Source organism: Mytilus californianus, unplaced genomic scaffold, assembly GCF_021869535.1.
Source record: "Mytilus californianus isolate M0D057914Y unplaced genomic scaffold, xbMytCali1.0.p SCAF_3, whole genome shotgun sequence".
Taxonomy (NCBI): Eukaryota; Metazoa; Mollusca; class Bivalvia; order Mytilida; family Mytilidae; genus Mytilus; species Mytilus californianus.
In genome coordinates, this window is record NW_026262679.1 from 92,121,463 (window position 1) to 92,193,551 (window position 72,089).

The window sequence follows — 72,089 nt, forward strand, 5'->3', positions numbered from 1 at the left end:
AAAAAAATTACGTTTTCCTCATTTTTGGATGTAGTCGATACGGGTTTTGAATAGTATATGGTTAGCAATGTCCATGATTATTGCAACTAATCTATACAAAACAGAACGAGAATCAGTAACGGAAGTATTTTGGGACTCTTGAAATAGTAAAAAAAGTTTTGACAATGGAATGGAGTATAATTTAGTTCTGATATGATGAATTCCTAAAGGTTTTTGAACAATTGTTAACAGACTATCAGTTGTCACGGTGTGCAAAATATTCGTCAATTTCTGTGGAAATCTTGAGATAGTTGTAATTAAATGGAAAATTCATCCTACAGAAAATCTTTTGATATGAAACCAACACCATCCCAAACAAACATACATACACAAACGTATATCAGAATAACTCCCTTCCACTATTTATGTTCGAATTTATTCGACACAGGCACAAAATTGTCGACTGAACGCACAGTAGGATGCTACACAGTAAACTGTACATAATTATATAACGCATTTCTTGGTCTACTTACCTCTCTTGAACCATATAATAAATCAAATACAAAAAAGTAATTCAAACACAGCAATCAAAAACATTCTTTAAACAGTAGTTTGATACATTAAGTGTTTATATGGCTAGCTTGCCCTATTCGAGGAAGTAAACATATTTTGCCAGCTTCAAAGCGTAAAATTCATTAAAAAAGTAAAGGATTTGCGAACTATTGTTTGTCTGTTCATCTTTACTGGTATGGCAGTCTCTGTCTTTCAAATATTGAATTGTAAACCCATAGCACTTTCTTGTTATAGTTGTAAATTCAAAGTTTTAACAGAAACCAGCTTCGAAGTTCAAAGTTTTTAACGCATTGACAATAAAAATATAGTTATCCTCATGATGAGCACCGATTTACTTGGTTGTGCACAGGATTTTAAAAAATCCATTAAAACGAATATTAGTATTAAATAAATCTGCAATTAGAATTTTATTTCCATTTTATCGTGATGCTGAAAGGTTGTTTTAAAATCAAGTTATTAAAAACAAATTTAATAGACATTTTAATACAGTTGTTTTTAAAATGTTTTTTTTTTTAAATTATGATTTTTCAAGGACTTATCAATTTCGCTTTCCATAATTTTTCTCTACCATTGTTCGGCTGGATGTCCGCTGCTGCCTGCCACTCCCCGCTAACGAGCCGCGGCGCCTGACTTTTCTTCCCAGTGACATACCGCGCCGTTTGGTCTCAGATGTATCACGTGTCATTCGCTCGGTAATCTGTACCAAAATTTTTCTTTTTTAATTTCGTTCCTTTCAAAACTAACATTCAATAGTCAAAAAAATTGGACTCTACGTTTGAAGAACTTTGTTTTTGAATAAATTGCAACCATTTGAATTTAATAAAAAAAAATAAAAAACCCATGGTCGTCTAGTTCGTAATTATAATGTACTTTTTGTTTTGATGTATAATTCGTAATTATAATTTACTTTTTGTTTTGATGTATAATGTATATATGAATTTATCTAGTCTATTCAGAAATTATACGAAACATAGACAATCAACGAAAAAACGATGGCTTTAAAATAGAATAAATGTCAAAGAAATCTATAAATTGTAATAATGCAGGTAAAAGATGCAGCTCTGTATGTATTTTGATAAAATATCCAATGCGATATCTTATCTTAAGAGTCTTGCACAATATTAATAGATAACAATGATTCATTTACTTTGAAAGAATAAACCAAGTTCATAATACATTTTTTATATGAACAACAGGATTGTAATGTCTTGTGTTAGTAATAATCATGCATATCAAAGCAGTAGTTGATATTACAGAATTAGTAATTACAGTAAATTGTAAGCATGCATCCATGTTGGAGGCAGTTTGATATAGCATTTCCTTTGAATAATGAATAAAATACAAATAATCATTTTTTTATAGGTATTTTTCGAACGTTATTACAATTTGATCTAAGTTCAATGCTTAATTATATCCTTGTGAACAAAGATCTAATCAAAAATGTTCTTCTGGTTTATAATTGCATGTATTTGACCTTTCTTTGTTATAACAACGAAATCATGTTTAATATGTAACTCTTGAAGAAAAGATATTAATTGCTTGGGAAATATAAACATATCATTCCGATTTAAGTGCGCACACGGCATATCATTTTGAAATAACCTTCATCTAGCTAGTTGTTAGAAACCAAACGGTTGGAAAATTTGTGTAATAAAAAAAAGAGAAAGAAGAAAAATTGTCTAGAACGAAAATACGTAGGTAAACACTAGTGCTTTGAAAAAAAAGCACATTTCCCTCGGATGATCAACACAGTTATATAAAAAAAAATCAGATGTAGTATGATTGCCAATGAGACAACTCTCAACAGAGACCAAATGACCCAGAAATTAACAACTATAGGTACGGCCTTCAATAATGATCAACACCCATACCGCATAGCCAGCTATAAAAGGTCCCGAAATGACAAATGCAAAACAATTCAAACGAGAAAACTAACGGCCTAATTTATGTACAAAATAATGAACGAAAAACAAATATGATACACAGAAACAAACGACAACCACTGAATTACAGGCTCCTGACTTGGGACAGGCACATACATAATGTAGCGGGGTTAAACATGATAGCGGGCGCCCCCTAACCTGGGACAGTGGTGTAACAGTACAACATAAGAACAAACCATAAAAATCAGTTAAAAAAGGCTTAACTCACCAGATGGATACAAATAAAAATACATCTAACAAGAACACAGAGTGGATGTGGCTGGGTCCTGATACATCCCCACAACAAAAAGACACTAAGTACAGATCTGAGAGTTCTCGCAGTTATTGACATCTGGTGCAAAGCCAATAACAACTAATTAAAAAAATCATGCATCTAAGACTAGAATATCAGTCAGTACACATCCAACATCCAATGGATATAGTGTAATGACGTCATTAACAGTCAGAGAAAAACATGACCTTCTGCAAAGCTAAGACACAGGTATCGACAGATTGTAGATCCATGAATGTGCATATGTATATAAAAATAATATTTAGTTTGATTTTAATTTACTGATAACAACATCAATATTAATACCAATAAAACAATATTCAAAGATATAATTACAGTGTTGTAATCTTTTAGAAAAAAGTTTATTTAAAGGATCGATAAGTTTACCAGGATCGTATCTAAATTTCCTGTCTCGGTAAACAACATCAACGTAAAAATTAAGATGTGTTATCCCGTTTGTAATAAGTTTTCTATAGGAACAACCAAACTGCAAAACCAAATCTTTATACCTATGGAAGAATTTAGTAAAGGTTTTAAGTAATTTGAGGTAACGAAATCCCTGACTTAATGAAAAGTAAAAAGTAAAATAGCAAAAAAACCGAACTCCAAGGAAAATTCAAACTATGTTCCAGTAATACATAGATTAAGTTTATTGAAATCCAAAACATCACATGTATATTTCATATATTGTATCATAAGCCTTTGTTTTCATTTGTTTGTAAATATTTCACATAAATATCTTCTCTATACCTATAGATATGGTTTATTTGGAACAAGAAAGATACATAAAGACTTGGCACGGTCTATACAAACCAAAAGAGCCTAAATAAAACAACCCGCACAAAACATTCTAAGACAGATCTTGTCAAGTTTTCTCTGTGAAGTTAAAACTTTGATTTAGAACATTTACATAATTTATGAACTGAGAGTTTAGTTAGAGTCAATATGTCATTTTAAGAAATAAAGACATTACCGAAACACTAAAGTAAAGGTTACTTTTTGTTTGATTTTAGAATAAATGTTGAAAGAGAACCTGCCAAGTCACTCATTGACAATCAAATTAAACAACTGATATGGTACAAATATAATGATAATGATTTGGACAATAACAATAAAGGACTAAACACTGCATAAAAAATACGTAAATTATGCAAAAGTCAATTTTCATATCCAGAAATTTCAATAAATGTATGTTCCTTTATATCTATTTACTTAAAGTGTACTCAGTTATATAAAAAAATACTTTAATCTTAAACCACTAAACGATACCACAGTTAATAGACAAAGCTACATTATCGGATGCAAAAATAGTTTTTTTTTTCATAAATATAAAATGTTCCTATGAAATATCTTGAATTTAATTTACTTTATAGATGTAATAGTATCTCAAATGGTTTTTGAATCTAAAACATGCACCGATGATTATACGCTTAGATATAGCACTACAACTACCACGCTTTAAAAGTTTTTATGAATATTTGTATTTTTGAATCTGTAGAAAAAAAACACACTGAAAATAAATATTCTTAATATGTCTTATAATAACATTAACAGTACCAATTTTACAGCAGCAGATGCGCATTTTTATAATTAATGTCTCTTCAGTGATGCTCGAGGCCAAAATATTTGAAAATCCAAAACTTATACAAACGTTGAAGAGCTGATCAAACAAAAAAAGGACCTAAAATATAGCAAAATCTGGACAAATTATCAGAGCTTTGAATGAAGGGATTTATATTCCTTAATTTAAAATGACTAACAAAATATTATAACAGCAAATTTCAATCAAACAATATCAGTATTTTCATGCCAGTACAGAAGTACTGGCTTCTGGGCTGGTGATACCCTCGAGGACTGACATTCTACTTATATATGTATCGAACCAGTGGTAGTACCTACATTAAAGGTACCAATTTTAGTTTACATTTGTACTAGAAACGCATGTCTCTTCAGTATTGTTCGAGGCCAAAATATTTGAAAATCGAAAATATAATACCAACGTTGAAACACAAAAAAAGTATCGAACTCAAAGGTAAATTAAAAAAGGGGAAGTCCATAAAAACTGACAAAATCAAATGTTATTAATCAACGGAATGAGTGAAAAACAACTGTCATATTCCTTACTTGGTACAGCTTTGGAGATGAACTAATCAAACCAAGACCTTAAGATTAAATAGCCAAATCTGATATAAAACATATTCTGTTTCTTTGACCACAAATTAGTTCATAAATTATACCAATGTTTAGGAATTATGATGTTTCCCTTAGAAGTGATTCGACTATAATTAAGATAAACTGGACCAACAAGTATGATTCTGACAAGGACAAAGACAGGTCTCGCCTTACGCAAACTACGCAGCCAACAGCGTCTACATTTTGAAACAGGTCAGATGATAAGTTGATAACTTACACTAGATCAATTATTATTAGAATTATTAAAGTGGTTGGGTGTAGCATACACAAATGAAGTTGCATTCATATGAAGCATATTTATTCTTTGTTTTTGGAAGTTCAAATGAGGACGTTAAAGATATATATAGATAGATAATAATTAACTTATTAATTGTAGACGATAAACGGACGACACACCAATGTTGAAAATGTTACAAACAGTTACAATTCATTGTAACGGTAGGAGATCCCGTAAAACGAAGTTTTTCACTTTTTTACTCTTTTGAAAGTTTTTTTCAAAGAAAGTTTTAAACTTAACCTTGAACTACAACGGCAGTATTTCATAAAAAAAAAAAAAAAAAAAACAGAGTGCGATAGGGTGCTGGCATTCATCTAAAGTTAATTTAAGACAATCAAAGGCACACAAATGATAAATCAAAAGAAAAAAGTTTTTGAGATGATAAAAGTATGAGAAGCAGTGACGTACTTCTTTTATATAAGAATATTAAATGCACTATGAAGCTATTGTCCTTTGGTATCTAAACGCAAAATAGAACAGTGTTTTCAAAATTATTTATAACGTAAAATCTTTATCATTTTGTCAGTTATATGACGAGGTACGCTAGACTTTATAAAACAGCCACAGTAATACAAACAGGAAAGAAGATACCACGAAGGAATTAAAAAAAATCGAAAAAAACAGTCAACAAAACAGTGCACAAAAAACAATAATTGAGCAAAACGAGCTAGTGGTATACGTCAAGCCGCTCATGAAAACAAAAATCCTTAACATACATGATATTGCAGTCGATGGAAAGGAGTACGGGATTTTAGCAGCGTCTAGTTTAAACGCGCGTTTGGCGTACGAAATTTTAATTCAGGTATTTATGATGAAAAAATGAAAACAACATATTTGTAAATTGCATGCGTCAGAAGCGCTTTTCTGGATTTACCTTCATCAGGAACGCTCAAAGCCGAATATTTGAAAGCCAAGGATGTATAAGAACCGAAACAGTGGAAGAGCTATATGATAAAAAAGGACCTGAACATTATTTTATTTAGCAAAACATTCACAGTCATAATATTTATAAAACGCGATATGCCATTACGGTGCCATCAAAGCACGATGATGTCCGTAAAACTTTCGAAGATACGACAACTTTGGTAGCAATACACAGTTATAGGCAGCTAGAAGTTTGATTTCGCATTTTGGCCCTTGTAAATTTTTCAAAAACATTATGCAATACAATGAATTTATTTTTAGTTAGCTGAATAATTATATTGCCTTCATATATAATTGGTTTGTATGAACATTAAGATAGGCTTTTGTATGATTCATGGGTTATTTTCAGTGTGACAGTCTGTATTGTCCATACCGGTCATAGGTCAAGAAATTATTTTAATGTTTACAAATACTTTTTTCTCACGAACTTTTCGATGCAATTTAACGAAAACAAAAAGACGATGACTTTTGATCTCTTGATAGGTACTTGTAAATTGTTTTAGAAAAGGTATCACTTCAAGAAATTAAAAATTTTCTTTTGGTCAATATTTTGGGAAATGTGAGACATCTTGAAATCCGTATTTGCAATATTTTTTAGCAAATAGATGAGGATTGTTGCCATGGATACACCAACAAAGAAAGTACACTTCAACATTTTAACTACTGGAAAGCAAATATATGAAATATACTATTTACATACATGTACACATATTATATTGCACAAACAGTAAGCCTAATTTGCAACGGAGGGAAAAGATAATGGTTAAATTTATAATTGTCAATTTTATTTTTACCCTAACTGTGTATTGCTTCCTTTATCATTATTTAAATAATCTTTGAATCAATACATGTCATTGTCATCTGCTACTCTCTATTAAGTAAATTATGATAGGAACTCCTGAATATCGTATCAACTCCATATGCAATTACAACTGAAATGTTTCTGCATAGAAATAGAAGATTTTTAATGGGAAAATTGAATTTGTATTTTTTTTTTCGTTGAGTTTAGTTCTCAACTGACCATCATTATAAATTTCTTTATATGGTCAAGATATGAATCATATTTAACTGTATCTGTAGGTTAAATGGGATAGATGCGTTCAAAATAGTAATCATACTTTGAATTATTCAGCGGAACGTAATGTTGAAATTAAAAAGTTTTAGCTTCAATCATTCTCGTTGAGAAGCCCCTGCTTGAAATCTGCCTCATACGAATGAACGATCAATTTACCAAGAGAAGCACATATTTAGTTTCAATTTTGGATGCGGACTTATCTGTTGAAAAAAACACCCACTAAATGTCACAAATAAGGACTGACTAATTCTTACAATCTGCTGATAAGTTTAATGATGAATAATAAGGAAAAGGGCGAGGAAGTTAAATGTTTTTTTTTTGTATACAATTACAGGAGCTTGAATTGCATGTACTCTTATCATCTTTAGACTTTTTTAATATTAGTATCCAAATCTGATTTCCACCGCCCTAAGGTTACGTAACTCTGAAGCCTGGTTTTAATTGATAATGAAGTAGAAGATAATAATTTGTAAAGAGATTTATAGAACATTTGACAGATACATCAATATAAGGTTGTTATGTAATTTGGATAAACAAGCAGATTGAAGGAAGTTCCAGTTCATCATCTTTGTATAAATTTCCAAAGAACAAAACAGTTACTGTAGCAATTAATGTAAACTCCTCAGATATATAAAATATATCAAAATATAATATAGCCATTGGTGTACTTTCCGGTAAGTATTTTGACTATTCATAAAAAAGGTATTTAATGATCATAGTAACATTGTTAAAGTAATTTGTTATAATCGTATCAGTCACTAATATCAAGTCAGATTAAAAATAACCGTTTAAAATCTTGCAGTTTGACACATTGTCACTAACACGATCAAAAACATCATGTTAATGAAAAAGGGCGGGGTTACCTAATTTTACAGACTTAAATTTATACTTGTTACTATAGAAAAGTATTTCACTTTGCTTGAACTATTTGATCAAATTGCAGTTCGTATCATTAAACATCGATAGTGCCTGTCAAGTCAAGTTGCATGAAGATGTGCAGGATCAATTTCAAAGACTACTGATATATTGTTCGGTACTCCTTCTGTCAAAAATAATGTTTTAATTGGACTTTCTGGTAGTTTTCGATTGGTTTGTTCAAAGGGATTAAACGATAACCCCCGCACTTCATAACGTAACGGACAACTTTATGCTGTCAATTAATTTAGGTCTATTTAATCTTTTCAATTATTCCACTTATGCTGAAAGGAATGTTTTTTTTGTATATTAATCTATTGAATTAAAATTCCATATTCGCATATTTATATTTAGACGACAGGAGGTGATTTGTTTCTAGTGTTATGCCTCAGATATCTCTATACCTTTGTAATTTGGTTTGTGAGAATAAAGATATATAGATTGACAAAATTCTGTCCTCTTAAATACGATTTCACCAGTACTTTGATTACTTTAAAGTGTTGGTTTGGTTTAGAATATGTTTTATGTTATAAATTTATGAGAAAACGACAAAAGATTTCGCTGTAGTGTTCGTATATATGCAAAATAATTAAAACATTAGTCAAAATATTGATGAATCATTTTGTAATTGTCTCCTTGACTTTTTATTTTCTGATGCGATTTCGGTTATTTTGTGAATAAGTTCTATATCGATTATATTGTTTTCAAATTTATAAATGCATATTTGTCCTAAAAACTTTCAGACATGCAAAACAATAGCAAACGATCTTCCGACCAACTGTTCCTGTCTTTCATCCATTCAACCAATGATTTATAGATCATTTGTTAAACGATTTGATAAATGATACATATCAAACATTTTTTTTTATTTTAAGTGTGTTTGATGCGCCAACATTTGCTTCTATGTCTCACGTTTATGTATGGTTACAATATTTGAAAATGGCAATAAAATTTGCATGGGATATTTGCGTTGCAAATGAATGGAAATAACACTTAAAACATTTCTTGTGTCCGAAGCGCTTTTCTGGGTTTCATTTATCAGGAACGCTTAAAGCCAAACATTTACAAGCCAGGGGTGAATAGATATGTAGAAATGTTCGGATCTATATGACCAAAGGCCCATAAAAACAACCTAGCTTATAGATAAACCTTTGTAAATAAGATAAATGGAAACAGAGGTACATGACGTAGAAATATTTTCATCATGAAAATCAATATACAGTGTTCCTGATCAGCAAGAAATGTGAAATCGTAACACAGGGTTTCCAAATCAACAACCCTATAAATTAAAGAAAATCATTTTTGAAAAAATATAGAAATTTAAAAGTTGACCAATTAGAATCGAGAGTCCGATTTGTTTCTGGCAGCGACAACTTTTTTAGTCCGATAGCCATTAAATAAATTTTTTTTATAATGGACCTCCATTCGTAATTCAGTCTGAGAGGGGTTTAAAGTTTCATTAAACGGATAGTAGCTACGATTTTCATTAAAATTAATTTTTTAATCTATATGCCGGATTTTGTACAAAAAGTTAATTAACTATAAATAAAACCATCACTGTTTACTTTCCATTTAGCATTTACATGTTTAGAAGCTTTTTAACGTTTTACACCTGAATTTAATTTTTGTCTACCAGACAAATATTCGATGTTAAGCCAACCCTTATTCATATGACATATGTTGACCTTAACTCGGCAGTCATCAATGCGCAATCGCACGTTGCTCCTCGAAGGGAAAATGTCGAACAGAGTTTCATAGAAATTGATCCAATATCAACCCATTGAGGTGCGAATCATATCTCTGGCCTTACATTGATACTGTGCTATGGACGCAATGTTTCGGGTTATTTCGGAAATGTGTTCATTCCAGGGAAACCTTCATCAGAGACCACCTCTTTTGTTTTTGTTTTTTCATTTATTTCTTTTTTATTACTGTTTTACTTTAATTTATTACAGTTTTAATTTTTAATTTTTTAAATAGTTTTTGAATTGTGTTTTTAATAATTACATTTTTTAATTTGTCCCTTGCATTTTGATTTTTTGTTTTTCTAACCTTTTCAACCAATGTTGAATTAATTATGCGTTTCATAGTAAGAAAGTGTCCTCATAAGAATATCAGTTTACATGTGTTGTTTACATGATGTTCATTAATTAGTTCTGCACAGTCAAATGTTTAGTAGGAACTGTGAGGTTTATATAAATTATTTGATAGCTCGTTTCACTAATTCACCAATGTTTCTGGGTTTTTTTAATCCTATTGATTGGTTTTATGGAATTTGGCACCTATTGTAGAATCTGTTTTAATAAGATGCCAGTATTTCCTGAATACTTTTTGAAGTTTTTCTGCTTGAGGATGATAATTTGTAATGAATGATATATTATATCTATTTTCTTTTTCTTCAATTTATCTTGTCTGCCTTGGAATTTGATTTTTGATAGAATTTGTTCTACCAATTTCAGTTTATATCCTCTAATTAATAGTTTTTCAATAAAGAGATGTCTTTCTCATTTGAAATTCACTGTCAGTGTTAGTGTTTCTAAGTATACGAATGCCTTCGCCTCTAATAAAGGATTTAAAGTTTGAAATGGGGTGGTTTGAGTTTTTATGAAGATATTGGAATTTTTCGGTATTCTTTGTAAAGCATTTCAGGTCTACAACACCAGTATTTTAGAAGCGTTCGCCTTTGAAGATTTCAAGGTCTAGAAATTTTATTGAATGATTATTGCATTCATAAGTGAACTTTAGCAGGTCATGTTGTTTATTTGCATTTTCAAACAGAAAATCAATTTCAGACACTTTTGCTTTTACAATCAGTAGTCCGTCATCTCTCATTCTTTTATGAAAAATAATTTTTTCAGAGATTGGAGAGTTTTTAAGGATTGAGTTTATGTGATTGTAAATAGCAATGTCACATAATTCAGGGGAAGCTGTTGCTCCCATTGACGCTCCAATAATTTGTCGATATGAATTTCCATGAAAGGTAAATTCATTATTGGAAAGGATGAGTTTTGTTATTTCAATCAGAAATTTGTCGGTAGGTTTTGTTATAGAATATTCAATTTTTTCATGTTTATCAAGCGCTTTTTGTAAGGCTTCTGTGATTTCCTCAAATCTGAGATTGGTATATAGTGATGTTATATCATATGTAACAAGTAGTACATTATTATCAAACGTACAGTTTTCAATATTTCTGATTAAGTCACCTGTGTCAGAAATGTATGTTTTTTGTGTTTCCACTAACTTAAAGGGAAGTAAGAAATAATCTAAATATCTCCCTAATCTTTCAAGTGGTCCATTACACTGTGATATTATTGGTCTACCAAGGACATTTATAGTTGTTATTTGATTGTTCTCGTTTTCAATGTTTTGTAAAACTTCACTGTCCAGTTTGTGAATTTTAGGGAGGAAGTATGCAAAAGGTGTTTTTATATGATTTTGTTAATTTTTAATGTATTTGAAAGATATTTCATCAATACAGTTTTCGTCTTTCATTTTGTAAATTACTTCATATACTTTTTTCTGAGTGTTTTTAAGATTTATCTCTTGGATTTGTTCATAATGTATGTTATCATTCAATTGTTTTTCACCTTCTTTCAGGTAGACGGAAAGATTTTGAATGACTGTTACATTGTTTTTATCTGCTTTGTGAATGATGATATTTTCATCGTGTTTTAGATTCTTTAGGCAGTTCCTTTCTTGTAGTGAAAGGTTAAATTGTGTTTTGGGTATATATTTAGATAATTCCATTTTCGTATAGAAAATATATTTTTAATAGGGTTATCGGCAAACGCCGGCACCGAAAAATTTGATTTCTCCTTGAAGGGATGAATTTTACTCTGTATATTTGGATTTTCAGGGAAAAAGTATGAGTGTCTCAAATTCCTTTCAGTTTTTTAAAAATCTTTCATTATTTGTTTTATGGATATTTTTGTTGTTGGAACAAAGTTTAGTCCTTTAGCAAGAACTAGTGTTTCCGGTTGTGATAATGTTTTAGATGATAGATTCAGCACAAATTGTTTTGCAATTTTCAGCTTTATTTTTTTGTTTATGTAATTTTATTTTATTTTTGACGGCTTTGAACTTTTCAATGTTTTTAGACTTTTTCTTGTTTTGATTAATTCTTCTATGTTTTTCCGTGATTTTCTTTTCAAAGATCCAATATCCACCCATTTAGGTGCGAATTATATCTCTGGCCTTCATTGATACTGTGCTATTTAAAAATTAAAAATTAAAACTGTAATAAATTAAAGTAAAACAGTAATAAAAAAGAAATAAATGAAAAAAAACAAAAACAAAAACAAAAGGGATGGTCTCTGATGAAGGTTTCCCTGGAATAAACACATTTCCGAAATAACCCGAAACATTGCGAACATAGCTCACAGTATCAATGTAAGGCAAGAGATATGATTCGCACCTAAATGGGTGGATATTGGATCAATTTCTATGAAATTATTTCAGAGAAAGGATGAAAAAAAAATGGAAATGTATTTAATCCGATCAGAAGAAGAGTAATTATTGTAGATAGTCTCTAAATCATAATTCATATGACAAGACTTTCGGTCATGTATTTGATAAAATAAGAAATTTCCAAACAGGACCTTTAAAACCTTTAAATGAATGCGTAGCAAGAGACGATTGCCACGTCGGCAATCCCGGTCTGGCTCCATTTTCGATTTCCTCATGGTTTTTTTTACCTTGATTTGTATCCTTTTTTGTGAATTTATGATATTTTGACAACGGTAAACTACTGTTGCCTCGAGATTCTTATCTGTTTACCATTTAATATTATGTATTATTTTGAACTCCGAAGTAACTTAGGTCGGTGCACCTCTTATTTGTCAATCGAAATGACCTTATATATATAAATCTGAAGTAAGTAACTGTGGATATATTTTGAAACACACATTTGATACAAGAACATAGCCATTTATTAGCACTAAAATTCGTGAAAAAACCCATATAAACATGTTTTTTACTTCATACTTATCTTGTACTATTTTTTGTATTACTAATGCATCAAAGCAGAAGCCAATATTTAAGACAACATAAATATTTGAAATAAACAAAAACTTCGACATCGTATCTGCTTTATGAACCAGGTATCTATGATGTGTTTTTTGCATTGACGAACTTGAACGCATTCCAGTCAAACTTATATAATAACAAAATATGATGATCGATCATCATAGACTACAACCGATCGGTATTTTAGCAAAAAGCTAGACATACATGTATTTGAATTTATGCACGTACGTGGTATGTCATGATAATTAGCACATCTTACGTTCTTTTATATACAAAAGAAGACATGTTCATTTTTTTCGTTCCTATTCGTCGAACTTAATTGCTGTTTTATAAAAAAAAATCTCATCAAAGATACCAGGTTTAAAATCGTGTACGCAAGACGCGAGTTTCGTCTTTAAAAGACTCATCAGAGACGCTCAAATCAAAAAAATTAAAAGGCCAAATAAAGTACATAGTTGGAGAGCATTGAAGACCCAGAATTCCGAAAGGTTTTGCTAAATACACCTAAGGTTATATATTCCTGGGGTAGAAAATCCTAAGTACTAGTATTTAATTTTCTGAATCAATATCAATAAAAGTAGATGTGGGGGAGTTTCAATGAAACAGAAACCAAAATGAAAACTTCACCAAAGTTTCTAATGATCATTTAGGATTATAAGAATGGACAATTCAATGAATGTTCAGTATTTCTAAATAATGAGACTTTATATCTACCAAATGCATATCAAAACAAGAGTATATCCATCTTTGAAACTTTGATGAATAATGTACACTGAGGAATATATGCTTAAAACCTCTTCCGAACATTTGAAAGTCCTGACTATCTACTGGTTACCTAAATTACACAAACAACCGCTTAAATTTCGTTTCATCTCCTCATCTAGTAAGTGATCTACGACTAATCTGTCCGTGCTTCTAACTACCTCTCTTACTACTATCAAATAACTTATTATTAACTTATGGTATTTATTATTTTTGGAGTGTTAAAAATTCTTTAGATGTTTTAGATAAAATACGTGCTTTTGATGGGCCTTTTAATTCTGTTGACAGTTATGATTTTTCTACTCTCTACACTACAATTCCACACAATTTTATCAAGAAAAAGTTTTCAGATTTAATCAAATGGTCTTTTGAAAAATCTCATTACAAATTTATTTGCTGTAACTCGCTTAAAGCCTTTTTATATAACGAAAAAGAAAGTATGCTAGATACACTTACTGGAAATATGAAGATATGATTAAAGCTGTAAATTTTCTCCTGGACAACATATATGTACAGTGAATCGACAGGTAGTAGGTATTCATATGGGCACTTATTGCGCTCCTTTAATAGCAGATTTATTCCTGTATTGCTATGAATCACAGTTTATGGCCAAACTCAGTAAAGACACGTCATTGTTACATTTGGTTGACACATTCAACAATACCTACCGTTATCTTGATGATATTTTTTCGTTAAATAATCCAGAGTTTTCTGAATATACTACCGAAGTTTACCCAAAGGAACTTACTTTACATAAATCTAACATAAACAGCAGTAGTTGTCCTTTTCTAGATATAGACATTTCAACTTCTGAAGGAAACCTAAAATTTACGACAAAAGAGACGAATTTTCATTCCCTATTGTTAATTTTCCTTTTGTAGACGGCGATGTTCCTTTGGCTCCATCATACGGTGTTTATACTCCAACTCGATCGTTATGCCCGTGTGTGTAGTGATGTCATAGATTTTAACGAACGTAATCAATGCATCACTGGTAAATTATTAAGTCAGGGATTTCGTTACCATATATTACTTAAAACATTTACTAAATTCTTTCATAGATACAAAGATTTGATTAGTAAATTTGGCTGTACCTAAATTTTACGGTAATATTGTAGTAAAAGCGCGGAAATCACTAAGTGATCCGTGTAAACCCATCGACCCTTTAAACAAACTTATTAGTAAAGGTCGTCTTATTGATGTTGTAATAAGATCTTTGAATATTGTTTACATTGGCACTAACATCGATTTTGTCATCAACAAATTAAAACATAACTAAGTTTGTATTCTTTTCGAATGGTTTTGGGGATGTATAAATACACATCCACGTTTATTTTCTATTTAGAGATTGCTTTATACATCTATATATAACATGATACATATTTATTATAGGTTATATCCTAACGATCCTACTGCCTGTCGATACTTTTACTTTGGCATTGCACAAGTCATGTCTTCTTGACTGTCCATGGCGTTAAAACACTAAATTCCTGGTATGTGTTTTAATTGATTTTAGTCTCTGGTGCATGATTTTTTTTATTGATATTTAACTAGTTTTCAGTAACTGCGAGTACTCTCAAAAAGTTGACCTGTTGACACAATTTGTAATGCATTTCTGTAATTCAATGTTTACTTATTTTGTGTTATATCTCGTCTCACTGCGTTTAATATGTACCACCTTTGATAAGTATTTAGTATGACGATACATCTTCACTTCCGTACTCGTACTCTGAACAACAAATTTATTTAGTTTGTAAAAAAATTTCCGTACTCCTAACAATGAAATTATTATATTTAAATTTACCTGTGTACGTTGTTTTATTTAACGCCATTTTGTCCCAGGTAAGAGTTGGCTTATTGACACTCTTATTCATCTTTTTTTTTATTAATACCTGTAACGTCTATGTTATATAGGCACCTACGTTTTAATATTGTATTTATATTGTGTCATAGATCAAATTATTCGTTTAGTGTATGTTTACTTGTTTTTGTTTTAATGTCTTTTTGATCGAGTTTAGCCATTTCAATTGATATTTTATAGTGTGTCTTTTTATGTTGTAATGTTACACTACTGTCTCAGGTTAGGGTGAAGGTTGGCGCCTGTTAAAATGTTTAAACCCGCTGCATTTTTATGCATCTGTCATAAGTCAGGAGCCTGTTGTTCAGTGGTTGTCGTTTGTTGGTGTGGTTCATAGGTGTTTCTCGTTTCTCGTTTTTTATATAGATAAGACTGTTGGTTTTCCTGTTTGAATTGTTTTACAATAGTCATTTTGGGGCCCTTTATAGCTTGCTGTTCGTTGTGAGCCAAGGCTCCGTGTTGAAAGCCGTACTTTGATAATAGAAAAACAAAGGATATGGGGTATCCATCCACGACACAAAATCAATACATGCACAGCAACAACAAAAAAACACACAAAAAGCAAAGGAACAGCGCTTTTATTGCTGTTCTTCATCTCCAAATCACAGTGAGGCCTTCAACACGGAGCTAAAAAAAAACTCTCACCTCACTGCAAGTTTAAGACGGCCCCTAGCACCGGCTTCAGCGGAATTCTTTGCAAAAATAATTTGGATAGACTTTGTAAGACGTAACACCACCTAATCGGGCCCGGTCAAAAAAGAACATACTGGAAACAAAATAGTTCCTACGCATAGTTGTAAATCTTAAACTATGTAGCATATATTTTAGTAATTAAGGTATCAGATGAAAGGTGAAGGACTGGTGATCCTTGTAGAACACACAATTTACCGATAATTTTGAATAATACAAAAATTATGAATGAATTCTAAAAATGAGGGCATATATAGCCTGTTTCTCAGATATGAAGTACCTAGTTTGGTGTATCCAAAATTCCGGTAACCAGTGCAGTACCGTCTGATGTATAAATACAGGTATATTGATCCCGCTTACATAAAATGTTTTGAAGTGAAAAAATTAACGTGGATAGGAATGAGGACCAAAAGTAGGCGGTGTGCGCCTTATTAAAATTTTAGTATACAAACTGCCCTAAAGTTGAGAGAATGATGTGGCACACATAAGAGAAGTTATCTGAAGAATAAATACACCATTACTTTAAAAATACAGAAGAGCATACATATCAAGCACTGGGAAATTGACCTATAATTGTTAACTTTTTATACATTGTGACTTGGATGGAGAGTTGTCTCATTGGCACTCATACCACATCTTCTTATTTATATTTATGGAATGTATGTGTACACTACATGTAGTTATTGATTTCAAACGAAATGTTATAAATCGGGTACCGAAAATCACAAAAACAAAATATGCGGTTTATTCACCTGTAGTATGTGATTTTGCGGACTGACGTTTCTTTCTTTTCTTTTTTTTAATCATGACTTAGAAAATTACATCTGATTAGAGTTGAAAAAATGATTCACAATGGGGGTTCTATACATGTAACGTGAGGGTACCCAAATTGCACCTATTTTTTCACCTACGTTTATTTATGATCCAGACAAAAGTTTCCATTGTGTGTTTATTTTGTAGATGTATCCTTATTTACTATATAGTTCCACCAATTACATTTTAAATCCATATCTTATCATAGAAAAAAATGGGTTTGAATCGACATCCAAACGACCCATGATTCTGTAATGAGGAGTACCCAAATTGCCGCAATGCTTAAATTACTTGACTCAAGATTGCGAACAATTGTAGCGAACAACTCTGGCGATTTTTCTAAAGGATGTCCCAATGTCTTTTCTACAACACATATATAGTCGTTGCCCGTCACAATCTCAATGAATTGGTCCAAATTTAACTTAAAGTGCCATACCCCGTAAATATATTTTGTCAATTTCAGTTTTTCGAACATGAACTACATTGGAGATTTTCATAAACAATGCAGCACTGCTCCTCTACAGCACCTATATAGTCTTTGCCAGTCACAATCTCTATAAATTGGTCAACAATTATCTTAAATTGCCCTACCCCCTAATTTGATTTCGTCAATTTCAGTTTTTAAACCCTAACTTCAGATTTTCGAACAAAAACCACTCTGGAGTTTTTCCTAAACGTTGCGCCAATGTCTACTCTACAATGCCTATATAGTCGTTGCCCGTCACAATCTCTATCAATTAATCCAAAATTAACTTAAATTGTCTTCCCCCTAATCTCATTTTGTCAATTTTAGTTCTTTAAAACTAACTTCAGATTTTCGAACATAACATTGTTTTTTTCCTTAACGATGCGCCAGTGTTGCCTCTACAATATACCTATCTAGTCTATAAATTGATCCAAAATTAACTTAAATTGTCCTCCCCATATTTTTTCAATTTCAGTAAGTGCACCCCCTCCCTTTTTCCCTCAATCGCATTGTGTCAATGTGTTACCTTATGATCATTGTAATCTAGCTGTCTATTGAATGCCTTATATGGATTTATTTAGTTCGGAAAGAAAAGCTTTGTATTCTTAATATATGAAGTATGGGCTCCCTTTTGTTTTAAATTTATTTTGTCGTTTTTATTTAAGATTTTATGTATTCTAATAATTGTTCGCTAGATCTCTGTAATTGTTCCCTAGCTCGAAAAAAACGTGATTGTTCTATGTGATATTGTGGTTTTTAGTTATGCTTCCTAATTGTTCGCTAGCTTGAGTCAAGTGCTTAAATTTACATCCTTAAAAAAAGAATAACTGATGTTTTGTTTTATTTCTCCACGTTTTTAGAACAATTTAGTCCATTCTTACTATTCATTTTTTAAGAAATTGATACCTGGGACATATTCTAATTGCTATTTTTTAAAAGTTAACTTTTTGTGGACCTCGCATTGCGACGTTTCCGTAGTTTTTACTTTTTTCACTGGATACTTCCTCTGGTGATATATAATGTGACCGTTTTTTGTATATTTAAATATATTTAGCTATATTAAAAGACGTGCGTAATGTCAAATCATAAAAATACAAATTGTTTAGTCTCTAAGAAAACTTGTAAGATTTCAGCTGCTATTTTTGCTCATTGGATGCAATTTGGGTGCTCGGTGCAATATGTGTACTCGGTGCAATTTGAGTATTCGGTGCAACTTGGGTACTGTGACATTACAATGCATAACAGAATTGTAAATCTAACAATTGATGTACTTAGGTAATTCGAAGAACATGCAAGGCATGTGACAAGGTCAAATAGAAATATACTGTGATGAACAGGTGATTTATCAAAAGTCTGACGAATGCAGAATAAAAGAAATGTCTAGGAAGGAGAAGACAATGAGAGTATGAGTCATGGAATTAAGGTTTTTATGTCGATTTGATTGTGATAGGTCACTGAGGACATGAATTACTGTACTAAGGGTCCCAAATAGTTAAGTTAAAGCCATTAATTGTGAATATCATTGACCACTTGGGTGCATATGTGTCAAAAATGACCATGGATATGATCATTTGTTGCAGTCTTAATCTTGTCCAATCCTCGTTTTTCCTTCAGTTTTTGTTTTTTTTTTACCTTGATTTGTAGCTTCTCAATAGATTTATGATATAAGAACGTCGGTATACTACTGTGACTTCTAATTTAAACTTCTCATCGGATCTTTACATCTCATGAACAACACGAAGTGTGTCACTAGTGTGTAAGGAAATGCTGACTCTTCCAGAAAATATAACTTCATCCCGGTTTAAAATTGGGTTCAGGTTGTTAAATTTAAAAAACTCTGGTGAACAGGGAATTCAAAAATTTAAATCCAGAGTACAACACATGAACAAAACAAATCAAAAGCAAAGTGACAACATGTATAGTCGATAACGAACAGCTAACTCAAAAACTCAACAAAAAAAAAAGGAAAATTATAATTATCAAGCTTTTCATGAAGTTCGTCTGTCTGTGTTTATTGCTAGGTGTTACACTTAGATATGAAGCAGACCATGTTAGTTCAGTACTGTTCTGTATGAAATGTCTTTTATTAATAATTACACCTTATATAAGAAAGCCAGATTTTGATTGGTTGATAGCCAGTGTATTTTTCGCATATTCTAATATTTTTTCCTCATTTCAAACGAATTTGCCTGTTTTTCACCACTGCCGGTGAATTTGCCATTTTGGATATTCCTTTTTTACCCTCTCGAGCATTTTCCCGTCAAAATTTTTCGGATATGACGTTACATAAAAATGCGAGCTAACGCGTATTAGTACATGTATAATTCCCGCAGTTCTATGATAATATCCTCTTATCCTCAAAATTATGCATAAACATGTTAATGAAATAGTTTCAATCCAAATCTATTCGGTGTAATTAAACAGATATATCATGTTATGGAGGGGTATTTGCGAAAAATACCATTCTTGGGACCGAATTTCCCTCGCCTAGCGGCTCGGGAAATTTTACAGTCCCTTGACTGGTATTTTTCGCAAATACCCCTCCATAACATGATATATCTGTTCAAAAATATATCAAGAAATTATGTCTGTAGAGAGGAATCTAAAACCAAAGGGTAAAGCTATCATCATTTTTATAGTTTTGTCATACACCTTGTCTTAATTCTGCTCAATACGAGCAAATAGATAAATCTGCAAGGTCAGTTCACAATTGTAATAATTTGTGAATTATTCTTTTTTTAGATTTCTATTTAAAAGTTACTCAGACTGTGCGTTAAAACACCTTGACTTTTAATAATTTAGACTTTGCACTTGAAATCCGTAACAATGTTATTAAAACTTAATCTAAATTCGTACGTTTTATAGAGTATGTTCATAATTATATCTACATTAAACACTAGGAGAGCTTTATTTCTGTCAAATTTTGTGTGTTTGAATTATTTTTTCAAATTGGATAGTACTATTAAGTAAAATGATTAATGAAATGCTGTTATTCAAAAATGAGATTAAAACATAATAAGACGCAACCAAGCAGTTTCCATTCTGTTCGGAGACGTTTAATATTTTCAAAGTGATCGTCGTTGTTCGGGATTCACTGACAGTTCACTGAGTACTACACAGAAAACTAACGATTGAGAAACTCAACAGCATGAAAAGGGCGACGAATTGGCAGTTGACAACAAAATAGTCATACTTACGATACACAGTAACCTAAAATATGACACATTCAATAAAAATAACTAAACAAATGACTTTTACTCCTTTAAAAAATGTATGTATGTTCTTAATATCAAGCAAGAGATATATAAATATATAAAAACAAATATTATACTATACTAAGAATAAATTCCAGCAAATTTACACTATGTTTAAATGATTAATTGATAGTTGTGTAAAGCGCCACTCTTAGCACTTTGCTAAATCACGACGGTCAGTTTTTATTTTATAGCCGAATACGAAGAACGAAGAGAGAACCACAGACCTTCGGCAGGAAAATTTACAGTGCTAGCCAATATTAAGATCGGAGTCTAACGCACCTTGTGAGTTCGAACCCCACAACCTCAGTGTTCGACAAGCTAGTGATCACTGTAGAAGAAATACTTGACCAATCGGCCACCTTTGTGAAATAGAATTAGAAAAGAGTGAATATAAATTGATCGCCCTATTTTATTTTAAACTACAGTTTTTCTATAACGAGAGAAATAGTAATTTGTCATAAAATATATGATTCAAACAAAAGAAAAAAAACACCCAGAAGATCACAACTCTTCCAATTACAAATTGAAATAAAAAATGTCAACTTTCGTGATGTCGTTTATAATTTAAAAATAATCTAAATAAGAATAATATGCAAACCATGATGCGTGTTCATCCCATAATCGAAACTTGCATTCAAACGGGTAACTTATAGCGAAGAAAAAAAAAGAAAAAGGAGATCCAGCCATATGTCAAATGAATGAATAAAACGGCTATCAATAAGTGTAAGAACGAAACTGCTACAGATTTTAGATAAAAAAATGTATAACCTGGTTAAAAATGAAAACAACACGTAGTAAATTTCGTAAATGTGTACACACAAAATTATTATTTTGATATTCAAGTACAATACACAATCAAATTGTGAAACTGCAACAGCGACGTTAAAATAAGGAATCTTGATTCAGCAAATTGAATGCTAAACACTGACAACATTTAGTAAAAATAACAAGTTATTGTAAGGATTCGCTAACGTTCATAGAGGGTTCTATCTTTGGATTTTAGATTTAAAAGTCACATTGAAGTTAAAAAGAAAGCATTCTAAATACCAACGGAGAATTTATATATAAATTCAAATATGATTAAAAACAGAAGTTGGTAGTCACTATTGAGACAGCAACTCAACGATACAAAGCAAACACCAAAATTAACTTAAATGTAGCTACATGTTTACCAGAGTTTAAAACAAGTAGCATAGTCCTCCCTGTTATTTAATCCGTGTAAATGTACATGTCATACATAGGATTTTCTAATGGTGCATGTTGTATGTTTACATTTGTTTATAGAAACCGCATCTGAAGTTATTTTGTTATTAAGCCAATGTATTGACTGATGGTACTCTATCATACTATATAATACGATACAGATAAAGCTATAGAACTTTAAATGATCCAGTGCATCTTACGACTGGGCAAATTACAAAAGAAAAGATTATTTTAGTTACTGTTATCTATTCAAATTGCTTAAGATAGGGTAATTTGAATATTGCGCTTGGAAGTGAATTTTTAGAGATTTTATTTATTTAACAGTTGTCATAATAGCACTTGTGCGATTTTTACATTTATCTAAAACGATAATTTGTAAAATATTGAAGTTAGAATTCCGAGTTAAGGGTGTATCATCACGACAACGAACAGGGATGTAAATACAAATTGGTTGACGTAGGCGAATCAAAGTTCCGAAATTTCGTAATGATTCTAGAACAGTAATGATTTTCCGCATTAAAATAATATTTACCGGAAGGAAATCGACACCTGCCTCTTAAATATAAAGAGGTACTACACCCATACTATATGATAATTATCAGATACAAGTTAATTCGAATGGACAAATAAAATATTTGAATAGCATATAGTATACTTTCTTCAACAAGATATTATAAAAACGGGAAACTAAACTCTGCTTTCATTGGCTAGCGTTAATAGTAGATATAAGGATGACATTGTGAAGATACAAGTATATTTGGATTTTATTTCACTCACTTATACTTATATAACTTTTGCACCGAAATGGATATTAAAGTGTGGTCAACGTGTATTGTATTTGTATATTTTATCGTAAGTATCGTTGATAATTCATGTCGTTACATAAGTACCATCGATTTTAATTTTTCTTGGACAGTTTTATTGCGCATTTGACTTTCTAGGATTTTATTTTTAGTATCATAACATATATTATAGTCTGCATTTGCTTATGACAAAAATATGTATTTGCTACCTTTATCATGAACCAGTTCAATCTGGTTAATAGTTCCATAAAAAGAGACAGACAAACTAAAATATATCTTTTAAAGTGAAGATGTTATTCAATATACATTGAACAAATCAATTTAAAATGATAATAACATTGTAACAAAGGACGCTTTCGTTGGTGACCTATGTAATCATTATCAATAAATGAAGCTTGGTATTAAACATGAGAAAACGATTTTATATTAATGCACAACAATTTCGTTTACTTTTTTACTTTCGACGTCATTAAAGGCAGGGTTATAGAAATGCAATGATGACTGTGTGAACCAAATGCATGAGGTCAGCTATTTTGGAAAGTAGGAAAATACTATAGCGCTCCAAAGATTCAATGTTCAGTTTAGTACGAATTTTTTTCTTCTTTTAAAATGGCAGTTAGATTCAGACCATTTCCAATTCCATAATTCCCTTTCGTTTTCCCCAATTTGTAGCTGATTTATAGTTTTGTTTAATCATTTTTAAACTGAACATGCAAGAGATATTTACCACTGTCAGTCGTCTATAATCAAACCAAACATGTAAAAACAGAGTCGAATTAAGCGAATTAGCAATACTATCTTTATCATTCAGAAAAAAGGACAGACGGACGCACTAATCACCAACTATATATATACTTCAAACTATTTTTAAAATATCTTTCCTATGATACGTTATATGATGATTTAACTTAACCATTGATTAAGTTAAAAATTGTAAAAAACACCTGTGAAATTCTACCAAAAAAATGTGAATCTGTTAATTGGTATGAAAACAGAGATGTCTGTTATATGGTATCTGACTGTGGTTTACACCTTAACGCTGATATGTTGTTAATCAGAACCAGATATCCTTTATAATATGCTCTATAATGCAATTGGAACATTTCTAATGCGGTGTCAAGACACAACCACAGTAACCACAACTACTCATAACTTACTTATTTGATCAGCTGGAGTATTATAATGAAGAATAAAACAAAATAAAACAAACTTTTTCAAGAGAGTAGTCTTAATTATTTACAAAAGATTATTCCTTTCTTTATGGTCCATTTTAAGGTTATCCATACTCACGAAAAGCAAGGATCAAAACATATGTCGTAAACTATGGCTAGCTATATCTTAAAGCAAAGATTAAAACAGTTGAAGATTAATGACATATCATATTTGTATAAGTTTGGCTTTTCAAACCTTTTTAGCATATGCATACCTGAAGAAGGTTATTCAGAAACATTTGTTGGGCACATGGAATCGGTATTACATATTGGTTTTTGGTTTTTTTTCCCGCATACGTTAAAATATACAAACTTTTCTGTTCAGATCACTAGTCAAATAAATCAGCTGTCATAATCCTTGAAACTTCAAAAGGTCAGTAGTACCCAAGACCAATTACTCCAAAGAAAAGTGAAATTTCAATTTGAAATATCACACTAGTTTAAGCTGCTGCCCTAAAAATGTTTTACAGAGCGTAAATGGAGAACAAACCTGTTTTAATACTAAATGTCTCCATGGGCGTTTCAAAGTTTATGTTTATTTTACAGAGCGTAAATGGAGAACAAACCTTAATGATGAGAGGACCAGAATCCAAAATACCTCCGAGTGAGTATTATTTTTCAACAATAAGTTCTTGAGAGGAATATTCACGTATACACTAATTCATCTCAAGCATATAAGAATACCTCAATTTCTTGGAAACTGTTATGGGCCATTTTGCAAATATCTAAATTATTAATAATTTTGAAAATTTCCATATGTCAAGTATCAGAAAAAAAAACCCACATGCTTAACAATGTATATTTATAATCACTCAATATCTGAAGTGGTAATAAAAAGTTTTAAAAACAGAATCTTAATTTGAGTGATTTGTGAGTGCTTATATCCAGTGTTACAGTCAATTTCAGTTAGGTAGTCCTTGGGTTTTGAAAAAAAGCAATCATTTTTTATTGGCCCAGGATCGTTGTTCATCTTTATATAAAATTCATTCACAGTTTGCGGAGACTTCATGTCACAAAGAGCTTTAAAAATTGTGGAGACACTTTTTCATTGTTAGTTTATATTTTTTAAAACGTTAACAATACAAAAAGATGAGTTTACAATTAGGAATATGTGGTATGATGCCAATGAGAAAACTATCCACCAGAGCTCAAATGACGAGGATATAAGCAAGTATAGGTCCCCGTATGGTTTTCAACAACGAGAAAAACCCATACCGTATAGTCAGCTATCAAAGGCCCCGACATGTAAATTGTGCAACAATTCAAACGAGAAAATTAACAAGTTTACAAATATGGCACAGACGCGTTTTACAAATGAGTAATGTATTTTTCGGTTCACACATAATTTACGAATAAATAAACAGTTCTGTTTTTGAAGACCGTATGCTGACCGTAAGATGTCTTTTAAAATTAGTTTATTGTGTTGTATTGTTACGTCCTCCCAGAATCTCCTTTTTTATATATACCAAGGGTATGTGGAGATTTAAGAATATTTCGAATGAACAAGGGTGGAAGATAAAGATACTTGTCTGTTTCACTGAAAAACCTCGTATAGCGGTTGAAGGAAAGAACATTTTAATCATAAACCGAAAGCAAACCACAGGCATCAAACGTTGATATCTTTTCCATTTTTATCAAATGCAATAAAATTAAGAAAAAACAGTTACAAGCTAGCAGTCGAATCTCAAGGCTAAAGTAAGTAAACAAATTTCGATGAGTTGATATCATTGCCATAATTACATAACACTTTTTGACAATTGTTATTTTCAATTGCTATCAAATTGGTTTTCCTGTTACGATTACCATCAATTTGTGATATACTTATCTTTCTAAGTGTAATAAAATTAGTATATGCATCAGAAGGAACAGATAACAAAAGAGAAAATGTAAAATATGTCTATAAACGAAAGATGGCTCTTCATTAGACAGAGGATGCATTGTATATTTCTCTGTTTTACACAAAAAATAGCAACAGAAAGTGAAGTTCTAATATGAGATATTCATAGTTTTTGGATTCATTGTCTTTTATAGTCTTAATTTATTTAATTTCACCAGCATTTGCTATACCTGTATTAAAGTTTCCATTATAATATGTACAAAGTCTAACAAGCTGTATTCTTGTACACTTTCGGGATTTTGTATGTTAAATATACATGTACTTTTAATTTCGTTCGTCCGAAGTGACTATTTTGTATACCTTCACCAATAACGCTCAGACCCAAACACTTGAAAGCCCCGGATGTATAAGAGCTAAAAACGTGAAGATCTATACGTATGACCAAAAAGAACCTAAAAAAATATCCAATTTCATCTAAGTTTAACTTTGCTTAAGAGAGTTTGAACCTTAGTTTCTTAATAATTACTCAATTTATCAACGAAGAATGTAAGAAAAGTTTTTATAAATCAAATCTGTACTGAAACACTGACTTCTGAGCTGATGATACCCTTAGGGACCAACAGACAAAACAAAAAACAAGAATCTAAATAAAATCTAGATAAACTAAAGACCGAGCAAAAACCCCACTAAAATGGCAAACATTGGGATGAACCCAGGTGCTCCGGAAGGATGAACAGTTTCTGCTCTACTAGCGGCACCCGTCGTGTTGCTCATTCCGAGTAATTTTCGATTTTAAGTTGCATTCGGTGATGCCACAATCGAGGAGGAAAGGAACATGTGCGTGGAAATCTGTAACACACATATTCAATAACGGTCACCCTGATCATGAAAGCGTCTGTCAAACTTTTGAAAAGATGCATTCAACTTAATAATGAAGAACTTTTTGTTAAATAGCTTCATTGTAAGCTACAACTTTGAATCTCTGCTTTGGTTATCCTTTTTTATTAGTCAAAGTTGAGCTAATTCTTTCAATTAATCTCTTAAAGTTTAGAATGAGGAATAATTGTGTTAAAGGCAGAAAGTCAAATGTTTCTACACTGTTTCATTACTTTCTTTAGTAAATGGACGTAGATTGTATATACTCTAACAGATCTTTGGGTTTTTTTCACTTCTACAACCGATTCACATCGCCTCTAGAGTAGTTAGTTTCACAAGAACTTCGAAGACTATTTAAATAGTAGATAATTTGGATAGAGTTTTCGTGGATTTTTTGACAGACCTACTAATGTAATGTTGTGTGTAATGACATTTGGGTATTTTTTTGCATCCAGTAGAGTGAAGGAAGATCTATTAATTCGTAAACAATGGTTGAAAATATAAAGGAACATGTAGAACACTTTTGAGTGTTCATGAATACCTCTTTAGAACGTGTCGTGGGAGTATAAGTTGGATTTCCAAGTTAACTGCTAATACCCAATTCCCATGAGAATTACAAATAAAAACGATAGTTTTTAGGACTTTGTCGTTAACTTTTCTATCACTTAAAAGTTCACTAGTCAGATGTAAAGCCTATAAATTTACAAATTCAGTGAAAACTTGTGAAAAGGGGATTTTAGATTAACTTCCTTGATTTTTCTGATTCACCACTTCCTAACAAATGCTTCAATTCTTACCATGTGAATGCAAGATAAACAATCGACACTTGACCGAATTGAGAAAACAGAAAAAAATACTGCGATATTGTCTGTCCTTAGAATTAAGTGACTTAAATATTTTTATACTGCAGCACTTTTCCTGTTGTATTTCTCACGTAATTTTCCTTCACTACCAGGGGCTCGTTTAGGGATGGAAAATAAGTTCTATTTTTGTGTTTTCCTTTTTTTTTACATTTCCTGTTGTATTTCGTGCAATGTCGATTTTATGTCACGTCATGTTCCTTCACTACATCTGGGGCTCGTTTAAGGATGGAACATAAGTTCTATTTTTGTGTTGACATTTCAATAACTATAATTGTAGCCATTTTAATTATGTGTATAGCTGTAGTATAAACAATATGAGATCAATATCTGAAATGTACAAATTTGTTTGCATTCGGAACGAAACTGTTAAAGGGTTCAGTTAACCTCAACCTTCCCCAGTTTCTAAGACTCATACTAACAAGTTTACATTTTTTTATGAAATTGACCTTATTTTGTATATGAAAAAACTTATTAGAAAAACAATGTGCAAACAAAATATATACATGTATTACCCATCTTAACATAAAAAGAGTACTACTAGTTGTGCGGGAAAATACCTGAATACTTTGAATAACTGTACCATACTTTTCAACTTTTAACACACATCTGGCATGTTATAACCTTCCAGGAACGTTCAAGGATAGAGCAACAAAGTGTCTGTCTATTAACCAGTCAAATCAGTTATCAATATTTATATCTATCAACAGAGTAAATAAGCATTTAATCTCTAGGTAAATCAAATAAAAATATTATTAGCAAAGAGTGAAAAACAAAGATAAATTCTTTTCTAATCTTAATCATCCAGCACCCACACAAAACCTATCAAACAATGTCTCAATCATTTGGAATCAAATATAGATACGGATTTCTATTATAGACAGCTTTAATATCAAAAGGGGAAATAAGATCTAAGTTATAATTTTCTTATTGATAGCCATCTGATTGTCTGGTGTAGACATATTCTGTTATCCTTCATTATAATGCAATTTTGATAGTGCACGATTCAGAAACCATGCGTAAATAATGATAAAACCAGCTATAAAGAAGCATTTTGTAAATCCATAAAAAATCTTTTGCTGAAGTAAAGGAAATAAAAGTTGTCTTAAAATTCAATTCAAAAATCTGAAAATCAAATTTGCACCCGATTGCGACTCAGCTGTTTGAAGGGGTGTTCATTTTCATCTGATGCTAGGCCGGTTATCAATCATTTCGATCTTTTACACATTTCATCCTTCATTTTTTGGGGGGCAGAAGATTTATTTTCATCCAGTCTTGGCAAGATTATATGCATACGTTATAAGTAACGGAGTTCTGTAATAGAGTTGTAGGTTTGGATGCCCTCATGATAATTTGATGTGCTGTTTCTCTTAAAGCAATCAAAGATATCGAACGCAAAAAGATTATTTGTGAATAAGAAAATGATTCGCATATAGCGATTGTGTGACAAAATTGTCTTATCTGAATATTCCACAAGCCGTAGAATATTTTGGGAAGTTGAGACACAATCATAATACTTTAAGTCGTGATATGTTTATTATATATACACTTGAATGGCTATGTTTTACTATAAACCAACTGTACATAAACTTTCTTTTGAAAGAAAATCCTTAATTTTATCTAAATCTTCGTAAATGATCTGCTTTTGAATTATTGTATTCCCGCACTCTAATTCGCAAACAGTTATTCCGTAGGCAGCGACCTTGTCCATTTTATGTCATTCGTTAGAAATTCGGCAACCACAAATCGCAAGTGCGAAGAGGAAACCCGTAATGAAAGATAAGGTAAACAAACGTGGAAAGAAATATTATCAATCAATTCTGAAAGAAATGTGAATACACCAAATAATTAAACAACAGTTAGGACAAAGTTTAATTAACTAATTGGAACGCACGTACAATATAAACATCTCACGTGCTCAATGATTCTGTATTGATTGTTAATCAAGGCCACAATCGATAAAATTCGGCACAAAAACCCGAAAGATAATAAGCAGCCAAAGTTTTCAAATAACAATCAATAAATGAAATATTGTTTGTCGATTATGCGTAATAAATATACATATCGCACACAGAGGACTTATTTAGTTTACATGCATGCATTGGTTTAATAATTTCCTGAACATTATAATCACCAGAAACTTATTTCATATGACCTTAAGTTTTTGTGTTCTGTACAACTAACAAAACTTTAACCTTTCATATTATTTTCAATGAAAAGAGAATGTTTCAAGTGTGAGGATATAATCTCAATAATAAAAAAAAACCGAGTCAACTTTATATTTTGTGGTTACCCTGGTAAAGCTGTTTGTATCTTTTCCAATGTCAAACTGTGAAATATCTTAAATTTAATATATTTCTCTAATTAACACTTATATCTATATATAACTTAAATTAAGATAATGTAAACATTAACTATTTTACATCAAAATGTTCTTAGTAAACAGTAAATATCAACAATAAATCGAATCTTAGAATTACAAGGAGGTCTCAGCATGTTTATGATATATTTGTGGATAAAAAGAAAGAAATTTTAAATTAAGCTAATTTTAAGACTTTTGTTATCCAACCCACTAGTTTTTTTTTTGTTTCTACTGATTACGATTTTCCTAGGTGAGTGTAAAAGTACTATGATTGCGTATACGAATAAGTCAAGGTGATCAATCTATCTATGAAATAGTGTTGATAACAAATTGGTGAGTACTTATGATTCAAGAAACAATTGTCTGACATCAGTTAGTGATGAGACAATGATTCATGAACAAAAACCTAACTTTCACATTATTTGTAACATACTTGAGAGGATTCAAGAAGTATAGGGGTGTCCACTTTGGCCATTTCCGAAACACAATTGTTATTGACCAGGAATTCGAATAAAGGTGATTAATTTCAATTATTTTTATATAAGTCAATACGTATGAAATATAAGGTGTCTTCCTGACATCAATTTGACCTTCGGATTAATTTTAAGAATTTTGAACATTTGAAATTTTCAACTTTGAACTACTATGTCCAAATGGTTTCTTCAACCGTCAACCGTCATTTTTTTTTTGTAAGAATGATTTTTTTATGATGAAATTAACTGATAAAAGCTTAGATTTACAAAGTTTCACGCTATCTATAGAATCTAGTGCAAAATTTACCCGCACAAAGTTGCCAATAATTTGTGTAATCATAAGATATATCTACAAATAGTCGGCATTTTTGTTTGATTTTCTTACTGTGTTGAACACCACTTTTTTAATTTCATTCGCATACCTATTTTTGTAATCGGCGTAGGAAACCGGAATGCTCGGAGTAAACCTTCGGCGAGCAACTGACTATTTCTTATCACATACCGATAGAATAGCTACTATATATATGACAAAGAGCATCTGAAATGATTGATTGATTGTTTGTTCAACGTCCATTGGCAAATATTAGGAAAATGTTTAACATTATGCCTATATTTAATCTTTAGTGAACACAAATAAAAATGGCCGAGGTTTTTCTTGTTGGCAAGTCTTGTTGTTTTCTTTACTAGATTACCTTTTCTGTATGAAACATATTTATTTGAAATTTTCAGAAAAGAGCTCAAGATATAATTTGTTTTGTTTGAAGAAGCTAAGATTATAAATTAAAATCTAACATAAGTTGTGTATTGTAAATATTTGTACAACGGCACAATGTTTTAAAGAAATTCGAAACTTTAGAAAATCTTATGCTACAAACGACTTTGCCTATTTATTACATAATTTCGCACCGGGAATACTACCAAAAATATAAACATTAACAAACTTCAAAGTTTAGTATGTTTCTGCTTTTAACTGTTCGTTCAGACTGGCTTACATGTTTTACATCTGTTAAACTTGAACACTTGCTCTAAATGCGGCTAACAAGAAAATTGCGAATCATATTCAAATCACATTTATTTTGCTTCAATTCCCTTAAAAAATTATTTTGTAAATGGATGGCATATCGATGTTTTATTAACTACAGGTTTGAAACCGATAAAGCCAGCTGATAACTATGATAATAAAACGTATGACTCGTGTTTCTTAAATTAATCTTAGAAAGTTTGCTCGCGATCAGAAATTTGAAAGCCAATTGACATCAATTGCTGATCAACACTACAGTAAGAGATAGAGGAAACTAAAAGCCTTCTAAACATAATGAAATGGTCAATTTTTATTAAGAACCACGAAAAAACCATATTTATTAAACTTCACATGGTATGCCATAAGGAAAGAGTTTAATGAGGCAATATATCAATAATAATTTGATACATGCACATAAAACGGATAAGAGCTAACATAATAATAATAATAATAATAATAATAATAATAATAATAATAATAATAATGATAATACTAATAACAATAAGCACACATAGAATCACTTATGCTGACGGATATGTAGCTAAGATTTAGCAAAAATGTTTTGTCTATGAACTATTTTAAGTTCAATCTAATAATTTCAAGCAATACACTGCAAAGAAGGATGTTTTAAATGTATTGACTAAGAGATGTCAAGTATTGAAATGGATTTTACTGATACTAATTATCTTATTTTATTTGCAACATTTGTGTGGAAGTCATTGAAAGTTCAGGAGTTCAAGGCTTACATACCCTTTTCAAGAAGAGAATACTACTTTTATATGTAAACAAATAAAAAGAATGCCTATAATATATGACTTTAACCAACTGCCGTCTTCATCATTTACTCGTAGTATTGTCAAAGTTAAGCATGTACTTCAGTTTTTTAGGTAATTCGATGCATTGCCATAATGAATAAGTGTTTTAAGTGGTTTTATACTGGAATTAGATATTTCCACGAACTCTACACGAACCATTCATATATTTTTATTGAAAAAAGAATACATGGAAATCTTTGAAAAAGTATACTATTTAATAATCCGTCCTCTACTTATTTTACGTTTTTGCATTACTAAAGGAGAATTTAAGAAGCAGATCAATAGACATATTTATGACTTCAATACATTACCAGACGATGAAGACGTGAATTTAATAATTCTTATGCTTAATAAATTATCCTATTATTTTTTATGAAATGTGTTTATTGTAGAAACAATATGGTACAAGTAATAATAGATATAAAATTAAAAATAGAAGCAAATATCAATAATTTCTTTGATAGTCAGGGGTAATGGTATATACAAAGATTACGCAACTATCGTTGAAAATTTCCAAATGTTTCGGCTGGCGTCTCAATCTGATAACTAGAAATAAACAATGTAATTGTTTTACTGCTAAAATTAATCGAATAGCACTTTCTATTGATTTGATCTATGTAATGAGGCATATTGTTAAGTAATCATCTCTGCCGGAACCTTTCCATAAAGTACAAACATCTTAATATACGCCTTAAAATACAATGACTGTGTTCCCTAGAAGATTTTTTGCCATATTCCTGTGGGTATTTCCAAGGAAGATGTTCAATTTGTTTTGTAAGAGACCAGTTCTCGTTTGAATTGTTTTACATTTGTCATTTTGGGGTCTTTTATAGCTTTACTATGCGGTATGGGTTTTGCTCATTGTTGAATTACGTACGGAGACATGTAGTTGTTAACTTCAACATCATTTGGTTCCTGGTGGAGAGTAATTGTCTCATTGTCAATCATACCACATCTTCTTTATTTTTTATTGATATTTGAAAAGAACGGACGATATATTGTTTTCCAAACATGTGGATATTACTTTGTGTGATTTCTTTTATAAATAAAGTATCAGTTTACATGTTATTTTTGAAATACTTTAAGTTTTTATTAATTTGAAGTGTCTAAGTTTCTCTGTCGAATAGGGACAAACTAAACGTAAGCTAATTTTGTTGAAATCAGTTTAAATACCATTCCATGTAAAGACTGTGTATATTTTTGTTGTACTTGGTATTGTTGGGTTGCTATTCTATTTAAGTTTACCCAAGATATATATAATAATAAATTCTTCAAGTTGGGGTATTTAAATGAGGATAGACATGATTTGTATCAGTACATGGTAACTGTAAGCGGTACCATATTTCATTTGTAAAAAAAGACAATGTCACTTATGTTGCTTTCGTCTGACACGGTAATATATACCCAATATTTAGATTTTAATGGTCGATCGTTTCGTTCACATTTTCAATTGTTCTATGTTCATTGTGTGATCTCTGTTAAGTGATGTACTGCTCAATGAATGTATAGGTTTTTCGTGATTGTTTTAACCGATACTTTACGACTCTAATGACGGAAACATACTTACGAAATTTAAGGTAATATAAAAAAAACCAATTGACACAAAATAACAGACAGAATTATGATCATAATTAAAAAAAAGACGAAACACAAACAATATTCGCAACACACTACACAAAAAATAAAAATATTGACCAACACGAACTTCACTGAAAACCGGAGTGAATTATGATGATCCGGAAGGGTATTAATTCAGTTCTCCTTCGCTGGTGTCACCTGACGTGTTACTTATGTCAAAAACAAATCCGGTTTCTAATTGCATTCGGAGACGTCCGAATCGAGGAAAAGAAAGGAAGTCATTTTCAGTCTTTCAGTCAATTTTCAGACACTCAATTCGATACAATTCAGTATCGTCTGCTTACGACCATTTACGATATGTCAAGCCTATTTTCAGAATATTAAGTAGCTGTATTAACGTCTGAAAAGAAAAAAAAATACAGAATCGTCGGAAAACAACTGACTGAAAAATACTTGTTGACTGCAAGTGAAATGTCTGACCGTTACTGACTTAATGACAAAGAAAATATCTGAATAACTAAATTAAACTCTTAAGATTTTTCTGTTATGACAAATCAATTAATGTTAAGGTCAAACTTACCATTTATATTAGTTTATAAAGTATAATGGTTCCTGCGATATATTTTCAGCATTAGCATGTGGAGGGGTTGATCTAGTTTTCCTCGTAGATACCTCAAGAAGTATTTGGGAACTTGACTTCACACGTCAGTTGGACTTTATAGAAAGAGTTGTTGGCAAGTTCGACATCGGACCTGGACGAAAGCAAACAAGAGTTGGTGTGATACTGTATGCACAAACATTTTGGGTACGCTTTTACTTACGTTCACATATGGATCTTCCATCTTTAAGGGCAGCAATAAGAAGAATACCCCATAGACATGGATCAAAAACCAGAACAGAGAAAGCGTTGAGGTTTTTACGAACTCATATGTTTAAAAAGTGGTATGGCGGAAGAAGCAACACTACTCACGTGGCCATTATCATTAGTGATGGTAGATCTCAAGACCGAAGGGCAACCCGAAGAGAAGCAACGAAAGTGAAAGAGGCAGGGGTTAAACTTTTTACGATAGGTGTGGGAAAAAGAGCAGATATTGAAGAACTTAAAGAAATAGCTAGTGATCCAGATGAGCATTTTGTATTCCAAGTCGGGGATTTTAAGGCACTGGATGGACTGAACTACAAACTTCCTACAAGTACATGCGTTGGTAAGGAAACATTTATATATAAGCACTCGTATTTGTGGTCCATTAGATAACTTTTATTTTAAATTTGTTATTTGTAGCTTGAGTGCAATTTGAGTATGCAAATGAATCACTTAATGCCAATTTAAAGTACTTGTCATTGTCTTATAAATAAAGAAAAAAAAAACAATTTCATTTTATAAACTCATAACACCCACATTCAACACTAACATTGTGTTTAAGATCTTACGATCAAATAAAATAATTTGTTTTAGAATTAAAATATGTTAGTGTGTCAAGTCACAGAAATAAAGTATATTTGTTTTAGTTTTGCCTATTTTACTTTTATACTCAAATTGGGTATCTTCTTTTAATTATACTATCATATCTCTTAACGTAGACATTCTTGAACAAGGTGAGTACATATTATCTAACGCAAAGTATTCCTTAGATAGTTTATGTCGTTTTTTTATAGAACTATTTTGCTGTTTTGTTGCATAGTTTATTTATTTTCATCTTAAGCATTGGTTTTTGTAGCTTTAATGAAAGAAAAGTCCAATTGATATATAAATGAATAAATATTAAATACAAAGCTGCTCATTCTGTTGAAAATTTTGTAAGATTTCCCTTTGAACCCCCTTAAGGTATGTCTATTATATTCCATCAACAGAGGGGGTTCAAAGGGAAGCCTGTCCGAAATTTTAGCTTATGTCAGTGGGTACAACATAGCTTTCACGGTTATTTTGGAAAATATTATTTAATAAAAAAGATAAAAGATGATATTACAGAAAAAATGTATTGGACAGTACAACAGACCACACAAGCCATCAACACCTAACTCTTACAAAAATCAAATGTACAAACCATTACGGAAACAACATGGTCCAGATAGCCTGAATTGATCCGAGCTAAAAAAAAATAGTTGTGATTTGAAACCAACTAAATATATATACTTGCACACAAACCTCCACTTTGTCTATCTATACCAAGCCATACGTATGTGTATTTACAGTATACTGACAAAGTCACATAAGAATAATTAAACTAAACTAGTTAAGGTTATTAAAAACCGCCAAATTCAACATCACATAGAACATCAGATAAAACTTTTTTTTTGTTCAACTAGCCATCTTTGGCCATCCGACGTCTACGTCGTCCGTAATGTTTCACGTGTTCTTTTCCTTTCCTGAATACACTTGGTCAATTTCAAACAAACTGAACAGGAACGTTGTAAGGAAGGTCCTCTAAATATAATCTTAATTTGGTTCCAATCAGACAAAAATATGGCCGCAAAAGCAATCTTTTAATTTACAAGGTGAAATGTTTTGAAACTTTCTAAAAATATCTTCATTTAATGTTGATCGGTCTACAGACATGGTGTTATCGACGGCACATAGTTCCCACTGAAACCCAATAGGTAATCATATGTGCATCTTCTACTATGATACCACTTAGCCATTGTGAAATAAACTTGGCAGAATAAATAAAGAAGGACCACTGCAAACATTTTCATTTGGTTCTGATTGAACGAAATACATGACCTCCAGAGGCAATCATTAAATCTTATGTGGCCATTAAAAAAATCTCCTTTGAAACTTCAAGGCAAATGATTTTACAGGATTGTTGATTGGAAGACCCTCTGACAAGTCGCTAATAACTGGTGTTATATTTCTTTACAACCACACGAATCTAGGTGATCAATTCAGGTTCACTGGAGCCTCTAGTTGAGTTTTAGAGAGGGTGACATGTACTATCAGTTAGTGTCTGCGTTTGATCTTGATTTTTTTTAAGTAGCATGTATTACTAAAATCTTAGTGCAGTAAACTCGCCTACGTATTCCACTGACAACAATCTACAAAATAAATATTTTAATTTAAAGAAAACATTTAATGTAAATTGAATAACATTTAATTCTTTGTAGATAATCTGCTGCAATGTAATTGGGGATATTTGATGCATGATTTTCATTTAGTTTAGTTTTCTTTAAACATGCATGTATTTCAATTCTTTGCTGTTTAGTTTGGGTGAATACCAGATTGATTTACAATCTTCTTCGAAAAATTTCAGTGTGGTAATTACTTCAATCTTGTTCACCCCAATATAGTTTCTGTTTCTAGACATTTAGATTGTCCTCTGATTTTATTATATTTATTGCAAGGAAAGTACAAACTGTATCACAGACAAAACAGAATTAAAATAGAGAGGCGAAAGGTTCCAAAGGGACATCCAAACTTATAAGCCAAACAAAAATACAACACAGAAAAACCAAAGACTGAGCAACACGAACCCCACCAAAAAATGGGGGTAATCTCAGGTGATCCGGAAGGGTAAGCAGATCCTGTTCCACATGTGGCACCCACAACTACTCCAAAATCTTCAATCTTTACGTTTTTACAGTATTTCAAAATTTAAGATTTTTTTCTATGCTTTACGCTACTACTCCCCGTGTTTAATGATCGACTACATCATCTTATTAGACAGAGCTCTTTCTACAAAAATAAAAATCGTAGATACAAATTCCATATTATATAATATCATAAATATTACTTTGTGAAGAATCACACTGATTTCGACAGAAAACTAACCGTAGATCTTATCATCAAAACCCTGGATTTGTTTATCGACAGCACAATTGTTTTGGGATTGATATTTCAACAGACAGTCAGTATTCCTTCTACCCCTACTGGAAGACTATTTTTTTTATACAAAATGAGTCAAACACAAAGAACCTTCTAAAAGACAAAAGAAAAGTCGTCTTGCTAAGTTCTTTAATTTCACATTCAAATATATTGATGAGATGTCCTGTCACTCATTAATCCACATTTCCGTAAGTGGTTGAATCCGAGGGAACTTGGGATTAAAGATGAGTGAATTCCATGCGGGGAGCGACTGATGATTGGATAGCAAGATACGCTTACCATGTCGACGCACCCGATCTCGCTCCTTTTGAAATTCATGCGATTCCCTCAGTTTTGTTTTTAACTTGATTTGTCTCTTCCTAATCGATTTACGAGATTTGAACATCGGTAAACTACTGTCGCCTTAATTCTATCTTTAGATACTAGAATAGTTGTCTGATCTGTAAATCACCCGAGTGTGAGTTTGCATGGCGGTTGATGCGGGCAAATCAAGAGACCCTTTTCCTGTCGACGAACCCGGTCTCGATCCTTTTGGAATTCATGCGATTTCCTCAGTTTTTGTTTTGTTACCTGTATTAGTATCTTCTAAATAAATCTAGGAGATTTGCAATATAAATAGACACGGTCAAGGTTTCAGTGTAACTAAAATTACACAAAAAGTCCTGATTTAAGTTAGTAGGAGTTCGGTTAAAAAGTTATCTAATTTTGACCAAACATTTACTTCGAGATATTTAAAGAACTTATTGATGCAATATATGTCAGACGTCGGACACCTTATTTCAATTTATGACGTCATGACACATTTTTTGGCATGTTTATTACATCAAATAGTGATTACAGCTGCTGTAAAAATTTGAGAATGTGTCTGAAATTCAAAGAAGTTTGATTTAACTCCAATAATAAAACAATCTTATATAATAATAGTATTATGCTCCGTTGTTCTTGGCTTCGTAATCTCACATGATATCATTTCGTGATATGTTTTATTATTATATTGTGATATTATTTCTCACAGCTGGTGCCATCAGCACGAAGACAACACCACCACCAACAACATCAACAACAAGCCCTGCAACTACACTTCCATCTGTTTTACTGCTACAGCCTATGACTTATTTGACTCTGCAGGAGGCAAATCGAGCATCTCCAACATTGCAGAAAGGTCAAGGGCAAAACAGCACCGAATCTCCTAAAGTGTTATGGGATATTTTAACTCGGTCGCCTCAAGTAGAGAGGTATCTTACTACAACTTCTAGTGTAATAGATGAGACAATATCAGAAGCAACAAATAGTACGGCCAAAGACGAAGACGAAATTATTGACCAAAATAATATCCAGCCTGGTTCACAAGATCACCAAAGAACAATTTTACTATCGAATGAAAAGTCAGAGCAAGCGTTTGCTACGTTACCTACGTTACAGGGTATAAGCACATCTCCGGATAATATACATCAGCAAATTTCAGGACTGTTTGGAGAAAATAGCAATAACACTGCAGTGCAGTGGAATGGCAATAACGAAGGTCCTTTTCAGGGACAAAGGCAGACCACTCCATTACCTATTGAGATTCAAAAAGGCTTAGCAGCCTACTCATTAAAACCTATAACGGAAGATCAAGCTCAGATTATGTCAAACTACGTGCTTAGAGATGTACCGGCACAATCATGTGAGTTGTTATGACACAAAAAACCAAAACACATTAAAGCAGGTTATTTTCTATTGGATAATTCATATAATGATAAATATTATTTCCATCTGATTTACATACTTTTTGTCCTTTTTGGGTTATGAGCTCTTCCTTATTTTTAATGAGTTTAAGATTTTCAAATATTTTGGCCTCGAGTAGCAATGAAGAGTCATTTATTGTCGAAATGCGCATCTGGTGCAGACAAATCGGTACCGTTAATGTAATCAAATGCAATAAGAACGTTATATCATGATTTCAGATCAAGTTTATATTTATAAAGCTTAATAGACGAAAAATATACATATAGAATATTGGGTTTTATGATCAAAAATTAACGTAAACAATTCTTTGTTTATGAACAGTCAATAGAATTAAATGTAGGGAGGAGAATTGACATCCATGATAACCTTTACAAAACATATTTCTCATCCTTTTTCATAATAAGTTATGACAGTTTGCAATTATCTTACTTGTTATCGCATGTCATGTTTAGAGAATTAAGAAAAGTTTTAGTAATACACTTTTATGATCCAAAAACACACATTAGTTCTTGAATATTTCATAAACATTGACACAACCATGTCTGCTCCCTGTACTCCTCCATAACCACATAAGGATCGAAAGAACTTGTTATGATACAAATTTAATATTTAAAACGATAGCACATATTTTGTCTTTTTTAAAAATACAATTCTTGAACTTTCTATCCTTTAGACTGCGATGGCAAAGACGCCGACATCTATTTTGTGTTGGACGCTTCAAATAGCATCTGGCCGGAAGATTTCAAACAGCAATTGGCCTTTGTCAACAGCGTTATAGACATTTTAGACGTCACTCATGGCAACACAAGAGTTGGTGTGGTCGTATATAGTACCACGATTCATCCAATAGTCATGATCAATTCTGGGTTTTCCAAATCGCAAATCAAACGTCAAGTAAACGCCATTCAGTACGTCAGTGGAAGAACCAATACATCTGATTCCCTTCGTTATATACGACAGTATGGCTTCGGGCCTGGACTAACCAGAGAAGGGGCTGTGAAATTAGCTATTGTTTTGACAGATGGCGTATCAAGAAGGCCTCTTGAGACGAAAAAACAATCAAATTTATGCCGGGAAGCTGGAATACACCTTTTTGCTGTAGGAATAGGTAAAAATGTGGATCAGACTGAACTAAAAAGAATAGCCAATGATCCTGACCAGAAGTTCATGTTCCATGTAGATTCGCATGCAGCTCTTAGTACTATTAAAGATTTCTTGGCAATCACAGCTTGTAGTGTTGCTCCTGACCAGCCTAGGAATGTACCAGGTACGTCTCAAAAGTGGCCGAACTGTTTCAATGTCCAACTTAGCTCAAATTCAAAAAGTAATCTAGTAGTCGTTTTTAAATTGATGCAGTTTTTTGTTCTTAATCACCAAAACATTTATTTTTCCTTTGATATCCAGAAAAGTTGGACACTGAGTGTTTGTGCTGATTATTTTATTGCAAAAGTTTAGATTCTATAAATTTTTGAATTTTACTGGATTCTCTCAATTTACAGTGGTACATAATTTTCATAATAGATATTGTCTTTCTATTCTTGTGTCGAGGGATCGAAACAAAAGATGCAATAACTAATCATAATCATGAGGGCTATAAATAAGAAAAGTATTCAATATCTACACTCACCGAAAATTGCACGCCGTCCATTCATGACATTACACAGAGGGTATGAATTTAGAAAACCGTCTCGGTGCCTTACATTCGAATATCCTGGACTACTTAAGTGTATACCAAATAACAGTATCAGCGAGAGATAATAGCCGCTATACGTTCCTATTTTGGTTTATTCCATATCGGTTAGGAATTAGCTTCTCTTATTGGATAACAAGGGGCCACATGACATTCCTTATTCTTTAGTAAAAAATTCCATCGGTCTTTAACAGAAAAAAACGGACCAGAAAACCGGTCGTTAACGAAATTTTACATGATAATGACCAGTGGGGCGTGGTTTCTCTGTTTAGAGTGATGTCCCTTTAATAAAACGCAATCGAGATTCAGACGTTTGGAACATGGCTGAACTGGAAGGCACGTCTGCTACAGACAACTCAAATGATCGTTTTGCCGTACTTTCCGATGCTGTTAGAGACAAACTACTCAGCAACAAGAATTATAAAATTATAGAAAACTTTATTTTGTATTTATATACTGAAAAATTGCACTTAAATGAATGGCAGTGACTTATAGTTACCACTATGACTGGTCTTCACTCTTTCTTATAGAAATCTTACAATAACCCGAGTTTGCTTTGAACAATTTGAATTTATGAGAATTTTTAAAAACATGGGTCCTCAATGAAATAAACATAATAGTTATTGAAGAACTGGTCATTATCGTGATACCTGGACTGCCCACAGGACAGTGGTATTGACTAAGACAGCGATAATGACTGAGCCGTATTATATAATTAATACGCAATTTTGGGTTGACCTAAATTAGGAAAACCAGAGTCAAAAGTTTGGAACGTTACACGTAGATAAAAACAGGAGAGTGTTGAAGGAGTATATATTTCAAAAACTGTGAAAGGACTAAAGTAATACTTAAAATCTTGTAAAATTCAATTAAATTACTTAAATTATTCAATATTTTCAACTGCTTTCGAAGACCGCAACTGATAAACCGTTGCACTAAAAAGCATTTCGACTTTTTCACAGCTCCATGAAATATGACATGATGAGGGTCATTCTTAAATCGGGCAGTTAATTGACGACCCTAAATACAGCTTTCTTCAAGGCCGAAGGAGAAATTTTCGATATAAAACATATTAGAATTGCACAATAAAAAATCTTCGCAATGCGTTCATTTCTCGAACACCTATGTACGCGGAAGCTATGTGTTTACAGAGAGGTAAAATGATTATAATTCTGTTTTGCTACTATTTGACCTCGCCACTCAGCTTTGCAGTAACTATGGCATAAACATCTTCATAAAGTTTATTCATCTTTATTTTCAATATAATCATTCATATTACATCAAAATGTAAAATGTTGGAAATTAATTTTGGCATAATGAACCATATCGACCGGTGAAAGTATTTATCACTTTAGCAAGTATCTTATAATTATTTTTTTTAATCATAACTGATAAACCATAAAACTTACGTAAAGTTGAATATTCATTGATTAAAGACTTCATATAAACTTGATTCGTATGCCAGCAGTTATTTATTGGTTAATACGAAGGTAACATTCTACTCTAACACATGACTATGCCGGTTCTATTTTTTAATGCTATCCTCAATTTAAAATAAATTAATAACAGAGCGTTCAATTTAAAAAGTTAAATTGATAAACACATGGCTGAGAGGATGATAGGAATAGAGCAGATTGTTAAATCTTGAAAAAAAACCTATTGCCAGCCGAGGAGATAATCACTCTCTTAACCCTCGTTAGCTATTTTTTATTTATATAAAGACAAATTGTAGCATATATTTCCTAAATTGTATAAAAACTTGACTGCGAACATGTTAGGAGTGAGTACATATAGCATCATCGTCACCTTTTATGAAAACATTTGGTCAGTTTGAACTCAATCTATATGTGTGTCTGCATGTCAGAAGTAGACATAGCGGTAAATTATAAATGATGTCATGACCATTGATAGAATATTTTGTTTTAATTATGAATAAAAGGAGATATGTGGGATATACATCAATGAGACAGCAACTCAACGACAAAGACAAAATAACAGAAAGACTTCAAGGTCATTTTCTTGTGAAGGTTATTACAATCAACCTTTTTGATGTATCATTTGGTCTCTATTAGGTACAATAATTAGATTTTAGGACCAAGATGACCGTCGTCTTTTAATTGACAGGGCTCTTGTAAAACGTCGTCAGGCTTATAGATAAGAACTGTTGAACAATAATTTTGCCTTGCTTTGTTATGAAATATTTTATATTTACTTTGATTTGATAACAATTATCTGCAGCTGATCGACATTTCGGAAAATCATTCTTGGTTAATTAAAAGCAATTTACGGTACAATGTACCAATATCATAAATTCGTTTTCTATTTGTCATTATTATGAACAATACTTCTTTTTACCTTTCAGTGTGTAATGACCTTGGTCCTTTGGATGTTTTGTTTTCTTATGATTCCTTTGCCCTCGGAAGTAGAAAGTCTCAAATGATAAATTTTTTCATCCATGATGTTTTGAACAGCCTCAATTTCTCAAACGGAAATTTACAGATCGGGCGATTGACTGATAACTGTCCAGAAATTACAGACATTCCGATTTCCGCTGGCAAAAACTTATCCGCTTTTGCAAGCATTAATTATCCGGGAGTACCAAACTTGTTGAGGAAGATGAAGTCAGGTTTTTCAAACCGCGAAGGTGCCAAGAAGCTAGGAGTTTTATTTGTCGATGATAGTACAGAGAGTATTGAAAATGCTGTTCGTGTGATTAAAGACGGGATTGATTATAAACTAATGGTTATTGGAATCGGAGACCAGCAGGTTACGGATTCGGCTGGAGATCTGTGTTCATACCCTAAGCATGACTACTTTTTGCAAGTACCGAGATACTCGAACTTGTTACGAGCTAGATCAAAGTTGCTAGACAAACTATGCACTACGATGATAGCAGCTGGATAATAGGTGTTCTACTTGTAAAAGCAAACATGTGATTATATAGTAATTTTATCTATTTTTGTAAAAAAATGTAAATAGCTTGTTTTTTACGTAAGAGGAAGATAAAGATATCTACCAACAAGACAATCAAAGATGTAAACATTATGGTTTCTACGTTGATGTACATATTCATACATTAAATTTATAGGACAGTCGTTGATTTATCAGACAATGCCTTGAAATGTATAAAAATACAAATACCTCTGCAATTGGGATCGTCACAGTCACACATCACAGCACAGAGAGATCAAATAATAAGTTAAAAAAAAAGTCAGACTTTATAAACGTTTAAACATGGTTTGGATAAACTAGTTTTGGGATTATAAACCACCCCTATTCTAACGCTTTTGTGTTCGATGTATGATAACGCTGACTAATAGAACTGGTTTTTTTCTTTTAACTGGGACGAAATATTGTTACATTTGAATAATAAAAATGTTTTTAATCATAAAATCCATATTTCTCTTGATTTTGATTTTTGATATGCATAGTAGCTCTGAATTTAATATGACCTTCTGATATCAATAATATTTTATTTGTACTTGATGATACAAAAATTACTCCGATCAAGCAAAACCTTAAGTTGAAATCCTGATGTAATGACGTAACAGGTAATTCCCGTACCAATTATAAATTGTTAACATACTGAAAGACAATATGTGCAACTCAGAACAAAGACCAAAACTATTTGAATATACAATTTCAAAGATTTGAATATACAATTTCAAAGATTTGAATATACAATTTCAAAGATTTGAATATACAATTTCAAAGATTAATAAGCTTATAATTATTCTGAATTTATAAGTTAAATGTATTGAAATTCAAATCAAGGAAATTCAAGTAATTTATTTTCAGATTTACTGACCTCATCGGGCGTAACTGAAAAAAAACTACGTAATTGAAGGATGTTCCATTAAAAATGCAAAATAAGGTAGTTTGTAATACCGATTTTGAATCACCAAATTCATAACCCCAAAAAAAGCGGAAATCTTATAGGTTTTCTAAGAGACTAAATGATTTGTGCTTTTAGAATTTGCCATTATGCGCGTCTTTCAACACAGCTAAACTTATGTTTTCATATGCAAAAAACGGTCACATTATATATAAACAGATGAAATATTCCTGGGGAAAAGTAAAATATACGGAAACGTCGCATAAAAAATGAGCAATTGAAATATGTCCGAGGCATCAATTTCTTACAAAATGAATAGTAAGCAATGACGAATGTCAAATTGTTCAAAAAATGTAGAGAAGCAAAACAAATCAAAGTACTGAAGTATTGTGAACATCGGATGATCGCAAGTTCTTGTGGATGGTCACAAGCACTTATCTCCGAAAAAAAAAATCACATCTCTATACCTGAAAGTGAGGTTAAGGTACATAGATATATTTTTTTCTGAGACAAGTTCGTTCGTGGATGATGAATAAATGACAGGGAATTCAACCTCACCGTAATAACTATTATATTGTAGTGATACAAATTAGTATACTCTGGTTTGTTGTTATATATTATTTTAATATTTGTATATAATAGTTACATGTATATATAAATTTCATTCATTTGTATATCATTCTATTCTACTATTCTAATAATTTTCGGTATTCTTGATTTGTTATTGATATGTATATTTCTCGCGACAAAACATTTCCATATCATTTATCTATGTTCTTAAAAATTATTTTCATAAATATTTATATTATAACAAGCGATAAGGAATGTTATTTTGCGTTCGGTTATCAGTCAAAAACGAAAGTCACGTGGGTAGAAATGTCTGTGGCAACCATTCACGGGAATGCCCTCACGGTCATCCGATGTAAAAATCGTTATTCGATATTTACGAAAGAATCTTGGGTTGTTCGGAGGTCGATTCAAACCAATTTTTCTATGATTCAGTATGGAATCAAAATCAAATGTGTGGAACTTTATAGTAATTAAGGATACATATACAAAATAAACATAGAATGGAAACTTTTATCTGGATCTTAAATAAACGTAGATGATGAAACTGTCAAAATAGGTGCAGTGTGGGTACCCTTACGTTACAATTGTAGTAAGTCCTTGTCTAGGAAACGCCCGATCAGGTAAAATAAGTTAGGTAATACGAATATTTATTCAGTGTATTGTACTTTAATAACATACCTAATTGTATTAATATGTTTATGTATACATGTATATATGATGGTGTGTTTCAAGATTGTTGTTGCATAATGTTTTGCTTAATCAACTGCAATTGTGAAATATGATGACAGCACAGATTTCCTGTATTAAAAACCTGTGCAAAGTCTTTTAGTGAAGTTCTTTTGAGAAATAATTGAATCTTACACTGTACGAGTGTAAAAAACAACACCAAACACTGTTCTATTTTATAAGGTATGTCTAAATGGTTGGATATAGCTTTGACAAATAGTATTGTTTCACTTACATATATTTATCCATCATTCAAAATGTCCAACTTTGTCATATACGATTGTATGTTTTATTGATGTAAAACTTGGGAACATTTATATTTGAACTTGAAGTAATAACATATCGCCATTTTACATTTTGAAACTTGATTTTCAAACTCTGGAAAAAGATGAGACAACCACCTTGTAACACAATAAAACCTAATGCGACACATGAAAGGTTTGCATTTGGCCTCAACCAAAGACAATTGTTAATTCCAAATGTCAAGCTCTAAATCATCTCGAGTCCAGACAAGTTGGGAATAAAATCAACAGAGACTACCAAGTTGGTGGCATAAATAACAAGCCATTAAAAGAAATTCTAAGTTGTAAACGAAGAAAATCACTAGCGAGGTTCCTGACTTGATATAGACACGTTAACATATTGCAGAAATTGAACATATTTTCTAGTATACTCAATATAAAATAAGGAGCTGCGGTATAATTACTAATTAAACTACTATCCACCAGAGACCAACTGACGTAGATGTTGGCAACGACCAGTCATCTTACGACCGACCTTCAACAATGAGCAAAACCCCATATCAGATAGCAAGCTATAAAAGGTCCTTATACGACAAAATGCAAAACAATTCAAACGAAAAACCGAAGGCATGATTTACGTACAAAACAACAAATGCAAAACAAACAGGACATACAGCAACAAACGACAACCACTTAATTACAGACTCCCGAACTAGGACAAAATGCAGCGGGGTTAAATATGCTTGCTGGCGTGATAGATATCAACATTATATATAATATATACTATGTAGATATTATATCATACAGCTGTCGCAAGAAAAGAAGTCTTTGATAAAAGCAAACACTTGTGTGACAGCATGACGAGTACACTGTCATCCTTTATGATATTCTGAAAAATGACAAACGGCACATGCAGAGATACAATTTCCATGCCGCTCTATATATATATCACGCATCACCCTACTAACGAAATACATGTTTTATAAAGCCTGATTTGACGAGATGTGTCAAAAGCTTCATAGAATGATATGAATTGTCAAGTGAAGGGGGTAACATGTCTGGATTGAACTCAAGACGAAAAAATGTTACCTTTTGCTGTTTCCTACTATGAACTTTTTACAGCATCCTTACACTCAATAAGTAATCTTCATTTCAATTAGTGCTTACACATGTCATATTCAAAAATTAACAGTTATATACAGTTTAAAAAATATGGTTCTACATCCTGACGATACTTTGTACTTATATCTTGGCATTGAACAGGCTATTGCGCTTTTTAGACTGTTTATGAAATTACGTGTTTGTCTTTACACTAAATCTCTTGGATGTGTACTGATTGATACTGAAATATGGGAGATTACGATGTATTTATTAGTTGTATTAGCTTTGAACTATCTGTCAGTAACTGCAAGTACTGTACCAGTACTTTGTGGTTTTGTCTTAAATTACGTTATTTTTTTTTGGTGCTTCGTACCATCTGGTAAGTCATGACATTACCAACTGATTTTTACAGTTTGTTCAGTTTGTTGTTACTTGTTGTGCTGTTTACTGTTTTTCGTTTATTTTTTTTGTCATAAAACTAGTCGTTGGTTTTTCTCGTTTGAATTGCTTCACATTTTTCGTGTCTGGGCACTTTAAAGCTAACTATACGGTTAAGGGTTTTCTAATTTTTGAAGGCCGTACGGTTACATATTGCTGCTTACTTTCACATAATTTGGGCTCTGTTGGATAGTTGTCTCTGGTAGTCATCTGGGTATATCCCAGCCGCCAGTCAAACCCATTGGCATTCATACCACATCTTCTTATTTTTATAAGAAAGTATGCCTTATGTGAATTTTCAACATTGATACCTGTGACAAACTTTAATGATTTTAATTTTCATATTAACATCTTCCTGTTCTATAGTATAACATACCAAGTGTCCCAGCCTAAAGCGGTCATTTTTCGCAATATAAGTAAGAGCATGTTCATCAAAGCCGATATGTTATACAAACTAATACGAAACTAATGTACATGTGTTTATAAAAAGAACAACAGTTACCGAGGTATGTCTTCACGATATATACTGTAACTTACTATATCGTATTGGTTGATCGTCAAATCCCTCATAATCTTGTCTTCACAATATGAACTGTATCTGACCATATCGCATTGGTTGATCGTCAAGACCCTCACAATCTCGTGTTCTCAATATATACTGTATCTTACCATATCGCATTGGTTGACGTCAAGACCCTCATAATCTTGTCTTCACAATATGAACCGTAACTGACCATATCGCATTGGTTGATCGTCAAGACCCTCATAATCTTGTCTTCACAATATGTACTGTATCTTACCATATCGCATTGGTTGACGTCAAGACCCTCATAATCTTGTCTTCACAATATGAACTGTATCTTCTATATCGTAATGGTTGATCGTCAAATCCCTCTTAATCTTGTCTTCACAATATGAACTGTATCTGACCATATCGCATTGGTTGATCGTCAAGACCCTCATAATCTCGTGTTCTCAATATGTACTGTAACTTACTATATCGCATTGGTTGACGTCAAGACCCTCATAATCTTGTCTTCACAATATGAACTGTATCTTACCATATCGCATTGGTTGATCGTCAAGACCCTCATAATCTTGTCTTCACAATATGTACTGTATCTTACCATATCGCATTGGTTGACGTCAAGACCCTCATAATCTTGTCTTCACAATATGTCCTGTATCTTACCATACCGCTTTGGTTGATCGCCAATTCCCTTATAAACTAAACTTATTCGGATAATGATAAGTATCATAGATATTGCATGTCCAGTCTCATTTAAATTATCACTTCATTACCGTTCTCGTCGCATTCTTAGCCATGACACGTATTACTGGATATTAATTTGCCGTCGAAAGACGTGAATACAAAATTGACCGAAACATCCTTAAGATTGAACAAACAATGTTGAAAAATATTTTAACGATATCTTCTACAATAATAGAGGAATGACGTTAACAAGAAAAAGAGGGCATAGAGAGACAACTCATGTAAGAATAAGTGTTTTCTTACACAGGGCCAATGGAGAAACCGTAATCACCGTATGGTATCAATAATCGGAACAATATCAAAAGGTATTTCCACGAAAAGTAGTGGAAAGACCTAAGAATAAATTCAATAGTGCAAAATGGGTCCACTGAGATACAGAGAGGGATATTAAGACTGCAATAGTCAAAGGTATGTTGGATAGGGAAAGAAATTCTGCATTACAAAAAGGCCTACTATGGACCCCTGAAATAGTTGTGGCTCGGGGTCTATAACGTGTAGAGAGCGTGGTACTCTCCTTACACGAGGTATTGGATATTAAGTACCCATCCCGATCGGGTGTGGTTGCGTATTTATACATCCCGCAAAGCCAATACTCCTCCCCGTTTAGCATGGGTTTTACTGGCGTCTGGGAGATACTCACGTGACTACCAAAGGATACAATTTTTTAATATTGATATAATATATAACTATAGACCGAGACTACCCCTAAATTCTAACAAATCATAACAATAGGCTACCAAGAAAAGACATACAATACCACATCGACACCGCATGACACGACCTAGGAAACACAAACTAACGCGTTATAACCAACATGGCCGAGACAGCCCAAACAGAGCAGAAACTAGTGCGTCATAACCAACATGGCCGGGACAACTTAAATAAAGACAGAACTAGCGAGTGCTATCCAATTTGGCTCGGACAACCCAAACTAAGACAGAAACATGCATAATCACCAAAAAGGTCGAGACAGCCCAAACAAAGACATTAACTTGCTCGTAATAACACACATGGTAGAGATAGCCCAGAAAAAGACTCAAAGTAGCGCGTAATTAAATACATGGTCGAGACAACCAACACAAGGACAGAAAGTAGCACGTAATAACCAACATGGCAGAGAAAAATCACACAAGGACAGAAACTGGGGCGTAATAACCAACATGACCGAGACAACCAAAACAAGGACGAAAACTAGTGTGTTATAACCAACATGGCCGATACAACCCACAAAAGGACAGAAACAAGCTCGTAATAACCAACATGGCCGAGACAACAAACACAAGGACAGAAACTAGCGCGTAGTAACCAAAATGGCCGAGACAACCCACACAAAGACAGAAACTACTGCGTTATAACCAACATGGCCTAGACAGCCCACACAAGGACAGAAACTAGTGCGTTATAACCTGCATGGCCGAAACATCCCACACAAGGACAGAAACTAGTGCGTAATAACCAACATGGCCGAAACATCCCACAAAAGGACAGAAACTAGTGCGTTTTAACCAACCTGGCCGAGACAACGAAAACAAAACAGAAACTAGCGCGTAATAACCTACATGGCCGAGACAACCCACACAAGGACAGAAACTAGTGCGTTATAACCAACATGGCCGAGACAGCCCACACAAGGACAGAAAGTAGCACGTAATAACCAACATGGCTGAGACAACCCATATAAAACAGAATCAAACGAGTAATAACCAACTTGGCCGAGACAACACACACAAGGACAAAAACTAGCGCGTTATAACCAACATGACCGACACATCCCACACAAGGACAGAAACTAGTGCGTTAGAACCAACCTGTCCGAGACAACCCAAACAAAACAGAAACTAGCGCGTAATAACCTACATGGCCGAGACAACCCACACAAGGACAGAAACTACTGCGTTATAACCAACATGGCCGAGACAGCCCACACAAGGACAGAAACCAGTGCGTTATAACCAACATGGCTGAGTCAACCCAAATAAAACAGAATCAAACGAGTAATAACCAACCTGGCCGAGACAACCCACACAAGGACAAAAACTAGCGCGTTATAACCAACATGACCGAAACATCCCACACAAGGACAGAAACTAGTGCGTTATAACCAACATGGCCGAATGAAACCAACACAAGGACAGAAACTAGTGCGTTATTACCAACATGGCCAAGACAACCCACACAAGGACAGAAACTAGTGCGTTATAACCAACATGGCTGAGACAACCCAATTAAACAGAAATAAACGAGTAAATAACCAACATGGCCGAGACAACTAAAACAAGGACAGAAACTAGCTCGTTATTACCAACATGGCCGAGGCAACCCATACAAAAACAGAAACAAGTGCGTCATAACCAACATGGCCGACGCATCATAAACAACCGAGACAACCTAAACAAAACAAAAACTAGCGCATTATTAGCAACATGGCCGAAACAACCCAAAACAAAACAGAAACAAACGCCATAATAACCAACATGGCCGAGACAACCCACAAAAGGACATAAACTAGCGAGGACAGAAACTAGTGCATTATAACCAACATGGCCGAGACAACCCATAACAAAACAGAAACTAGTGCGTGATAACCAACATGACTGAGACATCCCAAACAAAACAGAAACAAACAAGTAATAACCAACATGGCCGAGACAACCCACAAAAGGACATAAACTAGCGAGGACAGAAACTAGTGCATTATAACAAACATGGCCGAGACAACCCATAACAAAACAGAAACTAGTGCGTTATAACCAACATGACTGAGACAACCCAAACAAAACAGAAACAAACGAGTAATAACCAACATGGCCGAGACAACCCACACAAGGACAGAAACTAGTGCGTTATAACCAACATGGCCGAGACAACCCAAACAAAACAGAAAGTAGCGCGATATTACCAACATGGCCCAGACAACCCGAACAAAACAGAAACTAGCGCGTCATAACCTACATGGTCGGGACAACCTAAACAAAACAGAAACTAGCGCGTTATTACCAACATGGCCGAGACAACCCAAACAAAACAGAAACAAACGCCATAATAACCTACATGGCCGAGCCAACTCACACAAGAACAGAAACTAGCGCGTTATAGCCAACATGGCCGAGACAACCCACACAAGGACAGAAACTAGTGCGTTATAACCAACATGGCCTAGACAATCCACACAAGGAAAGAAACTAGTGCGTTATAACCAACCTGGCCGAGACAACCCACACAAGGACAGAAACTAGCGCGTAATAACCAACATGGCCTAGACAACCCACACAAGGACAGAAACTAGTGCGTTATAACCAACATTACCGAGACAACCCACACAAAGACAGAAACTAGCGCGTAATAACCAACATGGCCGAGACAACCCAAATAAAACAGAAACAAACGTGTTATAACCAACATGACAGAGACAACCCAAACAAAACAGAAACAAACGTGTAATAACCAACATGGCCGAGACAACCTAAACAAAACAGAAACTATTGCGTTATTATCAACATGGCCGAGACAACGTAAACAAAACAGAAACAAACGCCATAATCACCAACATGGCCGAGACACCCAGCACAAAGACAGACACTAGTGCCTTATAAACAACATGGCCGATCGAGACAACTCACACAAGGACAGAAACTAGTGTGTTATAACCAACATGGCCGAAACACCCCAAACAAAGACAGACACTAGTGCGTTATAACCAACATAGCCGAGACAACCCACACACGGACAGAAACTAGTGCGTTATAACCAACATGACCGAGACAACTCACACAAAGACAGAAACTTATACGGTATTAGAACCAACATGTAGTACACGTTTTTAGACCTACGATAGAGCTGAAAAAGAATATAGGAATTTAGCGCAAGATTTGTGTCTCTGGAAATAAAAGTTTATGTTCAGAATCGTTTCATAGATTGAAGGCCGCTGAGATATTATGGTTTCTGTTTCATAATTTATTACAAGAAATGTGTCCACCATTACAATGATAATGCAAACATTCAACATTATACTATCTTCCTTCATTAATTCATGACTCAATGCCAATATACCATTATAAATATAATCAAATGCAAAACCGTTTAACGAATAACAGTAATCATTTGCAGATTGAAATAAACAATTAATTTCCCCATAGGCGACAATGAAAGCCTTTTTCGAGATACAGACTTTAGAAAGTTGATTTTTTTAACGAAACCTTGCTAGAATTAAAGAAAAGTTATTAGGACAGTATTTTTTGGTCCAAAAAATATAGGTTCGCGTTGCTTTTCTTAGCGTAATTTGTACTTATCTCCCATGCCTATCAAGTTTGCACTTAAAAATACGCGTCTCATCCTAGCGTTTAAAAGACATCTCAGTTCCGTTAGGGCTAAGAGAAATAATTTATTTGGCCTTTGGTATAATGCACAATGCACGAAGTCTCTAATAACAAAAAATTACGGGCGCACATATCAACCAATCAGGATTAGCTATACTCTTAATTCTGAATACCATGTTATGCTCATAAAATGGCTGCGCCCATGAAATCTAATGGTTGATTGTAACCTGCCTGCAAGAGTTCTAGCGGCATGCGCAAACGTGAACAATTGTTATTGTTGAACGCATTTTTCATTTATTTACCTTGATGTTGACAAAACTTTGGAAAAGTACCAATTGTGCAGTAACTTGACTCTTTCCGGATATGACAGCAAATATTGTCATATTTATAATCTCATAATGATATGCCTATTAGACTATAAAATGCAAAGAATTTGTTATCGTAGTTCCCTTAAGATATTTAAACATAAACCAATATCGTAAACACCTGAACATGTCACAGTAAACAAATTCAGCTGTTGTATGAGTTACCAGGTTGATATAGTAGAAATATGTTTAATGATATTGTTTTCAATACTCATGTGCAATATAAGAGTTATAAATAAAGTATTCCAAAATAATAACATTTTGTTTGTTTATTTGCAGGGTCAGGTCACATGTCACTTTGCACCTGTTTGTTTATACGTTAGTTGAATAAGTATGCTAAAAAGTCTATTAATGTGCACATGCAATTCTATTATGTAACTCTATTTACTTATCAGTTATAATCATAAGACAATCGTTACCGACGCCGCGGTCTAAGTACCGTAAATTGACAAAAAATGAAGATCTAACGATAAAAGCTAATTCGTCTATTATTCGTTATCAAGTAATATAAAGTACAAAGTACTCCTGTACCCAATTTATACTTTTTGTTGTATAAAAATGAGAAAGTAAATTTTTTTTTTGGAAATGGCATCGTCACAAGCCATATAATAAGAATGTAAATGCATGGTACTAAGAAAAATAAATGTCAAACAATCATACAAAAACGCACGATATAATGCATGTAGATAACCTGCCTGATTGTATCCGATTTAGCTGAATTATACATTCTTTAAGTTTGGTTAAAAGACAAACAATTAATGTCATGTGTGTTTGTCTGTTAATCTGAACGTGTGCATGGTAACTGAAAGGATATTTCTTGATGTGTTCACAAAATGTCTAATTGATCATCTTCAACTATTTGTTTTTAGTCCGATTGGACTTAGTTGGGTGTCGTATAGCTAACTAACCTAAAAGCATGCAAGTTAGAACTTATTTCATGAAAGGGAGTTACATATAAAGTATTATAATACTTCCAAAATATATGCAGTATCTAGTGATTGTTCGTAAGTATTTCTCTTTTGTACTTTAGAAAGGAGGAAATGGGACGATGTATTGACTGGAGGCTGTTAAACATCCAATGGCAAAGATCACACATAGGAATAAGGAGATATTGTATGGTTGCAGACGAGGCAACATTCTACTGGAGTCCAAACGACGTGAATGTAAGCAACTATAGGTCGCCATACGGCATTCAACAAAAATTCAAGCGAGAAAACAAACATGCATATTAATATTGACCTAAGAAATGAATATATAGTTTACCCTGCTTTGTACTAGACCAAAACACTTGAGTCGGATTTTTAACGTTCTTGCTTACAAGGTAATAGTCTACAGGAATACACGTCAGCTGACTGGACACATTATTTTGACTCAAAGCCAACCAGTCTGTGAGCCAAGGCTCCGTGTTGAAGGCCGTACTTTGACCTATAATGGTTTACTTTTACAAATTGTGACTTGGATGGAGAGTTGTCTCATTGGCACTAATACCACATCTTTTTATATCTATTTGCTCTTATCCCATAAATGTTTTGTGCTTACCGGGAAAGCAGCAAATACTAGTTTTAGAGTCATTAATTCGCCCTAGCCGGATATCAAACCAACGACCTCCTCATTCGAGTCGAAATGGGTTTTTAAGTCAAACATGGAGAGTTGTCTCATTGGCACTCATACCACATCTTCGTATGTCTATATAATGTTATTGCTTGTCATCCCCGTCTTAAAAGGACTAGATAATTACTCAGATCTGTATAGTCCTTTCACAATTTAAGTTTTAGTTATGACACCATTTATTTTCATTTTTGATCATAGCTTTTTTTATATTACCCCACAAGTTACATGAACCATGAAATTTGTTCGGACGTCTAGAAACTCAAAATATTTTAACTCGAATCTTACATTGAAATGGAATGAATCTTGACAGAATTGTTCCATACTGATATATTAATTGCAGTTTTGCCTTTAAAAATCATGATGGATCTTGTAATTGGTGTTACAGTAAACTGTCTAAGTTTAGAAGGGATGACATACTCTTTTCTATTAAAAATCAGAATTCTATTTAATTCTTTGTCTTTTTAATCATTAAAAATGGTAGAAAATTAGTCAGAGCTTTATATTCCTGCTAGTCCACCGAGAGTTTACTTATAATTTACAGATCTTAATTCGTCTATTTTCATTTGTTTGTTTGCAGTTACTCCTCCTTAACCAGTGAATGGATTTCAAGTTAAATCTCCCACGTCAGCATAATTATAATGTCCCAAGACTAATTTTAGGTGAGTTGCAAAAAAAATATCACTATTGTTAAAAAAATTCATTTAAGTTGCCGAATACCCTGATGGACAGTAAAAGGAAAACTATACAGTGATTAAGAGTGGATGACAGATGCGAACGTGCGAACTATGATCATGCAGGTGATATTAAAGATGACTTTACACGTATTTGGATATTAATTTTAGGTCTTGTTTGGTAATATGGCTCTTCAGCTGTTTGGGCTTTTATTCATATTGGCTTTCAAATAGTCGGCTCTTAGCGTTCCTGGTGAAGGTAAATCCAAAGCAGCGATTCGGACGCATGCAATTTATAAAGTGTTGTTTTCATTTTTTTACAGTCATTAGCAGCATCTTGTCTGTAAATATAATGTTTGTAGTTAAATATTATACAGTATTTCTCATGTCGACTCCTATTGTAATGTAAAAAATATGAAATACATTGCAAAGATTCTATATTCAATCTAGGGGAAAGGTCTTGCATCTTTCAACAGCAAGGGTTATAGACATGACCTATACACTATTTCAAATAAAATGGGTCTTTCTTCCTATGGTCTGGCGGTTTTAACTTCTCACTGGTTTCTCATCAAAGATGCCGATTTGAAACCTGTTAAGAGTTTTGTAACAGATTTTTGTTTGTTTTCTTTGGCGGCTTTGTTCAAATAAGGGTACTTACATAGCAGCTTCCTATTGTAGTGAGCACATATGAATTGACGGTCTAGGTAGGCCAAGATGGAGGATTGTGCGCAAGTAAAGCTGGCTTAACCTCACCACTGTATGTGCCTGTACCAAGTGAAGCTATCTGGTCCAATTGTTCGTTGTTGTTTGTCTTATATGGTTATTTTTTTAGTAGTCGGGTGTTAGTGGTTAGTGTGGTCTGTTGTCTTCTGCAATATTTTTTGTGATTCCTTTTATCTTTTTATGATATATGCAATTTTGATATTGATAAAAATGCATATCGTCTTACTTTCAATACTAGCATTGGCAATCATACCACATCTACGTATTTGTATAGGGGACATAATTGCATATAACACAGATTTAAAAAAATGTTAATCTGTGCTGATATGATCGGTTGTTGCAGTATATCATTTATTTTTTGGTTTATTGCTTTGTACATCAATCAAGCCGTTGATTTCCCGTTTGAATTGTTTTACATTTGTCATGTCGGGGACTTTTATAGCATGCTATGCGCAATTGGATTTTGCTCATTGTTGAAGACTCTACGGTGTCAGACCTATAATTTCAAGCATTTACGTCATTTGATCTCTGGTGGATGATTGTCTCATTGGCAATCATACCACATCTCCATAATTATATAGAGTGTTCCTGTTAGCCATACAAACCACACTTCCTGATATACCTAATGAGATATTTCGATATAAAGAATATGTGTAGGTTATCGAAAAGTATTTTGAAATGTGTTAACGATCCTTAGAAAAAAGACGAAATGTGAAGATTACCGTTCCGTAGCTAGGACAAGTTACAAAATAGAATTTCATATTTTTAGACAGTAAATGTATTTTGTTTTCAGCCTGGTGCAATATTTTGTTTAGTTTTATAATTCATAGCCGTTGTTTTTTATATGAAAGAAATCGGACCTGGCGATCATCTCCCAAAAAGTATATATACCGAAGCAAATCTGAGGTCCATATAGTTTTTGTGAATAACCTTTAGTTATTTGACTCTCCAAATGAAGATTGCATGGAATCCGGTAAAGAATGTATGAGTTTTAAAGAATAATATTGTTTTCATGAAAATAGAACACATAGCTGTATATAGAATCTATAAATACCAAACTAATTTATTAAAAATAACTTTATTCACAATATAAAAATATATCACATATAAAAATATATAAAAATTGATAATTTCATAACGTTTACCATGGAATTATTATGAATCACAGGTTGCATAAATAACTGGTAAAACTAATCAAAATTATCATATAAACAAAATAAAATAATTCTTCGTTTCATATTTACATAAACATTACAGTTTTGAAAATTGAAGAACAAATGGGAAAGGGAATAGTTTGGTGCTTTGACCAATAATGATCAATGGTTTCAAGTGCATTTCAAATGTAATAATACACCACTTTAAAAACAAAATGGGAGATCACAATTTTTTTTTCAAATAGGAGTAAATATGTAATCTGTTTACAGCAGTGCTGGTACAGTGTTGAAATTAACGTCAGACAATGTTGTACAAAAATGACGCAAGAAAAGTCTAACCAATTCATCAAGAGCTTCATATGATGGAACAAGCAACACATTGCGCATTTCGGAAGTGTTATATTTTGGTTCAGGACCGATAACCACTGCAAATAAATTGGTATCTGAGATAGATTTGATATATGGTAAAATAGTTTCAACATTATCTAATTTGCTATCAAGGAATGTAATTCCTACAGGTCTTGCATTGTTATATTCTTTGTTTTGAACTCCTGTCATAAACTTTTTCAATATGTCATACATTCCTGGACGAACTTCTCCTCTGAGACTGAGGAAATCTCGAGGTAGCATCAGTGATGTTTGTGTGTCGATAGGACAGTAGTCAATATAACGACGTACCATAATATTATTAAATGCTTGTTGATCGAAAACATCGACTACTTTAAAAATGAAGTTTGCAATACTGTCAGTTCGCTCCTTTCCTAAATTCAAGGTGTCGTACATGAATACAATGTCCATTGGTCCAGCTGTTTGACAAACTGTAAATAAATAAAGTTCAATTTAAATATCTCAATAATAAACAAAATCCCGAAAATAAAAAAGGGTTTTATTTCTGAATCCTCAAACACTACTTGTATATGCAGAAAAGTAGGAAAAAGTTTGGATAAAGGTAAATGCACCTTCAATCGAATAAAACCATTACCCATTATGACACTATAAACAGTTTATATTTTATCCTTTAGATTGTATTTTTTCGTTCGGATTTTTATATAATTTTTGCGGTAACTTTCTCTTATTTGAAATGATTTTAACATTCTGGTTTGTTTTGATGTATTATTATTTTTCAAATATCATTTTACTATCTAGCTTGATTCTTAACAATACAATTGTCTACTTACCAACAATGCTATTGGCTGGAATGTCACAGGCTCTGGATACTAACAGATCTTTAATAGAGTCTAGTGCATTAAAGTCGTCAACCAGAAATAAATGTTTGTCATTAGGGTCACTAGCAATGCTTCGGAGTTCTTCCATGTCAATACCATCTCCGATGCCAATAACAAAGGTATTAATTCCAGCATCGTGAAGTTTTTTCGCCTCATGTTTAGTTGATTCCGGGTCTCGGGAATAACCATCCGTTAGTACTATCACAATCTGGGCAGCATTTTGTCGAGAGGTACCAGATGCGAAACCGAAATTCTTTACGTACTTGAGGGCTGCTGCTGTGTGCGTTCCTCCTCTTTTGTATGGGATGTTATGTATGGCTTTCGACAAACCGCCGATGTCATTGATCAACCCCAATGGTACGGCAACCCGGTAATCGTTGCTAAAGGGGATAACTCCTACTCTTGTTTTATCTGAACCAATGTCAAATTTCCTAACAAGATTAACTAGGAAACTTTTTTGCTTCTCATAATTTTGTCGGCCGATGCTAGAAGAAGAATCCATAACAAAGTAAATATCGGCAGGCTTATCATTGCAACCTGAAATTAGAAAAACAAATCTATATTTCGTCAAATATAATGTAAGAAAGATAACTCAAATTTAAAATACACGAAAGAATTCGATATTAATCCGAAACAAGCAATCGATATTTTTCAAGCTTCTAAAACTATACTGAAGCATCAATATGTGGTGTCAGTGATTTGATTACCATTATTGAATTTTATAAAGCTTGGGCTCTATGTATAGTACAAACATGAACGGGTGATAGTATTAATGATGTTTAAGTAAGATAAATAATTTACTAAGTAATAAAACAATTACGAAATTTATAAATAGATTAAATACTCGAGCTTCAAAGTAATTAAGCTGGTATAATTGTATGCGTAAGGTAAGTGTACACCTCTTCCTTACCGATATGGTGTTTTAAATAATTTAATATGCATAGATTTGAGAATACCGGAGATAAAAAAAGTACTTACGACCAAAAAGTTTTTTATAGTCCACACCATTAGCAGATTCGGGTACAACAAAAGTCATATCAGGTTTATCCCTGCTGGTAAGCTCCATATTGCCATTTCTTCTGCCGTTATTAAATAAACCTAATCCGTTTACTCCCCAACGATTGGCATTGCCAAACGGAAGTTGTCTACGTCTCATCTCATCCTCCAAAAGCTTACGTCTACGTTCTGCTTCCTGTTCTCTTCGCAAGCGTTCTGCTTCTTGTTCTCGACGAAGTCTTTCCGCTTCCTGTTCTCTACGCAGACGATCTGCTTCCTCTTGTCGGCGCAAACGGTCTGCTTCTAAATCTAAAAGTCTCCTTTTTTCTGCCTCTAATCGGTTACGTTCTTGTTCTTGCTCTCGTAAACGTTGATCTTCCAATTCTTTCTGTCGTCTTTGGTCGTCTCCTAACTGCCTAAGTCTTCTTTGCTCGTCTTCAAGATCTCGAAGTCTCTGTTGTTCTGCTTCTAACGCTCTTAATCTTCTTTGTTCGTCAAGATCTCGAAGTCTTTGTTGTTCAGCTTCTAATTCTCTTAATCTTCTTTGTTCTTCAATATCTCGAAGTCTCTGTTGTTCCGCGTCTAAGTCTCTTAATCTTCTTTGTTCTTCAAGATCTCGAAGTCTTTGTTGTTCTGCGTTCAACTCTCTTAATCTTCTTTGTTCATCTTCTAATTCTCGTAATCTCCTTTGTTCGTCTTCAAGTTCTTTTAATCTCCTTTGCTCTTCGAGATCCCTTAATCGCCTTTGTTCCTCAAGTTCTCTTAACTGTCTCTCCTCCTCCAAACGCCTTAATAGTTCGTCTTCTTCTGTCCATTTAGTTATTGTAGTACGGTTCCACCGTGTTGTGTGTATTATTCTTCTATTATTTTCATCCCATACGTTAACTGGAGGTGCTGGTGTTGGCGTTGTTACAGGAGGTCCAGCAGTTGTAACTACAAATAGAATTGCAAGCAATCAAAGTCTTTATCCATGCATATTCACTTCAAATGATTAAACAAAAGCATTAAAAAACCACAACAATAGAATGCAGAGATAACCAGGTTTGCAGTTTGCGTATAGTAATTTAAGTGCTAAATCTTTTAATACAATTGATATTGACTATTAGTTAAACGATATTTTCAGTAATTTGACCACACATATAGTTGCTAAGATCTACGTCATTTGGTCTCTTGTGGATATTTGTCTCATCGGCAACCATTCCGCATCTCCTTAATTTTAATTTGAAGTTTTCTTTCAAACATATGTTTCAATTAATGTGATGTTTTTATAAGTAAAAATAAGCTACGAAACTTCCCAGAGTAATAAAACTTACGTTCATAACATGTTCTTGATGTGAGTGTGTCTTTGATAGAATCAAGTGCTTTGTAATTGTCGACTTCAAATACATGTTCCCAGTCTGGGTCACTAGCTATATTCTGAAGTTCTTTTTGTGAAACTTTCTTTCCAACTCCAATAGCAAACATTTTGATTCCCCTTCTTTGTGCGGCCAAGGCCATTTCCTTTGTCTTGTTTTTCTCCTGGGAACGTCCATCGGTGATAACTACAGCTATGTTTCTACTCAAGAATCTGTCTCCGTGGTTTTCTGTAAACATTTCCTCGTTCATATATTTTATAGCGTCCCCAGTGTTTGTGTAAGAGCCAGGTCTGTATCGGATACGTTTGATGGCTTTCAGAAGGGGTTTCTTTTCGTTAAATCTGTTTAGATGAAATTTGTGCCAATATGTTTGGCCATAGGTGACAGCCCCAACTTGTGTGTAGGCAGGTCCTATTTCAAATTGTTTCACTATGTTTTCTACGAACTTGATTTGTCTATAGAAGTCTGGTTCCCAGATGCTTGCAGATGAATCAAGGACAAACACTAAGTCCAGTACTGAATTGGCACATATGTAAGCTAAAAAATATAAAGTTATAAGTTCAAATCATGAACACAAGTGTGGGTTATGAACAATCTGATTAAAATATAGATCTATTTCGTTATGCGAGTTACGATAGATCTGACTTTTAATCAGATTGAATAAAGAAATATATTAAATACAATCCGATATCTTATACCAAACGCCAATTCTAAATAATGTAATAATGCAAACAAATATTGAAGAAAATACTCATGTAGACTACGCTAGACTTTAATATATTTTGACGTTTTTGTCATGAAGTAAACTTAAACATTTATGTACTAAAAGGACACAGTCATACAAAAAAACGTAATTTTTACCGAACTTCCAAAATATGCCTACAGTGTTTAAAAAGAAAATGGTTTGATAAAAACTTAACTAAGAACAGACTTTTCAACTCTTTTTTTACATCAAACATTATAGTTTACTATCTTGAACAACATCAACTATGTATGTGTATGATAATATAGCCGATTTATTTTTAGTTGTTTGAGTGAATTTAATTAATTCTTTATTTTATTTTTCCATCCAAAACTAAATACCGCTCTATTCCGTTAAAAACCGAAATGCAAAAAATAAAGAAAATAAAATGACACCTAAAGCGTTAGGAAAATACATGAAAGTATATTGTAGCATGTAATGTGTAGGCATATAAAAACGGAAAAAAATAAAATTGATTTTCTACTGTGTTATTGCTAATATTGTGCCGAAACATATTGTTTTTCATTTAAGACCGTGTCCTTTTTTTCTATCGTTCCGTTAGGAAATAGTAGGTACGGGATATTTGTTAATCAGACAGGAACCAATAACATAACAAAGGAAGAAACTACATGTTGATTTAAAAATAATAGCACCCCATTGTGTGAAAAATTATCAATCATAGAAAATCAAAGGATATGGGGTATCCATCCATGACACAAAATCAGTACATGCACATAAAAAAATTCACAATAAGCAAAGGAACAGCGCTTTAATTGCTGTTCTTCATCTCAAAGTCACAGTGAGGCCTTAATAATTAAAAAAAAGAGACGGCAGATACCAAAGGGACATTCAAACTCATAAGTCGAAAACAAACTGACAACGCCATGGCTAAACGACCACAAGATAAACCACAGTATACAAAACACATTATAGAAAACACGAAAACCGGGGGTGTTCTCAGGTGCTCCGTAAGGGTAATCATAAGCTACGATTAAAAACATTCCCGTGTGCAATACTTCAAGTATGCATAATATTATATTTAAGAAGTGTGACCTATTTTCCCGAACATCAAAGGTTGACTTTTGTAAAGAAACATGATCCTCTGGACTTCTCCCGTCATGCAGATAAACCTATGTTGAAGGGCGTCCGATTTTCTATATATATATTCATTACTTATAAATAAACGGTCACGTTCGGTTGTATTTGGAAAAATGAGATTTTATTCCCCGGTTAGAGATAGTGCAATGCTCTCTGCACGTTAAAAGTTTGTTGCAACAATTCTCGAAGATATGTAAAGTTGACTTGTTGCATGACAAAATCTGTCCCTATCAAACAAACCTTATTTTACAGTGGTAATCCAAATTTCTCACCCTTCTCCCTGGAAGACCCACTTCGCATAGCCATTACCTACCTATTGTATTGATTGTTAAAGTGATCTAGTCCTGAATCTGCACGAAATAATTTGTCGATTGGCGTTAAGCAACAACAACAATCAATCATTCAACCATAAATTTGTTTCACTAAAAGGTCGAGACGGATATGACGAACTAGTAGAATTTTAAACTTTAACGGAAAAATACACATCGCCAAAATATCGAAACGTTATTTAGCGATATTCATTGCTGTTTAAGACAGTTTACAATTTAAGTATATTTTGTATTTTTCCAATTTTTTTTTACAAAATATTTCGTATCGCAAGACATTAGCAACCACAATTAGTTAGTTTCTAACTAAAAGGTTATCAGTAGAATTATTTGTGAAGTTCTTCTTATTCATTGTTTTGATACATAATACTAATCCTAAGTAGAATACTTAGGATTAGCCAAAACTATCAAAATTGTTATTTAGACACATCTTCCAGTTTAAACAAAAATGTTACATGTTTATGAATGTGACATAATGTCGGCAATAAAATATTAAGATGAAATACTATGAATTTAATTTTCAGTAATAAAATATTTAGAAACTGTACCTTGTCTTTCTCGGTCAATCGTTGTAGATTCCTGTCCGTGTACAAACACAATCTGAAGAAAACCACATAATAAAATAAAATCGTCATAAAATGTCTGAACATGCAAATATAAATATCAAAGAATGAAAATGGGCTTAAAATGAGGCAAAAAAGTATAGCATAAGGGAAAAGCCGACATAAAATTGAAAGGAGAATGGTCTGTCTTTTTTTTGAGAAAACACTAAAAAAAAGATGCCAGTGGCTGAAACGTCTAAAGAAATATTTTTTTTCACCACAATATTGAAATATATCAAATACACAATGTTTATCTGCTACTTTTCTTTCCATTGATTGTCATTTTGTTTTAAAATTAAATTGATGTAAAATTTGCTTTGATTTTATCAGTACTATATAAAAAAAAAAATTCAAATTTCAAATAATAAATTAAATTAAATATATTATTTTCATACATACCGATAAAAATAGTGTAAAGAAAATAAACAAATTCATGATGAAAATTATCCAATATCAAACGATTGCAGATTGGTCCCTCTTATTCCTCTTAGCCGTCTGATGTTTGTATATTGGCCTTGCGTGTTTATTGTGTCGCTATGTCTTCCTTTAATCCATTTCATTTTTACGGCCACTCTTTTATAGACAACCACAATGGGGGTCACATAGCTTTGGCGATACGTAACGTTACTATCATCAAAAACAATCATTCAGCTTCCGTAGAAGTTGTCAAAGATAATAAGATGTATGTCATGAATGGATGTTATGATACTTAAAATTTTAAGCATCATGCACACCCACAAAAATTTGTAATAAATAATGTTTACAAGCGCATTTAGCAATTTTCACAGATGTAAATTCTGTATATGGAAGCTATTTACATACTGATCATTCATGCACAGCATCAGACAGTGATGCACAATTGCTCAAGTAGCAGATATAAATTAATACAACCACAAAAACCACATATTTGTGATATGACGTATATATCTAAAATCAGCATCACCTCTTCGAGTAGATAATTGCAACTTGTCACAAAGAAGCATCAAAAATAACATCCACATACCGTCTTCAACACGTTTTTCAGGCGCGGTACACATAATTTAGGTATTCATCATAAACACATTGCTTAATAATTGGAACAATATTCTTGTTTACTACTAGAAAACCTATTTTTTGAAATTCTTCTTCAATGATAGGAACTATGCTACAACCACGCAAATGATTGTCTTTGAATGTATTTATAACTCATGTTAAAGATGAATCTTATCATTATTGTGTAAAATTAAATAAGAAGATGAAATAAACAATGAATGTTTTATGATAATGTAGATTGAACAACTATTTACATGGCTACAAAATCTACCATATACAATTTGTTGACAATATGAACGTATTAAGATGACAAAATTAACTGTCTGCTTTTTGCATTAATGTGTTTTTGTCATTTGTATGCCGATAGTACTGAAAAGGGATTACCTCAGTTTTTATATGCAAGAATATTTTTTAAAATCTTTTCAAATGTTACATTAAACTACGAATAAATAACTTCGGATGACTTTCTATTAAATCCTTTCTCGAGTCCACACACATAAATTGCACAGCCTTCGCGACTTTCTTACTGACTTGGGGTAGGGTGTGAGGCATCTGCACATTAGATGTATCCTACTGCAGTAAACCATGAGATTGATGAATATGAATAAAAGACAAAATGGGGTATATGTCAATGGACCAGCAACCCAAAGACACAAAACAAAATGATACCTAAAGATCAATACGGTCTTCAACAAAAGACAAGTGTCTTTACAATATTCAAAGCTTAAATTCAGAAAAGTTACGAATGAGTGTATCACAGACTATCAAAGAAACATTAAGACTGAATTTCTCAAATGACAAAACCTCTAAAATACAACCAAAAGTAACCACTGAAGAGGTTCTTGTCTTAAGAGAGGCAAACGAACATGTATCGGGGTAAAACTAGTTAATTGAGATATCAAACTTCCCCTTTTAAACTCAATCAGTGGATATGCAATAACAGTCAGTACTGAATAAACATTTAATTTTTTTTTTAATATCAGAATGTGTAAAATAACAAACACACAAGTATAAGCATATCTACAATAACAAATGTCGTATCAAAGAATGGTTACAGGTACTGAATGTAAGGTCACTGTAGTATCGGTGGCTGTACTTTGGAGTAGATTTCATATGATTACGTTATAAAAAGGATCAAGAGTAAATCTGTACAGACAGAACATAACTTTAGTGTAGATCAGCTAATTGTCAATGAATTGATATTCATCCAAAAAAACGTGAGACGCAATAATTGAGAAACTGCATACAAATAATCGTTATATCCATATACAGGAAATTAAGCATACAAATAATCGTTATATCCATATACAGGAAATTAAGCCAAACCGAAAATAGTAAAGGGCAATTCCTAAACTTTGCTTTGTGATAAATAATATTACTGTAGAAAGTTGTGTGAAGAATATCCCCTTTTAACCCAAATTCCTTGCAATTACTATAACATTATTCAATAAATCTATGCATTTATGATACAAAAATTAATAAAGGTTTTGAATTTGTTAAAGCTTGACACTTCAGCCGAGCAAACAAATAAAATGTGATAAAATATTTTTGAACCATTAAAAGTACTTTTCACGGGAAAGTGATGACTTCAATTAGGTTTCATAGTGTGTAAGTTGAAACTTCCAGATCAAATCAAAACATTTTAACAACAAAAAGTGCCAAATTTGCACAAATCAACTCAACATCTTGACCATGGACAATACATTAAACCAGATCCACATCTAGTAAATAGTACCTGTATATATAGAATACGAGACAAAATTATTCTGATTATGGAAAATAAACACCGCCACATTCTGTATATGCCTGTCTTAAGTCAGGAGCCAGTGGTTGTCGTTGGTTTATACCTGACATATTTGTTTTTTGTAAATTGTTTTATTATAAATTAGCCTTATGTTCTCATTCGTTCCTCAACCGAACATAAAGTATTTAATCGTTAAACACTTAGGCTGGTACATAACACAAAACCACCATATCATTATGGGATCAGCTCGCCAGTTGTGTAGCTAAGTTTGTTAAATTTATTAAACAAGTGAATATTAAGAAAAAGTCCGTCACAAAGACAAAACAGAAACAGTCAGTATACAAATAAATGAAATAATATATATATTATAATCATCGTTTTTACCTGTATAAGAATGATTTTTTGTGGATCGAATCAACGAACAACGAAATGGTTCCTCCTTGTTTCATTTTCAATGTTGACATTCTTTTCCTTTGAATGGCTGAACACGACTAATACTTGCGTAACCAATCTCTAGCTAATGGGTTAAATTGAAGTTCACATGAATTCGGATTCAATGAGGTTGAATAATTCTCTTGCAAGTGAATAATTCATCAGCGATGTTTCTTAGCTTATTTTGACAAATTTGAACTAAACTGGCTGCAAAAAGCGAATTATCATTTCACTATTTCACTTTCATTAATGATTGATAAAAAAAATATATATTTTAATTTTTCTTATAATTATCTCGTAGCTAATGCCCCTTTAAAAGTCCAATTCAGACCAATGGTCAATGTTTTTTAAAAATAAACAAACAAATACGCGTGAATGTATACGTGAATAAGGTAATATAGGCACGTGTATTTGATAACAGGAATAAATACATGTACTTTTCTAAATTGAACTCTTTCATATTTTTCATGTCGGGGCCGTTTATAGACGACTATACGGTATGGGTTTTTACTTTACTGCTTGAAAGAAAATGGTTCATCAAGTTCAGGATTATGAACGATTGTCATCTTTATTGCTATCAAGCTTAATCGATTCATATTTTTCATGTTGGGCCTTTTATAGCCGATAAACGTTAAAAGTTTGTCTAATTGCTGATGGTCGTACGGCTGCCTATGATTGCTTACATCAACTTCATTTGAACTTTGGTGGATAGCTGTCACATTAGAAATCATGCTACACATCTCTTTATTTTAATATATATAAGTTGCAGTCCTAACGGATAGGAAGTTAGTGTTATATCTTTGGCACATGTCATTAACATATCAAATGCTCACCTTTACTGATCGAGTCATAGGATTTACTTGTAGTAATGTGTTTTGTTTGCTCGAATGTAAACTATAAATTCTGCATGCATAGACAAACGGAAGCACACACGGATGCTAATGTTAGGCGGTGACAGTTTATATTTCTGTATTGAAGCAATTTATGTAATTTTTTTTTTTGTTAAAACAATTGAACAAGAACTACAAAATTGACTTGGCATCTTCTATGATCAAGACATTAAGACTTGCGACAAGTAACATGTATGAAGAAAAGAAATGCATCATTGAAAAGGCTTCATTGGGAGTTCTGACTTAAAAAAAATAAACAATACTGTAAGTTCTCTAATCTCTATCTCTATGAATTGCCAGAGAGTTTCAAGTGTTTGTTGAATCTTTCCTTTAGTGTTTCTATATATTTCTTACGCCCATTCCTTTTCTATACCTAAGTGTCCATTTGCAACTGTTAAACCAATCCTCGTATTCACGAATATGGTATTTTTAAATATTCATAGGTAAAGCCTTGGCCCATATTTTTATATAAATGACACAATGAGGGTATAATATCCCGTTTTGTAGTTTTGCAATAAATGCAAGAAGTTTGAAGTCAAAATGCAAACTGCAAAAACGTAAGCCAAAATCAAAAATATAAATAGTGATTATTGACAATTTAATGTCTTATGAATATCTGATGGATGATAATTGTCAAATTTATGATAGTTCTTGATTTTCTAATACAGGCAACCGAAAAAGGTTTTATCGTTCCATCTACTTTTCCTTAGAAATAATCAAAAGCAAACCATTCATTCATTATTTATAATTTTGATGGAACAATCTGAATGGTACATGTATCCCTATCGCATTCAAAAGTGAACACCCAGAATGTCTTTGTATTTATTTCTATAAGTTGAATATCAGTTTTATTATAAAATAAACTTATGACGATCCTATAAAAACTTAAATATAGGACATGTCAAATCATAGTGATATTTTTTTTTAATTTCTGCTTTGATTTGAAGGTATTCTACATTATTCAGGAAAGGAGTCAATAAAGGATTGATTGTTCACCTTTCTATGTAAACAAGCTTAGCAAATTCATTTACAAATATGTATGATACTTGTATTTTACCACTAAACCTAACTATTACGTTGCATTTAAAAAGGCAGGGTTCGGTATATTCAGTAGGCGAAACCGTCTGATATAATCCTCAATAATCATGCCAAGATTTAATCTTGAAGCAATAATTGAGAGAAGATTTCACCAAAATGGTTAACGGATGTCCGATGTGAGCTCTTACATGAAATTCTAGCAATTGATTACGTTGGTTGCTCAGCTTTGAGAAAATAAATATCCTTGTGTTTCTTAGTGTAGCTTATTGTAAATTCCGATTGCTTCTTTGTGACTTATCAATAGTAAGATAAGATCATTATGTATTTTAGAACTCAAACACGCAGATCGTGATCAAGATGCCTTAGATAACAACATTCTCAACGTTTTTGGTATGAAATTTACAACTACGTACACCTACGTTATATACCAGGAATATACTAAAAACAAAATGTTTTTATTCTCAACAAATTGTCAATATAAAATGAAAATGTGCACAAACGCAGTCTCTTTTGGACCATTAAACCCTCGAACTAACGATAATTATTTGCGGAAAATTGAACTTTCGATTTGATTGAATCTTTGGACTAAATATTCGTACTACTGAACCTTTCGCTACACAAACACCTCGGATAACATTATTTTCTTCTGCTTTAAATAATGAACCTTCCCGGCAATAAACCTCTGGACGGAAGTTGCATGTCTGTAGGTAAGGTCTTTCGTGTCAAGCAATGCATTTTTTGCAATTTCGATAGAGCAACGCGCTTCTATTGGTTCTCGTGCGATAGACCAAAGCATAACAGTTTATCCGCGAACCCTAGAGTTAAGGACTGCTTTTGTACGTCCTAATACACATTTTAAAGACCTCCTAGCTTCTATTAAGATAAACACAACAACGAAAGCACAATTCAGTTCTGATGTATGGGTCTTTCCTTTGACCTCGTAAGATTGTTTTCCCTCGTGAATTTATTCTATATCATGCACTTTCCGATTAAATATCGAGGCTACCTTTAAGGCTCAAGTAAAGGTATTATTTCAAGATCAGTCGAAACAGGCATAAATTTTTCAGCTTCGTAATTGATCACTTTCCAGTTTGCGCGTCTGGCGAACTTAATTATAAGGCGACTTTTTGTATAAAATGCTGTTATACTTATATAATCAAATATTACGTATTTTGTTTATATACAGTAGTACTATATTATTGTTATGCAGATGTAAAAAAACAACATTTCCTTAAATAACAACATCAATATTATAATTCTAAACATTCTAATCATTGATTTTACTTACCATATAGGGATGGTGTGCCACTTGAAAATGACAATTCACCATTATTCTTCTGCTTGATGGGGGTATGGTACAAAGTAATAAGTATGCAGGGATTTACCGAAAAAATATATTTATTACATCTTGAGGGCAAAATTTGAACTATTTTAGGAAACAATGTGTTTATCACTGCCAAAGATTGAACATTTTTTTGGTATTAAATAATATTGCGTAATCCATATCATCAATTATGATCATTAAAGTTTCAAAACCGGAGACCAATAACCTTTCAAGAAATCGAAGTAGCATAAATAAGAATAAAAATGATATTAAAAGGAGGAAGTTATTCATAATATATTTATTTTAGGAAATATATTTTCATTTTATATTCGTTTTAGATCAACATACCAAGTGAAATGTAAACAACAGCACAAAAGTATCACGTGTCAAGCTGACATGCCAAAACATTATTTTATTTCAGCTGATACACGGATCACAGTTTGATGCACTATAAGAAAACAATGAAAACACATTTTCATTGAAGGCGTTTTCAAATGTGGTTATTGCATTTACGCGCGATAGAAAGAGATTTTACTCTCTCTACTTATTATTATAATTGTATAACAGAAAAAGATACTTCAACAATGATGAAAGTTTTAAAGTATAAAATAACTTTCAGCATTATAACCATTTATAGAATTGAGAATTGAAACGGCGAATGTGTCAAAAGACCAAAGAGCATTGAGAAAACAGCCCAAGGCCAACAATGGGTCTTCAACGAGAAAATCCCTCACCCGGAGGCGGGCTTCAGCTGGCCTCTTAACAATAATGTATACTAATTCAGCAAAATGGACGCCACACCAAACTCCAAAACATATAAGTATAAATGAACCAAAATTAAAAAAACACACACAAGACTAACAAAGGCTAGAGGTTTCCGACTTTGGGACAGGCGCATAAATGCGGCGGGGTTAAACATGTTTTGTGAGATCTCAACCCTCCCCTATACCCCTATACCTCTA

The 72,089-nt window shown here is 32.6% G+C and overlaps 2 protein-coding genes across 3 annotated transcripts; one reads left to right on the forward strand and one right to left on the reverse strand.

The window, feature by feature from the left end:
• The first annotated feature begins 22,374 nt into the window (after positions 1-22,374).
• Positions 22,375-46,525, forward strand: LOC127735436 (collagen alpha-3(VI) chain-like). 2 transcript variants are annotated; one of them, XM_052245595.1, is made up of 7 exons: positions 22,375-23,075; positions 24,784-24,841; positions 34,689-35,264; positions 35,641-35,655; positions 38,895-39,545; positions 40,281-40,874; positions 43,660-46,525. In XM_052245595.1, the coding sequence occupies exons 1-7, from the start codon at positions 23,028-23,030 to the stop codon at positions 44,199-44,201; spliced, it is 2,484 nt and encodes an 827-aa protein (XP_052101555.1). In that variant the 5' UTR covers positions 22,375-23,027; the 3' UTR covers positions 44,202-46,525. The 2 variants fall into 2 exon arrangements, with proteins under 2 accessions (XP_052101555.1, XP_052101556.1); XM_052245596.1 differs by lacking the exon at positions 35,641-35,655 and having other exon boundaries at positions 22,376-23,075.
• An 11,702-nt stretch (positions 46,526-58,227) lies between these two features.
• LOC127735434 (uncharacterized) lies at positions 58,228-65,527 on the reverse strand. The gene is made up of 6 exons (XM_052245594.1): positions 65,067-65,527; positions 64,614-64,665; positions 61,858-62,436; positions 60,527-61,477; positions 59,501-60,085; positions 58,228-59,140 (listed from the first exon to the last, which is right to left on the reverse strand). Exons 1-6 carry the CDS (start codon positions 65,100-65,102, stop codon positions 58,587-58,589), a joined length of 2,757 nt encoding a protein of 918 aa, XP_052101554.1. The 5' UTR covers positions 65,103-65,527; the 3' UTR covers positions 58,228-58,586.
• Between the last annotated feature and the right edge of the window lie 6,562 nt (positions 65,528-72,089).

Bases quoted from the DNA above. Each gene is read 5' to 3' on its own strand.
- LOC127735436 (XM_052245595.1), top strand. From the start codon at position 23,028: ATGGATATTAAAGTGTGGTCAACGTGTATTGTATTTGTATATTTTATC. The intron at 23,076-24,783 runs GTAAGTATCGTT...TTTATTTTACAG, and splicing joins TTGTATTTGTATATTTTATC to AGCGTAAATGGAGAACAAAC. The intron at 24,842-34,688 runs GTGAGTATTATT...ATATATTTTCAG, and splicing joins AGAATCCAAAATACCTCCGA to CATTAGCATGTGGAGGGGTT.
- LOC127735434 (XM_052245594.1), bottom strand. From the start codon at position 65,102: ATGAATTTGTTTATTTTCTTTACACTATTTTTATCG. The intron at 64,666-65,066 runs GTATGTATGAAA...GGTTTTCTTCAG, and splicing joins TCTTTACACTATTTTTATCG to ATTGTGTTTGTACACGGACA. The intron at 59,141-59,500 runs GTAAGTAGACAA...ATTTATTTACAG, and splicing joins TCCAGCCAATAGCATTGTTG to TTTGTCAAACAGCTGGACCA.